This window comes from Nothobranchius furzeri, chromosome 5 (genome assembly GCF_043380555.1).
Source record: "Nothobranchius furzeri strain GRZ-AD chromosome 5, NfurGRZ-RIMD1, whole genome shotgun sequence".
In the NCBI taxonomy this organism is placed as follows: domain Eukaryota; kingdom Metazoa; phylum Chordata; class Actinopteri; order Cyprinodontiformes; family Nothobranchiidae; genus Nothobranchius; species Nothobranchius furzeri.
Window position 1 is genome coordinate 9029727 of NC_091745.1, and position 72089 is coordinate 9101815.

Consider the following 72089-nt stretch of genomic DNA (forward strand, 5'->3'; position numbering starts at 1 on the left):
CCTTATTGATAAAAATGCTGATGTGACAAATACTTATTTTCCCTGCTGTATAGTAACTTACAATTTTATATGAAAATAGTTATTTACAACACACAATTGAGTGTGATTACAATGATACAAGACTGTGCACGATTCTAAGATTTCACCAAAACAGCCTTTACTCTATTATTGTTAACATCAGGTGACTTTAGTTTAAAGCTATGCCATGAAATTTGATGGAGGATGCAAGGTAGTTAATTACATTAGTAATTATTAATGGTTTAATATGCAAGAAAGAGAGCAAGCTCTTGTTGGTTTGTTTGTACTTATATTTAATGACCATTTAGAAACTCACAACTCATTCATTATTCTCATGCATTACACACCAGTTCAAAACTTTGAATACAAATGTCTCAGATGCAGGATTAAGAAAAGATTATTGAAATTTCCTCAGTGTATGAAAATGATCCAGTTAAACCAGTTGTGTTATAATTGTTTATTCTACCAAGAAAACAATAAGCTCTAATTAAGTCTGCCTGTAAAATCCGACTGTTGGTTACATAAATTGTTACTTTTTTTCATTCCATTTTGATGATAATCTTAGATGCAACATAAGAGAGTAATATAAATGAGCAGGAATTACAGGTCAAACCTGATATCTGTTCTTCTAACAAAAATTCTCACTTGTCTTTGATTTAAAACAAAACATTTGTTTGAAAGAATTTCATTCCTATTTCCACAGGACAAAGGTTGGACAATTTTCTGGGAGGCAGGATAATGATTTGCGACAGTTGAACAGTAGAGGGTGTTAGAAACATAAAAACAGGTGGTATTAATGCAACATGTGGAACATGATTATGACACGTCTCTAAACAAAGTAAAGTTTTCTAGTGCAGAATGGAGACAACCCATAGAACCACTGGTCTGGTCTCATTTCAGAGAAAATTAGAACAGGTTAGATGCACCTAATAAATAAAATTACTAACTCAGGAATCTGTTTCTTTGCTTCACTGTTCTGGTGCTGAGAATATCACTAATGTGGATCAAAGGAGATACACGGATGAATGCACCTCTTCTTTATTATTTGGAAACTACATTTACTGCAGCTGGCAGAGGCAGAGATTGTTTCTATTGATACACGGAATTTACAGAATCATTTTACATTTTAATAGGGGAAGACTGCAGGAGGGAGCGGTAAAATACAGGATGTCCCCAGCAAAAGCAAGAAACTTTACGAGTCTGATGAAACCCGCTGGTTTTCCATCAGGCAGTCACGGGGCAGCTCCAACGACCCAGTGGCTGTGCTGGGTCAATGTTATCGAGCTCAGTCCGGCTCGGCCGTGAACGAGCCGAGGCAACGTCGTGCTCTGCTTAAGAAGAGGTGTTATTTTCCCGCTTCAGAAGAAGCGTCCAATGTGTTTTTACGCTTTCTCCGAGACATGTCACATCGCTAAGTTGTTAGCGACGTGCGCTAACACGTCAATAGTGCAGCGTGGCCTGCTGGAGGTTTTAAGGGTTCAGATGAAACACCCGACCTCTCAGGCTGCTCACACATCAATCTTAAGTTGTCGCTGTTGCGCTCACGCCGTAATACAGTATTAGATGCAGTTAAAATCAGACATGAAAAAAAAATTTTTTTTACATGAATAAGTAATGCTTAGCCTGGTGGGGGGAGGAGAACCTGGCCTAATAAGCACTGGAGAAAACCCTGTCAAGATTGTCAACACACGTTTATCTTAATGCTATTGAAACATGTAAACTAAAAAGCATTATATCCACTGCTACCTTTCTAATTTTAAACTCAGTAACTTATGCTGTAACTTCACCTTGCCCTGCCTGCTCCTCCTTGCTGCCGCCGGCTGTGATCACAAGCGACAACATAGTAGTTCCCGCTGCTTCTTCGGGAAACAGCGCATAAAAAAAAAAAAAAAAACCTTGAGATCTTGTAGGCGTGGCGGTGGGATTTCAGCCGTGGCGGGCCGCCACGACTACGCCTATGTAAGGGAAACCCTGGGCATTTAGTGGCAACGACAGCCTTAAGACATGTGTTGAACGTGCCCAAGCCCATAATTATGAGAGCACCATGTGAGCACCTATGTGTGTACACGTGCTTGTTTATGTAAGATTTCTCTATAAAAGCTTCCAATAGAGTGTGAGGGGCCACAGATCTGCCCCCCAAAGATGTGTAGGAGACGGAGGGAGCTCCAAGTCCCAGAGATCCAGGTGCTGCCCCAGGACACAGGAACCCCAAGGAGATTGCAACCAGAAAGGCCACTGCCCCCCTCGAGAGGCGCAGAGGATCGTCCCGGGGGGCCACAACCAGCAGCTGGCAAAGTCCCGGGGGATACCAGCGGCAAGCCCACAGGCCCGCCTGCAGCCTCCCACCCCCTAGCCGGTCGAGCCCGGGACCCAGCAAGCCGGGACCCAGGGGCGACCACCCCCGCCGGGGACCCAGCAGAGCCCAGGGACCCAGAACCCACCAGGCAGCCACCGGGATTGATCAGGCAGATGCCAAAAATATTTAACCCCTTGACCCGGGAGCTACGAACATTCAGGCAGGCCAAGGCACCGCACTCCACACCATTTGTGGCAGGGGGAGGGGAGACGAAGATCTGTATCATCAAAAGAAGTCCCAGGAGAAGGGAGGAGTCAAAGGTCCCACCTGACATATACAGTCATACACAAACACAGTCATACACTCCCTCCCTCATGCTCGCCCATACACATACAACCAAAGACTTACAAAAATGCATTACGGACATCCACTCGTGCTCCCCATACACACCCTATTCACTCTGGTCCCGGTACTGCTCACATGGGGTACAACCATTACCGGTTCCCAGAGTTTGACCCTTTCTGCTGGGGTGCTGATGAGCATGCTCCCCCGCCCAACGCTGAGCACAGCAACCCACCACCCCAGACCCCAACCAGATGGCCAGATCTCCCTCCCAGCCTCCAGCCCCATGAAGCCAAGCAACAACAGAGGTGTGCTAAGACCCCTAGTCTCCCTCCGCCTGCTCCAATATAGTGTTAGTGTATGTTGATGAGGTGTATTCCATGGCTGTGGTGAGCGGGCAGTGCGGGCATTGTCTGGCCTATGCCAGCTGATGCCACCACACCACCCCACTTGCACCCACAGCCCTCGGTGTCTAAGTGCGGTTTAAAATTGGAAGTGGGCACCGGCACTCGGGATGAGGCTGAGAAATCCCCCTGCCAAATGCCATTGAATGTGCTCACTCCCAAGGCCCTAAATGTGTGTTTGCGTGGAATGTCATTGGTGGAAGTGTTTAAGGTGCAAATAAAATTAGGGGGCAGGTTGCCACAGGAATGCGAAAATGGGGTCCACACCCGCACTCTATGACTTGTCCACCCCCTAAGGTCCTATGTGCACGTTTGTGTGATGAAGTTAGGGAGCAGGAGGAGAGAAATGTGTGGGGATGAGAAGGAATGGCTGGTTGGGCGTAGCCGTCCAGGGAGCCAGCTCCCCCACTGGCCCCAATAGGCCCCTCTGTTGTCAAAATGCCTCCCAGGGCACGGAGACCCCAGCCCATCTTGCCAGGGCCCAAAACAGCAGCATTGCAGAGCCTCACGGAGTCCGAGGGCACCAACCCAGCCCCACCCCAGCAGAATATCTACGCCCATCCCTGCATTTGCACAACTTCCAGAATATATAAGACATAGGACATCCAGGTAAGGTTGGGTCCTCCCCCTCCCCTGTGATGGGACAGCAGAGGAGCCAAGGTTTACCCGAGGCCCCTGAACCCGGGCCAGGCAGTGCTGCATGTTCCTGCCTTCTTCCCGGCAGCATACATGTCAGGACCCGACCCCCAAGGCCCTGCCCAGATCCCCACACGGGGCCGGCCACCCCCACACCCCGAGCCCCCAGGCCCCCACCCAGACCCACCCAGGGGCAGATGTTGGACTGAGCATGCACTGACGGCCGATCACTGGACACACGGCAGCGTTTGAAGCAGATAGCAGCTCGTTAACCAACTTCCACAAACAATTAAGAGACATTTTCGCCTAATTTATTCACTGAAAATGCAAATAAAAATAAAAATAAATAAAAATCTGGTAAATATAACACTCAACATGGAGGTAAGTGGAGAAAATTTAGAAAGTTTGCAAACATATATTGACAAAGTTTTTGAGTTTTTTGCCATGGGACCGAAGAAAGCAGCAGCTGGGTAAAGCTTTGTCAAAGCAAAGACTTTCTCATTGGATTGTGGAGACCACTTCCCTGTGTAACAGTGTCACTGGGTCCCAGCTTCCTCTAAGGGTAACCCCTTCTTTCCACCGAAGCCATCAGCAGCACGTCACTGCAGCAGCACGCCTTACTCGCGTAAGCTGCTGCTTGGCCCTTCCCACGAGACGCGAAGCAGCAGGGGAGCAGTTGTCACTGACAGAGCACAAAGTCACAAGAGTGACTTCGTCAGTAAACACAACAAGCAGGAGAAAATCACAACACGGCACCAAAAGGTTTGTGTTTAATGTTCTGTCCTTTATATAATCGCCAATACAGACCTGAAAAACAAAGGAGACCGCTAGCTAGGTGATAGCTTCTCACGGGGCTGCACAGTTAGTAACTTTTTTTTAAAGTAAAGCAACCGGAAGGCAGTACGTTTCTTTATTCTGAAAATCTCTGGAGCTTCGCTCCGTTTCCGCATCCGATTTCCTGTCTTTCCATCCCCAAAAATGTAGAACTTGACCCGTTTCAGAGGCGTCGCGCGTAGAAAATAGAACCGGCGCGCAAGGGCCGCGACATGCTGCTCCTGAGACGCGGCCGACTCGCGCTTCTGACAGCTGCTGACGGCTCCGGTGGAAAAGGTTCTGTTGACCACAGCGGTTCCTATCAGCAGCTATGATGTGCTGCTGCAGTAACGTGCTGCTGACGGCTCCGGTGGAAAGAAGGGGTAAGGGCACAATCTACTAAAGGTGTGGCTGCGTCTTGGGCACTGTTTAAAAGGTGTTTCAGTTGGTGACATTTGCTCAGCTGCAAGCTGGGCTACACACCACACTTTTGTGAAGTTTTGCCATTTGGATGTTTTGGCCCCTTCAGTAGCGCATGCAGTTCTTTCTGCTGGGTCTGACTTGCCATCTTAGATTGCAATCTCAACCCAGATTTGATAGCTGCTAATGGGACATTTCGATAAGTCCCATAGTACCTTCTTGTACCGAGTGAATCGACTGAAAACACTCACACATGAGGGATTTGTGATCACTGTTTTGATTGTAGTTTTAGTTAACTCAAAAAAGGTTTACATGTTCTTGTAGCCAAGGTCCTGACGTTTCTTTAGAGGTACAGCATGACAATATTTATTGATATTTGGAGGCCCTTGGGCCCAAAGAGTTGGGGGCCAGCGGAAAAGTCTGGCGGGCCGGATTTGGCTGACGGGTTGCTAATTTCGGACCACTGCCCTAGGGGGAGGGAGTCCTTGCTGCTGGATGTCACAGCAGCTCCTTACAGCACCCCACCCCCACCCAGCCTTACATCCCCCAAGGTATGTTAAGCCCAGATACTGGCCACACATGCCACCATTTTTATTTAAAACTTTCCCATCACCTCTAGCTTACATTTGACAAACAAATCCAACTCCACCACGAAAGGAGCTGTGGCCGCTGGGTCATCGGTGTCTGTTGTGACAGTAACCACAGAACCCGCTGGTGGACACAGGCGTTAAGGTATGCCTGTGGGACTCCAGAGGCAGCTGATGGATACTGATGGTACTAGCAGAATGTGGCTCGGTGGTCGCAGAGGCAAAAACCTGGGTGAGGGAGGAGTTCGGCGAGACTATTAAGCAAGACTTTTGTACTGCTTCGAGGAGATTCAGGTCCACCATCTGGCACCTTATGAGGGCAAAGCAGTGTACTGCCAACACTGTTTATAATAGGGACGGTGTGCTACTGACCTTCACTGGGAACACAGTGGGTCAGTGGGTGGAGTACTTTTAAAGACCTCCTCAATGTCCCTGGCATGTCTTTCAGTGAATAAGCAGATTGTAGGGACTTTGGGTTGGACTTTTTTAGTGGCCTAAGGATCAGATCTCTGCTTTTTGCAGATGATGTGGTCTTGTACGCGTCATCAAACCATGATCACAAGCTTTCACTGTAATGGTTCACAGCAGTGTGTGAAAAAGCTGAGATGCGAATCAGCACTTGTAAATTCGAGAACATGTTCTTTAGTTGAAAAAGGGTAGAATGCCTTCTCCAGGTCAGGGACGAGATCCTGCCTCAAGTAGAGGAGTTTAAGTATCTCGGGGTCTTGTTCACGAGTGTTGGAAGGATGGAGCATGAGATTGATGGGCGGATTGGTGCTGTGTCTGCAGTGATGCAGGCATTGTACCGGTTTGTCATAGTGAAGAGACAGCTGAGCCGAAAGGTAAAGCTCTTGATTTACTGGCTGATCTATGTCCCTACCCTCACCTATGGTCCCGGGCTTTGGGTAGTGAAAGAAAGAATAATATTGCAGATACAAGCAACGAAAATTATTTTTCTTCGCAGGGTGCCAGGGCTCTCTATTAGAGGGAGGGTGAGAAGCTCCGTCATTGGGAAGAGCCTTGGAATAGACCAATTGCTCCTCCACATTGAGAGAAGCCAGTTGAGGTTTCTCAGTCAACTGATTAGGATGCCTCTAGAACGCCTCCCTGGTGAGGTTTTCCGAGCAAATCCGGTGTTCCAAAAATAGGGGGATCACACTCCCGAGTATCCCTGGTAAGGTCTATCCAGGGTGTCTGACGAGGAGGGACCATTGGACTGTAAAAACTTGGATTCAGGAGGAGCTATGTGAATGTTGTCCTGGCCGTGTAACACTGGACCAGCTCTATACCCTTTGAGTGGTACTGGAGGGTACGTGAGAGTTTGCTCAACCAATCTACATGTGTTTTGTGGATTTGGAGAAGGCGTTCGACCGCGTCCCTCGGGGGGGGGGGGGGGGGGGGGGGTACTCCGGGAGTATGGGGCTCCAGGTCCTCTGATATGGTCTGCTGGGTCATGTATGTGTCAGAGCTTGGTTTGCATTGCAGACAGTAAGTCAGGCTTGTGCCCAGTGCTGGACTCCACCAATGCTGCCCTTAATCACAGATTCTGTTGATAACTTTTATGGTCAGGATATCAAGGTGCAGCCATGGTGTTGAGGTGCTGGGGGTTGTATCTCTGCCTTTTCAAATAATGTGGTCTTGTTGGCTTCATCAGAATGGGATCTCTGGCTTTCGCTGGAGTTCGGAGCAGAGTGTGAAGTGGCTGGGATGAGAATCAGCTCCTCTAAATCTGAGACTATGTTCTTGAGTTGGAAAAGGGTAGAAGGCCTTCTCCGGGTCAGGGATGAGGTCCTGCCCAAAGTGGAGGAGTTTAAGTATCTTGGGGTCTTGTTCACGAGCAAGGGAAAACTGGAGCGCAAGATCGGTGCTGCATCTGCAGTGATGCGTGCATTGTACTGGTCTGTCACAGAGAAAAGAGAGATGAGCCAGAAGGCAAAGCTCTCGATCAACGTTCTTACACTCACCTATGGTCACACGCCTTGGGTAGTGACTAAAGAACGAGATTGCGGATACAAGTGACCGAAATGAGTTTTCTTCGCAGGGTGTCTGGGCTCTCCCTTAGAGATAGGGTGAGAAGCTTGGTCATCCGGGAGGGGCTTGAAGTAGATCCGCTGCTCCTCAACATTGAGAGAAGCAAGTTGAGGTGCCTCGAGTATCTCATTTGGATGCCTCCTGGACGTGTCCCTGATGGGTTTACTGGGCCAATCCTACCGGGAGGATATCTAAAGGGAGACCCAGGACACGCTGGGGAGAGGGAAGTCTGGGCCTCCCGACTTAGGCTGTTGCCTCCGTGACACAATTTCGGATAGGCGGAAGAAAATTGATGGATGGTGTTATGTTCTTTGTCTATGTTTTCTCTATTGTTAAGTATTTCTGGGTGTTGTGAAAAGTGATTTTAAATCAAATGTTTTATTAACACAGTAATTTGGGCTAATATACCAAACTAATATTAGCATCAGTTACATGCTAATTCTAACAATAGCAATATCATTTAATTTCTATGTGCAAACATAAGTGGCAGTTGAAACTAGATGCTGGACTTGGGACGCAGATTTGGCCCTTTAGGACCTAGTGACTTGACTCGACTTGGACTAATCCTATGTGACTTGAATATCAAACATTAATGACTTGAGTGTGACTTGAGAGATGGTTACCATGATATTGGTACCAATACACGAAAAACATTCTTAAGTGTGAATTCTCATGTGAAGACCTAAAGCTTATGACTGTATCTCCTTCCACAGATCAAACATGGAAAAGACCTATCCCTGTGTGAGTTCTTATGTGCTGAACCAAGCTACTGTTCTGAGAGAAACATTTACCACATTTTTTACATGAATATGGCTTCTCACCTGTGTGAGTTCTCATGTGACAAGTCAAGACACCACTGTAAGAGAAACATTTCCCACAAGTTTCACATGGAAATGGCTTCTCACCTGTGTGAGTTCTCATGTGAACAGCCAAGTGATCACTTCGAGAGAAACATTTCCCACAAGTTTCACATGGAAATGGCTTCTCACCTGTGTGAGTTCTCATGTGCTTAGTCAAGTATTTACGCTGAGAGAAACGTTTACCACAAGTTTTACATGGAAATGGCTTCTCACCTGTGTGAGTTCTCATGTGCTTAGTCAAGTATTTACGCTGAGAGAAACGTTTACCACAAGTTTTACATGAAAATGGCTTCTCACCTGTGTTTGTTCTCATGTGAAGAGTCAAGTCACCATTTTTAGAGAAACATTTACCAAAAGATTCACATGAATAGGACTTCTCATTTGTGTGGCTTCTCATGTGAAGAGTCAAGTTACTACTCTGAGAAAATCTTTTACCACAAATTTCACATGGAAATGGCTTCTCACCTGTGTGAGTTCTCATGTGCTTAGTCAAGTGATTACTTTGAGAGAAACATTTACCACAAGTTTTGCATTGAAATGGCTTCTCACCTGTGTGTGTTCTCATGTGAAGAGTTAAATCAGCCTTTCTAGAGAAACATCTACCACAGGTTTCACAAGAATAGGGCTTCTCACCTGTGTGAGTTCCCATGCGACAAGTCGAGACACCACTGTCGTAGAAACATTTATAAGTTTCATGTGGAAATGGCTTCTCACCTGTGTGAGTCTTCTTGTGAACAGCCAAGTGATCACTTCGAGAGAAACGTTTACCACAGGTTTCACACGGAAATGGCTTCTCACCTGTGTGAGTTCTCATGTGCTTGGTCAAGTATTTACGCTGAGAGAAACGTTTACCACAAGTTTTACATGGAAATGGCTTCTCACCTGTGTGTGTTCTCATGTGAAGAGTCAAGTCACCATTTTTAGAGAAACATTCACCAAAAGATTCACATGAATAGGACTTCTCATTTGTGTGGCTTCTCATGTGAAGAGTCAAGTTACTACTCTGAGAAAATCTTTTACCACAAATTTCACATGGAAATGGCTTTTCACCGGTGTGAGTTCTCATGTGCTTAGTCAAGTTACTCTTCTGAGAGAAACATTTTCCACAAGTTTCACATGAAAATGGCTTCTCACCTGTGTGTGTTCTCATGTGATGTATTAAAAAACAATTGTGACTGAAACATTTTCCGCATACTTTACATGAAAATGGCCTCTTGCGACTGTCAAAACTGTCTCTGTGCCCTTTAGTTTGTTTACATATATTATTTTGTTTACATATGTTATTTTGTGTAAAATTTTCATGCCCGTTTGATGTTGACTCTTTGTCTTCAGAAAGAGAAGCCTGCTTCAGAGTGAACTGCCCTTCTTTCTGACTGATACAGATGTCCTGATGTTCCTCTTTCAGCAGCGGAGATGCTGGCTCCTCCTGGTCCAAACTGGAGGTCGTCTCCTGGTTACCAACAAGGTGTTCTGTCAGAACCATCTCCTTTTCCCAGATATGATGCTGTGGGAGTTCTGTACAGACAAAAAATGTTCACTATATAGTATACTATATAATAAAATATTATCCAATCATAACATCAAAACATTAAAAGCCATTATTTCTCCCATTACGATATTTTCTAAACTTTAAAAAATGTTTAATGTGCTTGTGAAGCAACTTGTAAATTTTATCCAGAGGTGCTTTATAAAAAGCATGTTCTTCTTGTTCTACCCCTAATGCAAGGAGGAAAACCGAAGGTAAAGACAGCCTTCAAATGTATTAAATAGGAATGCACCGATATGAGATTTTTGGGTTGATAACGATATTAATATCACTGTAATAGGCGATATCCGATATTTGCCGATATCGATATACTGACATTAATGCTTCTAAAAAAGCAGCAGATTTTGTATAGAATGAAAATAATCAAAGCTGAGTTTACATTGTTATGTATACACACCACAAACATTTATGCTTCTGAGATTATTACAATCACTGTCACATGACTAAACAAATACACATCACCACCCTCACCCTCTGAAACAGATAAACAAATGGAAACAAGATGGAAAAAATATCAATTGTTAATATTGGCCCAGTTTTATTTATCGTACAGATACCGATATGTTAAGAAATGACTAACATCGGCCGATACCGATATTGATGCCGATATATTGTGCACCCCTGGTATTAAATAACAAAAAATGGATAGTTTTCTCTGCATTATTTACCAAGGCAGGCTGCCTGGACGTTTTTCTGGGCTGTCTTTCTTTTTTTTTTTTACCTGTCCTGTCCTGGCCGCTGAAGCAGACAGAATGGTTGATCTGGGTGCCATAACAGTTTTACTCTACAGCAAAGGGATGTGGGATATTCCTCCTGTTGCACCATAGCCTTTATTATGTTTGTGAAAAGTTGTTTACCAGCAGCTGGTGTCTCATCCATGGGACTCGGAATTATTTGAGTTATTACAGTCAGGGTTTAGGTCTGGGCACATCACTGAGTCGGCCTTACTTACTGCAGCCTTTGATACGATTGACCATGATATTTTGCTTGATCGGTTAGTGCGGTGGGTGGGGATCCCATAGTACCTCTGTTGTACCTCGTTCCTCTCCTTCAGGGAACAGTGGTTATATGCATAACCTAACGTTTCTTTTTTCGAAATAAACTGTGTTTTTCTTTAGAGGCAAAAAAATAAAATAAAATAAAAACAACTAGTTACTGCAACATTTCTGTCTATTCTGGATTATGGAGACCTTTTGCATATGAATGCCTCAGCACAGTGTCTCTGTAAAATTTATGCGGTTCACCATGTCTCGCTGAGGTTTATTACTAACTATAGACCACTGACCCATCATTGTGAATTGTAATCTCGAGTGGAATGGCCTTCTTTATCCACCAGGAGGCTGGGACATTGGTACACCATAATTTATAAGGCCATAATTGCATTACTACCCACCTACATCTGTAACTTAATCTCAAGGAGAAGTGTAACTTCTCACATTTTGTAACTGTAACTTTTACTGCCTCTTGGCCAGGACTTCCTTGAAAATTTGGTTTTTAACCTCAATGAGACCTTCCTGGTGTAGCGAAAATCCACATTTTATATCCTCAGATTAACTTTGTTTGCATTCACATGAAGGAGAACATAACTATTTTCACAAAGATTTTCCTCTCACATTTAGCAGAAGAAAATAAGAAGGGGAATTTGAAACTTGCCCGCAGTTTGAGCATTCTGGTTAACTCCTACATTTTCTCCCAGGACCGTAAATTTTACCAAGTGATTCTTTAAGCCGGACATTATCAGGACTTGGTCTGTCTTACCTCAACCTGCCAATAACTGACTCTCCCCCAAGGCCGGGTGCTCGTAAATCTTCTCAAGGGTCATTCTGGAAGATTCCAGAATTGAGCCTTTATCAAAATCCTGGTATTTTTCTGTTGATCTATAATCAAAGAAGGTGTTTAGGTTGTTTACCCTTAAAATAGAAATCAAGGTGCTCCAAGTTAAAATCTTATCAGTTACAAACCTAATTGATTGTTTTGTGTTTTTTCTTTTATGTTAAACCTCTGTCCAATTTTTGCTTCTCCAGTTAAAATTCATGCTAATGGTAAAACTGTTTAGTTTTAAGACATGAATTTCATTCTTTCCTGTTTAAAGTAATACTTTGATGCTAAAGTAATACTTTTTGAGGCTTCATATGAATAACTGTGTTAAACTGTGATCATGGACTTTCCATCTTTGACAAGGAAGAGTTTATTTGAAAGAGCCACAGTGCCATCAAGTGTCCAGTGGTTAATGAGTGAAATACATGTGGGTGTGACCCAGAAGGTTATAAAGCCACAGTGCAGACCTCGTGGGGCAGAACAAAGAAGAAAGATGCCTTAGCGAACCTCTGCTGGGCTTTTCATCTGGGCCCAGCACCAGACAACCCGACACTCATAAATTTGTTAAGCCATTAGCTCACAAAAGTTACGGTAAAAATCAAAAGAAACCCAGTTTGTTTGTTTTGACTTTCTACGTGAAACCGGAAGTCTGCGTGGCGGTCGAGTTTTCATATTAAGAGTAAGAGCAATTTGGAACAGTTTGATGATTCGGCTCCGCTTGGGATCATTTGGGCCCGCGATCTGAATTCCACATTTCAAGGCCGCTGAAGTGAAGGAACCTTGAGTCAAGCCACTACGGGAGAACACCTTCTACACACCACAGACACCGTTGACCTAAGCTGAGGTGCCAAAAAGTCCTATGGCCCCTGAAGGTCGCATTCAAGCTTCTGGAACAGCTGAACCAGCCCACAGGACACCTCTTTGGCGACAGAAAAAGGTCTATGAGGCATCTCATCTGGCTGACTTTTGTGCTAAGCCCGATTAGTGAATTCACATTAGTCCATTTCTTTATTGTGTTTTTATTTCGATCCCAGATTCACGTTAGCCTTCAAGATCCCCTTTCTTCGTCTGCCATAACGAGCCACTCGAACACACACACACACACACACACACACACACACACACACACACACACACACACACACACACACACACACACACACACACACACACACAGAGTCCGAAATTAACACTCGCCAAATGCGAGCAAATTGCTCCATTTGGCGAGTAAATTTTTTAGCTCTATCTGCCACATGGCAAGTAAATGTCTGCACCAAATTAGTTATATTTATCAGTCATCTTCCATGGATTTCTGATACTCCTCCCACCTGCATGCAACGTACACAAACGTATGCGTAACATGAGCGCCGCATCCAGCGTCATTTCCGCCTATCCCATTCAATCAGTTTATCAAGTTAGTAGTTAGCTTCGTGTTAAAACTAGCGGTGAAATGTGGCGGTTTTTAACTGGAGTCATCCATCCTTCAGAAAGAAAACTCGTCGAACTGGAAGGAAAACCACCAGGACCAGTGGCAACCAGAAGATTTTGTGAAAAGTGGCGAACTGGAGATGGCGGAGTCGTGAGACAATGGCTACATTATGATGGCCACTTAGCATTGCTGCCTTTCACAGACAACTGTCCCTCGGCATTCTTCAAATATCCAAAAAATGCCCATACTTCCGACTTTGTCTTCTTTGAGGGATAATAAATGTCCCGAGTGTTGCCGTCTCATCTGGCCATTATTTCAGCTTTAGCTTAAAGAAAGTTTTGGTCGTAAACAACAAAGTGTGCATGTGCCGCCGGCAACTTTAGCAGATGATACGGTGGCTGGTAAGGGTTACCGCGCCTACACCACAGCCACGGTAATCCACCGAGATTATATATTTTTTAAAACAAGACGGTTATTATTAAAGTCAACTTTTTTACCGGGATTTACTGCTACACCGGTTACCGTGACAACCCTAGCCCTGACACACTTTCAGATATTCTCATGGTGCAGCTGTGTTCTCCAGAGATCAAGGACTATGACCCAAATGAGGCTGTAATGCTTTGGCACAAAGACGGTGTCAGAAGCAGGAGGCCAGACTTCATGGACAGAGAAAACAAGGAGTCTGACTAGATTTCAATGAAAGAGTTCATAAAAACATCTCTAAAAATAAATAAATAAATAGTAAAAATGACAAAAGAGTTGTTTTTCTTATTAATTGATGTTTTAATTATTTTGTCACTGTTTGGAATCAACATAATATAGAATAACATGCTTTAGGTAGATCTAAATCATTTATAATTTTGGCCGGTAACAAATATGCTTGGCCGGTAGATTTTTATCATCTACCAGCCAACTTGGCCGGTGAGTAAAAAATTTAATTTCGGACCCTGCACGCACGCACGCACGCACGCACGCACGCACGCACGCACGCACGCACGCACGCACGCACGCACACACACACACACACACACACACACACACACACACACACACTTGGTTCTCCTTTTAGAAATTATTCCCCATTTCTCTATAATCCTGGTGTAACCGGATTTCCACTTTTATTACGGATCAGTTATTTCCTATCACTGCCATAAAGCTTTGGGTTAACAATTTTCTTAATTCCATGCATGAAACTATAAGCTGTGTTTGTTTGTTTTTTGTCAATGTATTAGCTGATGTTGTAATAAATTCAAAAAAGGTAAATAACGCCTGATCTTTGTCTAGCAATTCTCGGGAATTATCGGCGCATTCTGTCAAGAATTCATCCTTTAGATCAATCTGTGGTGTTAACTCTGAGACTGATTACATTGCGAAGATATAGATATTAAATCCAACGGTCCAGTTCCGGAAACTGGTGGTGCCTCGATCAATTAATAGACGATAATAAACGAGCTAAATCTACGCCACATTTGAAATATAGATATAAATCTATATTTATCGCTACACTGGTTAAATAAAGAATAAATCAAATAAAATCTAAAATTAAATAAAATTATTTACAAACTAAATATTTGGTTCCAAATTAAATATGTTGATCCCAGCTAAACATTTATTTTAGAGGAAAGCATTTTGTTTGCGAAATCAATACTTAGGTTTCGTCCCAAAACAAATATTTAGCTGTGATCTAAATTTTTATTTTGGGAAATTAAATATTTAGTTTGTAAAATAACTGAGAAAACAACCGAGCCAATCAGCGCTAAGCAGCATACGTCACACACCACGACGCTCAGTTTCTCATAAACAACAAAGAGGGCGTCTGAAATGGAGTTCGCTGCGGCTCTTTCCTCTGTTCTAAATGACTTGGACATGTCTTTAAAACCACAGCAAGTAGAAGCGCTAAATGCCTTTCTTCTAAAGAAAGATGTTTGTGCTGTCGGCAGAGGCCATTTTTGACTACAGCTAAAAAACTACAGCAATATAGTTGGTATTTCCATCTTTTTTCTGATTGGTTATTTTTGAGCTGGCTAGTCCCACCCCTGATGGTGCTCTCTGCCTTTGAGTATCCAGACTCGTTCTCTGTGTAGAATAGACAGAGTCTGGCAGGCCAGGCTACAAAATATTACTGTTAAATTATGATGTTTGACCTTAGAAATGGCATCCCATACTGCCCCTGACCAGTAAGGGGCAGTATGGGGAGTACTACTGAACCTTTTTTTTCCCACTTCAAGCATTCTACTACTCCCTAGTACCACTGTAGTACAGATATAGCAATATATTGTTCAACTGATTTACCAATTTTTATATATCAGAGCAGTCCAGTGCTGCAGCCTGATTTAATTTAAATGTATATCAGATTCTGTTCATAACTTTTAGGGGCAGGATTCTAAGATAAAGCCAAGGTGTCAAGGGGATCTGTTTTGGTGGCCTAAGAATCAGGTATCTGCTTTTTGCTGACGATGTGGTCCCTTTGGCTTCATGAGAAAGTGATCTCCAGCTTTTGCTGGAGCAGTTCACAGCCGAGTGTGAAGCAGTTGGGATGAGAATCAGCTACTCTAAATCCGAGACCATGGTCTAGAATCGAAAAAGGGTAGAGTGCCTTCACCAGGTTAAGGACGAGGAACTGCCTCAACTGTAGGAGTTTAAAGGGGCATTATGTAGATATTAGGTAAAAATGTCATCCTGTGGTAAAATGTGGTTCCTGCAACCACTTTAAACAACTCTGGAGCTTTTTACCAGCTGTCGTCAGATTATAATCATTGACGCTGCAGTATTAGCCTGCAGGAAACACAATAAGCCAAACTCACTGATGGTAAACAGTAGTTACGTCCCTCCTTCCTTGGTTTTAAAAGGAGAAAAACCAACAATCCTCACAACCAGCTGGATATGAACTATGTTTCAGTATAACCTTCCTTCCAAAAAGACTAACAATAGACTATTTGGGGATTTTGTCACTGTGGCATTTTCAATATATTCTTACATAGTGCACCTTTAAGTATCTTGGAGTCTTGTTCACGTGTGAGGGAAAGTTGGAGTGGGAAAGTGATAAGCGGATTGGTGCTGCATCTACCGTGATTAAGGCGTTGTACTGATTTGTCATGGTGAACAGAGCTGAACCGGAAGGCAAAGCTCTCGATTTACCGGTTGATCTACATTCCAATCATCATCTTTGGTCACATGCTTTGGGTAGTGACCAATCGAATAAGACTGTGGATACAAGCGGCTGAAATTAGTTTTCTCCCCATGGCATCTGGGCTCTCCGTTAGAAAAGCTCAGTAATCTGGGAGCAGTTTGGAGTAGATCCACCGCTCCACCACTGAGAAGAGCCAGTTGAGGTGGCAATAGTACTTGGTTTGGATGCCTCTTAGATGCCTGCCTGGAGAGGTTTATCTGGTCACATCCAACCAGAAAGAGGCCCAAAGACGACCCAAGACATGCTTAAGGGACTGTGACTCGTCTGGCCTGGGAAAAGCCTAGGACTGTGGCACTCAATAGCCCAATAGATATTTTAGGTTTATGTGTTGTGTGTAGACCTTCCAGGTCGTTTTGTCGAGTAGCCCTCGGACCATTACATTTCAGTAATACGGCCCTAGGATTCCCCTTGAGGAGCTGGCCCAAGACAAACTTATTTTAATGATTATTTCTAATTATATGCAATTGCTCTGTTTTTCATGCAGGCTGAACATTAAAATAGTTTTCTAACCCTATTTCCTGCATTAGCTTCTGATAAAAAATAGACTGTGAATCTCTAGGATATGAAAATCCTGACAGATCTATGTCACACTGTCACTTAACATTCATGCACTCACCTATCTTGGCTCACGACAGGACGGTTTACCGTCCAAGAAACAGCAGAGAATGTTTTAACTAGTATGGTTTCATGTTGTCACATTAGGGCTGCACAATATATCGAAAAATTATCGTCATCGCGAAAACAGGGCGTGCGATAGGCCCATCGCAAAACACGTCAAAAACGGCGATAAATGTTTGGTTCAACATTTCCATCCGTGTCATACATCAACTTTTTGTAAACCAGCTCTGTTTTTTACACGGAAGTATTATTTGACCAATCAAATGTAGCCCTTCTGATATGCGGCCAATCAGATGGGTCCGTTCACGTAATACGCCCGCCCCCTACGTCGACCCTTAGGATGGGTGGAACGCAGCACCCAGGGTTCCCACTCTTTTCTTGAAATTATTTTCCAGGACTTTTCCAGGACATTTTCAAGACTTTTTCAGTGTACAAGTCAAGTTATCATAACTACGGTTTGCCGATATCCCGATATATTTAGAAACATATATGATATTGTACCTACCTATACCGTTATTTGGACAATATAGTTGTGGAAAGATTTTTGTCTTTCACAATCCCACCTGCTTTCCTCTACTTACAATGCAACACAACTAAAACAGAAGTTATTCTCTACTTTAGTTCATACCAGAGATGTGACATTGTGGCATCATCAAGTCATCTCCATGTCATGTTTTTGTTCTGCTCAGCAACTGAACCAGGTTAATTCACTGTGCTGATTGAAATCGTCGTCATCTTCCTCCGCTTATCCGGGTCCGGGTCGCGGGGGCAGCATCCCAACTAGGGAGCTCCAGACCGTCGTCTCCCCGGCCACCTCCACCAGCTCCTCCGGCAGGACCCCAAGGCGTTCCCGGACCAGATTGGAGACGTAACCTCTCCAACGTGTCCTGGGTCGACCCGGGGGCCTCCTGCCGGCAGGACATGCCCGAAACTCCTCCCCAGGGAGGCGTCCAGGAGGCATCCTGACCAGATGCCCAAACCACCTCAACTAACTCCTTTCGATCCGGAGGCGCAGCAGTTCTACTCCGAGTCCCTCCCGAATGTACGAGGCTTAGGAGTGTGATCCCCCTATAGTTGGAACACACCCTCAGGTCACCCTTCTAAAAGATGGGGACCACCAACCCAGTCTGCCACTCCACAGGAACTGCCCCTGATTACCACGCAATGTTGCAGAGACTTGTCAACTACGACAGCCCTACAACATCCATAGCCTTGAGATACCCAGGACGAATCTCATCCACCCCGGGGCTCTGCCGCTGTGTAGTTGTTTGACTACCTCAGCAACTTCTGCCCCTGAGATTGGACAGTCCATCTCCAGGTCTCCTGGCTCTGTTTCCTCCTTGGAATGCGCGTAGGAGGGATTGAGGAGCTCCTCTAAGTATTCCTTCCAAAGTCCAACTATAGCCCCAGTTGACGTCAGCAGCTCCCCATCCTCACTGTAAACAGTGTGAGCGAGTTGCTGCCTTCCTCTCCTGAGGCGCCGGACAGTTTGCCAGAACCTCTTTGGAGCCGATCGATAGTCTTTCTCCATGGCCTCACCAAACTCCTCCCACGCCCGAGATTTTGCCTTGGCAACTGCCACTGCTGCACCCCGCTTGGATATCCGGAACCTGTCTGCTGTCTCCGGAGACCCACAGACCAGCCACGCCTTGTAGACCTCCTTTTTCAGCCTGACGGCTCCCCGAACCTCTGGTGTCCACCAGCGGGTACGGGGGTTGTCAACATGACTGGCACCGGCCACCTTGCGACCACAGCTAACAGCAGCCGCCTCAACAATCGCAGAGTGGAACAAGGCCCACTCGGAGTCAATGTCCCCCACTGCTCTCAGGACGTGGTCAAAGCTCTGCCGGAGGTGGGAGTTGAAGACCGTCTTGACAGGTTCTTCTGCCAGGCGTTCCCAGCAGACACTCACTATGCGTATGGGTCTGCCAGGTCTATGTAGCATCTTCCCCTGCCATCTGATCAAACTCACCACCAGGTGGTGATCAGTTGACAGCTCCGCTCCTCTCTTCACTCGGGTGTCCAAAACATACGGCCGTAGGTCAGATGATAAGACTACAAAGTCTATCATCGACCTGCGACCTAGGCTGCCCTGGTACCAAGTATACCGATGGGCATCCTTATGTTCGAACATGGTGTTCGTTATGGCCAAACTGCGGCTTGCACAGAAGTCCAATAATGAAACACCACTCGAGTTCAGATCAGGCGGGCCGTTCCTTCCAATCACACCCCTCCAGGTCATGCTGTCATTGCCCACGTGAGCATTGAAGTCCCCCAGTAGGACAATGGAGTTCCCTGATGGAGCACTATCTAGCACTCATCCCAGGGACTCCAAAAAGGGTGGGTACTCTGAACTGATATTTAGCCCATAAGCGCAAACAACAGTCAGGACCCGTTCTCTGACCCGAAGGCGCAGGGAAGCTACCCTCTCGTCCCCCGGGGTAAACCCCAACACACAGGCAGAGAGTCTTGGGGCTAGCAAAAAGCCAGTTTTGAAAAGTTTTGAATTTGCACCGTCTTCCAGACATCACACTCTCCTGCCTATAAAGGACACAAAGACATATTTTGAAAGATTGTTACTGTTTATATTGACTGTTTATTCAATAAATTAGGCCTGCTTTTCAAACCTTAGCTCTTTCATATCTTTCATATTCTATGTATTATACTTACTGTACACACCACATTACACTTTACTGCTTATTTCACATAGTTGGATGTTAAACTGCATTTTGTTGTTCCAGTATTGGTCATTTTAGGTTAGTCCAGTCATCCAGAAACAAGATTCAGGGTAGATGACTAGGCTAATATCTCCCGCTAACACCACAGACATATTGGACCTGGGAATTTTTTTTTTCTACCTCAGAGATAAGTACTTGTAGTTGTTTGCTACTTTTTTAGTCTGGACTGTACGTAGCATTACTATGATAAATATATAGTTACCACTTAAAATCATTCTAGTTATTAATTTAGCCGTGTTGAATTCAATTTAATTACGTTAACAAGTTTGTTCAAACGACCATACCAGTCTTCAGTTCTCACTGCCTCCTGGCTGCGGTCTGTGTAGCTAGCTAAAAACAGTATGAACAGCTGAGGCTCTGTCCTCTGAGCACATACTTAGTATTTTTGATAGAATCAAATTCATGACATTTTTCTCATTCACATATTTTTGTTTCTGCTGTCGGACGATAGAACTAGTATGAATTACTGAGTGGAGCGCGGGTCCGGTAGACTACCTGCTATCCGTTGCTATCCTGAAGCTCTCGTCAGGTTCGCTCGTCTCAATGCAGAGTGAAAAAAACAAAAGCTCTCCGCTGCTCCTTTGTCACTCAACAGAGAGAAGGAGAAAAACTTCTCACTCTATGAACTGCAATAAAGCAATACTCGTGAACCGAGTCGCTACTTTTGGCCCTTCTTTGGGGAAATAAATCTAGGGGTGAAAAATCTGTAAATCTAGCAAAAAAGACAGTTAGAAAAACAGAAGTGGAACTGGAACTGAAGGGGAATATGCAATCTGGTTGGTTGGAAGCATCATGTGGGGCACTGTGCCAGCTAGATGCAGAAATGAAAGGAGAAGCGCTGCAGCCCAATATTGCCCAATAATCCGTTTGTTTATCCACAAGGAGGGAAAATTATTTTCCAGGACAACTCAAAAATTTCCAGGACATTTTGCAATTCCCCCCATTTTCCATGTGTTTTCCATGACTGGAAAATTGGACTATCATTTTCCAGGTTTTCCAGGTTTTCCAGGACGCGTGGGAACACTGAGCACCCGAACTGAGTTAGCGGTGCCGTTCCCTTGTTCGTCATGCTGGCTCAGATTAACGAACGCACTTTGTGCTGAGGTTTCTGGAATCAGCGCTGCTTTCAAACGTGAACGTGAGTCCGCTCGGTGTCGTTAAGCAGCTGATAATAACCGGGCTGGCTCCCGACACGTGCCGGTGAACCAACCCACCTTCGTGTCACTAGTGTTCCACCGGGTGGTGACGTTAGCGAAGGCTCCGCTTATCTTCCAGCTAAAAGGCTACAGCACTCTCCTCCCAGTCCCATCCTGCTAAAGAGGGCCTGGAAAAGTTCCCCCACACATCAAAGTGATTTTTCATTTATGAGCTTTTATAACCTTGTTAATCAGGATAGCTGATTTGCTGCTGCACATAAACTGTCAGTCAGAAGCTCTTCTAGCCGGTTATCTTAAGAGGAGCTAGTTCAATTTGTTAGCTTGTTATCAGAATCATAGTTGCAGTTTCATCATCTGAGCTGCTTTTTAAGACCTAGGTAAACTTGTTCAATTTGGGGTTAAAAACAAACATTTTCACATATTTTCCATGTAGTTTTTTTTTTTGCCAGTTCCTCTTCTGAAAGGTAGACAATTGTTTTTCTCTTTCCCTCAGAAAATCTTAATATTCTCCTAGTTTGGCCGAGCACAGTTCACTTCCCAATTACAGCAACAGCCTTATATAACCACGTAAGTGGAGAAAATGTTCAGTAGCAATGAGAGAATTTGCTGTTGCATTTAAGTGATGTTAACTATTATTTAACATTTAAACTTACTTTCAGATTTTTTTATTTATTCAAAAACCCTGGTAAGGGATGTTTTTCAGTATTTTGAGCATCAGAAAAAGTTTTATGGTGGAGGAGATGTTTTAAAGTCACTGAGAAACTGCATGCATGCAGGTTGTTGTTTTGCTGCTAATACAGTAGCAGGTGCAGCTGCATATTTTTGCAATGAAAACGTTATATTGTAATGGAATTCATGCATTAGTTTTTGTTTGCTTTGAACTCAGAGCAGACGTCACACGCCAGACAACATCAACACTGCATACTTTAGTATTTGGTTATTTATCGTGAGTAATACCGATATCGCAATATCAAGCACTGTTATCGAATATTGCAGGTTTTCCTAATATCGTACAGCCCTATGTCACATTGATTTTATTGTTTTATGTTCTTGCTGATCTTTCACCTGGTAAACACACTGAATTGCCTCTGTGTATGAAATGTGCTACATAATTAGTTACCTTGCCCAGTACAAGCTAACTGTTAGCATTAGCAAGTCCACCACATGGCAGGATTCCTTCAGGCTTGTGTTATTTGGGGAGATAAAACATCAACGTTGCAACGCAAACAGAGACAGTGGTAGTGTTGCAATGCTGTTGTCCAATCCGAGGAAAGATGCCCAAATACAAGGAAATAAGCTTCCAAATCATGTCATCTGAAGCTAATTTCTCCTGCATGCTGATAAATTTTTACCTGTGTGAAGGTTTCCAGGCTTTTCTAGTTTTGAACCGTCTTCATTGCCTCTGGTATCTCTTGTTTGTGGACTTCTCTGATTTTGTATCATCTCTTCATCTCTGCCAGATTCAACATCTTCTTCTCTGCTTCCTTCCTGTTCTTGGATCTCAGCATCAGGAAGCAATGAAAATAGGAGTTGGTCACGGTTTGGTTCTGGTTCATTGTGGTCTTGTTCCTCAGAAGTAGAATTCACAAGGGAGGTAACGGTCTCCAGTTTCAGTACCAGCTGCTCTTTATTTTGACCGATGCTCAGCTCCCGTTGTTCTAGAATCTGCAAAGGTTCTGGGTCATCTTGCTCCTCTTTCGTCTCTGATGGTTCTGGCCCCACCCATAAAACTTCTGGTTCATCTTGATCCAAGGTCCTCTCCTGGTTACAGAGCTGCTGGTCAGTCAGAACATCCTCATCTTTCCAGACATAATGCAGCGGGAGTTCTAGACAGAAAAACAGGCCAAACAAAATGCTGATTAAAGGGACTATTAGGGCTGCTCAATTAATCGAATTTTAATCACGATTACGATCTGAGTTTTGAACGATTATAAAAACAAAACAAGCCGATTATTTGCTCCTCCCAATTGCGCTGCCCCGAGTTGCAAATGAAGCGCTCCACAGTGTTGCTAACTTAGCGACTTTGACGCTATTTCTAGCAGCTTTTCAGACCCCCTTCTTGACTTTTTAAATCTTAAAAGTACCTAGCGAACACCTCAGAAACATCTCTGGTAACCATTAGCTACTTTCTGGATAACTGTCGTTGACATTTCCTGCAGGTTAGCTAAACACTCCGCCTGCGCTCCGGACCGTTCTTCAGGACATTAGGAAAGGGAATGATGCAGTGATGTGTCTGTCGCTAAAGAAACAGCTCTCAGAGTCGGCTCTGTTAGAGTAACCAGAGTGAGTGGCACACACACTGCACTTGCGTACTCCTGAGCCACTAAAAACAGTTAAATGTGCGTGTGCGGCACGCTAAACACACGTGCGGCTTGTCCCGATTGCTGTGAGACCGGGTTGGGGGTTGGGGGGGTGCAGCTGTGGTTGGGAAAATTATTGCATTAACTGATGGACGACTTGTAAATAAATAGTTTATAAATAAGGTAGAAATAAGTTCCTCACACATAACTAATAACTAATCTCTCTGAGGACACGGTGCTAGTGCACTCTCCTACAGAACCTTGACACGACTAAATAAATGTTATACAACATTTTGTGAACATCAATTTATTTGCATTTATTTGTTATAAATGCCACTGTATAATTCTTGCTGTCAGTATTTGCAAGATATTGGTATTTGGGTCTGTACTGGTTAGACTTAAATGAGTTAAACCAAGGTCTATAGCCCTTGGGTCATAGACTATGAGCTATAAGTATATTGGTCTTTTTATACTGGTAATCAGGAGTTCTTTTAGTGATCATCTTGTTTCTTATTTCTTTTTGTCCTGATTGTGCCCTGAGCAATTTTATGACTGAACTAAAACAAATAAAATCAGCATAAATTGAAAAATCGTCCTAAATGATCGTGATCTCAATTTCAGTCACCATAATCGTGATTATTATTTTTGCTATAATCGAGCAGCCCTAGGGACTATAAGGAAGTTTGACAGTCAAAACATGTATAGAAAAAATAAATTTCTTCTTCATACATTCTCCTGCAATGCCCTGGTCCTGTAGAATGAGCCCTGGCATTTTTACTGTGATTGCCTGTTTTCTGTAAAATCAGAGAAAAAGAGAGATGCTCGGGGCGAGCAGGCTGCTTCATGCGTGTTTATGCTCAGGCATAGCCCGTAGCATTTGCTATCCGTAGCTTTAGCAGTAGAGGGAGAGAGGCAGTGCCAACTCAGCGACTTTGTCGCTGTTCCTAACGCCTAGAGACAAACCTAGCTACATTTCTGAGGACCCTTAACTACTTTCTGTAGAAATTTCTTCTAGATATTTCCAGCAAATTGGCAACAAAATAGCCATTTTCGCTCCGAACCGTTCTTTGGATTGACGTTGTTTCAGCTGTCATCAAGGATATAAACGTTATAGATAGAATCAATGTCTGTCAGTGCGTTTACATGCAGCCAGTAACCCTTTTAAAACCTGAATATTCACAATAACCCGGTTCCGCAGGTCCTTGTAAACACCGCCAAAACCCCGGATATGCTCATAACCGGGTTTTTAAAAACCCGGTTACTACACCTGGGGTAACCCTTTTCTAACCCGAATGTTTGGTCGTGTAAACGCATATCGGGATATCCCCATCAAAGCGTGTGTTCTGTGCATGCTCTGTTCGCAAAGAATCTTGGTCTTTTGAGTAGCGAGACGTCTTGTATGCGCCAGAACACCAGAAGTAAACAACAAGTTGGGAGCAACATGGCGAGTCGTGGCACAGCACCACACTTTTGGAGTGACGAGGAAACTAAAGCGCAAACAAACGCGGTCGCTATCTCTTCCGAACTGAGAAACATGTTGTTGTTTTCACGGATACCGGAACAAGAAGAACCGGAAATGACGCACATTGCGTCTGGACGTAGTCCATACGTCCTGACGCTACCCCAACGTCCGCATTTAAATCGGGTTATGCAAGTTGGAGGTAACTCTTTCTATATATGCTTGTAAACGTGTTATTCTGAAAACTCAGAAACCCGAATACCGACCTTAACCCGATCATAACCCGGATATTGGCTGCATGTAAATGTACTCACTGGTGCTTTAGCTCACCTAGTAAAATGGCAGACTCTCATGCTGGGGGCCTGGGTTCGAATCCGGGTGTAAACATAGTTTATTTGGAGTTTCTTTTTTACATTAATGGTATACTTTTTTACAATAATAAGACGCCCAAATTTTTATTTGAGACTCGCCGAAAGGCATTGAATTCACAGATAAACAAGATGTGGGTTCAACTTTCATTTTGGAACAATTTTTCAAGCAAGGGAAGGGAATGATCTGAGCATGCAGGAGGACTGACCCATCATAAACCTTTGTCAGCTGTGCTGAAGAAAAATGTACAGAACCAAATTATTTAATTAATTAGCTGTGTGTGTTCTCCTGTCCTCTGTCCTCCGGGCCACACGCACACACACACACACACTGCACGTTCGGCCGGTCGACGAGAAAGTGCAGCTGCAGAGACAGAGGCTCATTATTTTATTAATTTGCTGTGTTCTTCTGTCCTCCCCCCCCCCCCCCACACACACACACGGAACGCTCTCAGAGCTCTGTCTCAGCTGTTATTTTTGTTAAGGAGTGTGCACGTACAGCATGCGCGCCTCGTGCACGAGCCTACTATTGAAGCTGCCATTGCGCTTTTGGCCTGAGGGGGCAATCGTGAGCATAAAAATTCAAAAGTCCGAAAAGTCCCTTTAAAGGTGTTTTTGGAAAACAGTAGGCGTGAGCAGAAGCGCTCATCAAAAATTCTAGCCTGATGTGTGAACAGCGGAGAAGCGGGCATCACACAAAGTTTGTGAGCGATCCACTTCGCAGCTGTTGTGTTCCGGGCGCCATTCTCTTCGGGGGGAAAAAAAGCTCAGATGCACCTGTTTGAGAACATAAAAATAAGGCAGCAGACAGCAGGATTTGTGGTCTTACTGTATTTGATAATATTCTAACATCTCAACTCTGATTGGCTAACAGCAACATGACTCTATCACTGTCTGTTTGCTTTGAAATGATGTTTTGTCTCCACAAATAACACAAGCCTGAAGGAGTTCTGCCATGTTGTGGAGTTGCTAATGCTAACAGTTAGCTTCCACTAGTCAAGATGTGATCTGCTCTTTCCTGGTCGCTAAATCAACAACAGCCTTCCAACTGTGAGCCAAGATAAGTGAGTCCATGATTGCTAAATGCTGACAGAGTGACGTAGATCTGTCAGTCTTTTTTAAACCAAGCTTTTTTTCTGTCTATGTTCTATTTGAGACTAATGCTGAAAAAAAGGGGTAGAAACTCACTTCACGTTCAGTCTGCATGTTACACTCGTCCTCGATGATGATTGGATCACTGCTCATCCATCAAATTGCTCTGACCATCTCTCACCCTGCTGCTCTCTGTGCATGAATCATACTTTCCCTGCTTGGAGGACCCAAACACGAAGCAACGCTAGTTGAGGTGCCTAGAGTCATGAGTGGAATACCCCGTTGTAGGGCTGGGCAATAACTTCAAAATAAAATCTCCATTTATTGCATTTCAAATCCTAATTCCTGTACCTCTCACAGCTAAAAATACATCCAAAAGTGCAGACTAGATAAGAAAGAAATCACATCTTTACAATTATGGAGATTAAAACTCTTTGCTAGCTACTTGAAGGGGGAGTAGATGTTAGCATTTACAGTCCAGGGTAGGGGGTTCTGGATTCGACACTACCCAGATGACACAAGCCTGTTCCATCAAGCCATTCACATTCAATAAATCCACAACTGGGTGTACTGGTGTTACAAATCATAAATAAATATACTTTATTAATCCCATAGTGGGAAAATCCTCATGTTAAAGTTCAACTTCATTAAAAAATCATTTTTCATTACTATTTCTGATTATAACCATTCACTCAAGAGTTGTCATGCAGACTAAACATGACAATAGTCCTCTACTTAATTTCCTGCATTAGCTTATGATAAAAGACAGATGGTGAAACCTGAGGGTTTGAAAATCCTGACACATCTACGTCACACAGCCACCTAACATTCATTGACCCACCCATCTTGACTCACAACGGGGAAGGCTGTTGTTGGTTTAACATCCAGAAAACAGCAGAGAACACCTCGACAAGTGGAAGCTGCAAAGTAAACTAAGTCAGTGATTGAGTCGTGTTGAAGGCAAGTTGTCCAAATATCAGGAAATAAAATTCCAAATCCTGTTGTCTGAAGCTACTCTTACCTTCAGCTCTTTCTTCCTGTTCTGCTTTTCCTGGAATCCACTGACTGCCTTTTCTTCCTTATTTTCTTTTTCCCATTTCTCACTTCTTTTGATCACAATTTTTGCTTTTCCCATATTTTTTATCCATTTTTAAATTTCTTTGTTTTTGATTTTCTTTTGTTATTTATTTATTGCAAGCCATATCGTCACCACAATATTATTATTACTTGTAGCACCACCTTAATGGAAACCAAGGTGCTGCTGAACACTATTTAAAAACATGGATAGACATCATGACAGCTAAAATAGAATTAAAAATAGCATTAAGTGCAATAAATAGATAAACACAAGTAAAAGTAATTCAAAGCAACGCAAAACAAAATAAAAAGTAAAAACACAAAAGCCAGTGTGAACAGTGTTGGGGGAAAGCAAACAAGTAAAATTGGGTTTTCTTACGAGACTTAAACATCTAAAGAGCTGGAGCTTGCTTTACTTCTAGAGGGAGCTCCCTCCAAAAGAATGGAGCCATTACTGAGAAGGCCCGGTATCCCTTTGATGTCAGTTTAGAGTGCAGGACTTCCAGCAATCCCTACCCAGCAGAGCGAAGGGCCCTAGAGGGGACACGCCTGTTGCAGCCAGATGGGGGGGAGCACTGCCCTGCAGAGCCCTGTTTACATAGAGGAGGATCCTAGTCCTAGTCAGAAATCTGACAGCAGAGTTTTGAACGAGTTGGAGCTGGGCAGTTGCAGCCTGACTCAATCCAGCATACAATACATTATAGTAGTCAAGGCATGACATGATAAAAGCATGTACCGCTGTTTCCAAATGGGCTCTATGAGAAGCTGTATCTTAAATTGCAGTCTCAAATTAAAAAAGCATGCCCGGACAACCATGTTTATTTCTGCATAGAGTTTAAGGGCCACATCCATGGGCGTTGCACCAGTGGAGAAAGTGGGTGTTTAAACTCATATTTTTCTAATGAGATTAAACACCCACACTTTTCCCGCAGTTTAGCTAAAAAACTTTACAATCAGTTTGGTCCCTCCGTGTTTCTCTGGCTGTTTGCCCTCTCCACTCCCTCTCCTGTTGCTAATTGAATTCAACACCTTTGTGCACCGGTGTTACATCAGTATTCTGGTCAGTTTTGTTGTTGAAACCCGTTTCCCCACCGGTCAAGTGGCAAAAATGCTTCCGCGGTATGCTCAATGCATACAATGCTCGACTTCCTGTCCAATTCCTTCCAATCCTACTGAGCATCTTTGGAAGTAGCTGAAACATGCCATCTGGAAAAGGTGCCGTTCAAACCTGTGACGACTGGAGCAGTTTGCTCATAATGGGTCAAAATACCTGGAGAGGTGTAGAAGTCTCATTAGCCGTTTTTACAAAATAATGCTGTCAATTTGACACAGTGTCATGGCAGCATCAGGGACCCTTAGGTCAGTTATATGTGGTCAGACAGTGGCAGTAATGTGGCGCAATCATGTCCTTTTTAGAAAAGATTAGGCAATGGCGGAATAAAGGGGTTATGGGGGCGGTCTCTGCAATGCTGCAGACTTCCATTTATCTTAGTTTATTATTTAATACGGTGGGTACGGAGAGCATTGTGACCCCCGTCAATTTTTCTTTCTCTGCTATATTGCAGCCAATTGTTAAAATCAATTAAATACATTTTTTCCCTGATTAATATACACATAGCACCCCACATTGACAGAAAAACTCAGAATTTTAGAAATGTCTGCAGTTACAGTGGGTCAAAAAAGTATTTAGTCAGCCACCGATTGTGCAAGTTCTCCCACTTAAAATGATGACAGAGGTCAGTAATTTACATCATAGGTACACTTCAACTGTGAGAGACAGAATGTGAAAAAAAAATCCATGAATTCACATGGCAGGATTTTTAAAGAATTTATTTGTAAATCAGGGTGGAAAATAAGTATTTGGTCACTTTAAACAAGGAAAATCTCTGGCTCTCACAGACCTGTAACGTCTTCTTTAAGAAGCTTTTCTGTCCTCCACTCGTTACCTGTATTAATGGCACCTGTTTGAACTCATTATCTGTACAAAGGACACCTGTCCACAGCCTCAAACAGTCAGACTCCAAACTCCACTATGGCCAAGAACAAAGAGCTTTCGAAGGACACCAGGAAAAGAATTGTAGACCTGCACCAGACTGGGAAAAGTGAATCTACAATAGGCAAGCAGCTTAGTGTGAAAAAATCAACTGTGGGAGCAATTATCAGAAAATGGAAGACATACAAGACCACTGATAATCTCCCTCGATCTGGGGCTCCACGCAAGATCTCATCCCGTGGGGTCAAAATGATCATGAGAACGGTGAGCAAGAATCCCAGAACCACACGGGGGGACCTGGTGAATGACCTGCAGAGAGCTGGGACCACAGTAACAAAGGTCACCATCAGTAGCACACTACAACGGCAGGAAATCAAATCCTGCAGTGCCAGACGTGTTCCGCTGCTGAAGCCAGTGCATGTCCAGGCCCGTCTGAAGTTTGCCAGAGAGCACATGGATGATTCAGCAGAGGATTGGGAGAATGTCATGTGGTCAGATGAAACCAAAGTAGAACTTTTTGGTACAAACTCAACTCGTCGTGTTTGGAGGAAGAAGAATACTGAGTTGCATCCCAAGAACACCATACCTACTGTGAAGCATGGGGGTGGGAACATCATGCTTTGGGGCTATTTTTCTGCTAAGGGGACAGGACGACTGATCCGTGTTAAGGAAAGAATGAATGGGGTCATGTATCGTGAGATTCTGAGCCAAAACCTCCTTCCATCAGTGAGAGCTTCAGGGTTCCCACTCTTTTCTTGAAATTATTTTCCAGGACTTTTCCAGGACATTTTCAAGACTTTTTCAGTGTACAAGTCATGTTATCATAACTACGGTTTGCCGATATCCCGATATATTTAGAAACATATATGATATTGTACCTACCTATAGAGCTCCGGGAGTTGACGTCACTTCTCCCGGCATGCAACAGTTCAAATCGAAACGGCGCCACATTGGCATGCAGAAGCCGGCAGCTGGACTATTTGTTTTTGTCAGAAAACTCAATCAAACGGGAAATATGGTAGATTCCTGTTGTGCCCCAGGATGCAGAACAGACACGGACGACATAAGGAATGAGCCATCTACAGGACTCCCCAAGATCCGGAGCGCCGCAAACGTTGGATCATTGTAAAAAAACGCGCTAGTGACCAGGCTAAAATGAAGCTGTGGGATCCCGAGAGTAAAGGATTTCACTTATGCAGCGACCGCTTCATATCAGGTACTTAAACCAACGTTTCCTCAACTGTGTATGGTATTTATTTTAAATGCTTTTATTACGATTCTTAGTGGGCTTCCTAAACTTGTTTTGGCGTGGCTTTTTCTGTCTTATTACTCATAGCAGCAAGTAAACGTCACGTAAAACGTTGCCTCGTGAGTTCTGCTTGCTGCCGTTTCCGTGTTTTATGATGACAGCAATTAACCGGCTAAGCTGTATTTAATTTTTAAGCAATGGTTGATCAATTGTCAGATCACACATAAAAAGCACTTTGGATTGCTATTATCTGTCTCACCGAGACTACTTACGTGTAAATCTGTTATTTGTCCGTCCATCCATCCATTTTCATCCGCGTATCCGGAGTCGGGTTGCGGGGGCAGTAGCGTGACTTCCCTCTCCCCAGCCGCTGGAGCCAGCTCCTCCGGGTAAATCCCAAGGGGTTCCCCGGTCAGGTCCGGTGTTGTGCCTGTAAGAAGTCCGCTCCGACAGCTTCTGGCGTCGGAGCGGGCAGTAGAGTCGAGAGTCCCAGACCTTCTCCCCAGCTCCTCCGGCCGGGGGAATCCCAAGGGGTTCCCCGTTCAGGTCCGGTGTTGTGCTGATAAGAAGTCCGCTCCGACAGCTTCTGGCGTTTTTAAAAAGTATCCCAGGGGCACGGTAAGGGTCGGAGATGTTTAGTCTATTTAATTTCTGACTATATAAAACGATTTCTTCTGTTTTAAAGTGTGAAGTAAACTCCGACGAAGTAAAATCCAAGCGGATCCCGTTCATGTTCATGGTTACATCCGTGTTTGTTTACCTTTTTTGCATGCCAAAATGGCGTCCACTATCTGAGAGTCACGTGGGGTCCGGAGCTCTATACCGTTATTTTGAGAATATAGTTGTGGAAAGATTTTTGTCTTTCACAATCCCACCTGCTTTCCTCTACTTACAATGCAACACAACTAAAACAGAAGTTATTCTCTACTTTAGTTCATACCAGAGATGTGACATTGTGGCATCATCAAGTCATCTCGTTGTCATGTTTTTGATATGCTCAGCAACTGAACCAGGTTAATTCACTGTGCTGATTGAAATCGTCGTCATCTTCCTCCGCTTATCCGGGTCCGGGTCGCGGGGGCAGCATCCCAACTAGGGAGCTCCAGACCGTCCTCTCCCCGGCCACCTCCACCAGCTCCTCCGGCAGGACCCCAAGGCGTTCCCGGACCAGATTGGAGACGTAACCTCTCCAACGTGTCCTGGGTCGACCCGGGGGCCTCCTGCCGGCAGGACATGCCCGAAACTCCTCCGCAGGGAGGCGTCCAGGAGGCATCCTGACCAGATGCCCAAACCACCTCAACTGACTCCTTTCGATCCGGAGGCGCAACAGTTCTACTCCGAGTCCCTCCCGAATGTACGAGCTCCTCACCCTATCTCTAAGGCTGAGCCCGACCACTCTACGGAGGAAACTCATTTCGGCCACTTGTATCCGCGATCTCGTTCTTTCGTTTATTACCCAAAGCTCATGACCATAGGTGAGGATTGGGACGTAGATTGACCGGTAAATCGAGAGCCTGGCTTTCTGGCTCAGCTCCCTCTTCACCACGACAGATCGGCTCAACGTCCGCATCACTGCAGATGCTGAACCAATCCGCCTGTCGATCTCCCGATCCCTCCTACCCTCACTTGTGAACAAAACCCCAAGATACTTAAACTCCTCCACTTGAGGTAGGACCTCTCTCCCGACCTGGAGTTGGCAAGCCACCCTTTTCCGGTTGAGAACCATGGTCTCAGATTTGGAGGTGCTGATCCTCATCCCAGCCGCTTCACACTCGGCCGCGAACCTACCCAGCAAGAGCTGAAGGTCAGAGCTGGATGAAGCTAGGAGGATCACATCATCCGCAAAAAGCAAAGACAAGATTCTCCTGCCACCAAACTTGACACACTCCACACCATGGCTGCGCCTAGAAATTCTGTCCATAAAGGTAATGAACAGAACCGGTGACAAAGGGCAGCCCTGGCGGAGTCCAACCCTCACCGGGAACAGGTCCAACTTACTACCAGCTATGTGGACCTAACTTACGCTCCTCTGGTAAAGGGACTGAATGGTCCTTAACAGTAATCCACCCACCCCATACTCCTGGAGCGTCCCCCACAGAGAGCCCCTGGGGACACGGTCATAAGCCTTCTCCAAATCCACAAAACATATGTGGATTGGTTGGGCAAACTCCCATGCCCCCTCCATCACCCTTGCAAGGGTATAGAGCTGGTCCACAGTTCCACGGCCAGGACGAAAACCACACTGCTCCTCCTCAATCTAAGATTCATCTATCGATCGGACCCTCCTCTCCAGTACCTTGGAGTAGACTTTTCCAGGGAGGCTTAGGAGTGTGATCCCCCTATAGTTGGAACACACCCTCAGGTCACCCTTCTAAAAGATGGGGACCACCACCCCAGTCTGCCACTCCACAGGAACTGCCCCTGATTACCACGCAATGTTGCAGAGACTTGTCAACCACGACAGCCCTACAACATCCATAGCCTTGAGATACCGAGGACGAATCTCATCCACCCCGGGGCTCTGCCGCTGTGTAGTTGTTTGACTACCTCAGCAACTTCTGCCCCTGAGATTGGACAGTCCATCTCCAGGTCTCCTGGCTCTGTTTCCTCCTCGGAATGCGCATAGGAGGGATTGAGGAGCTCCTCTAAGTATTCCTTCCAAAGTCCAACTATAGCCCCAGTTGACGTCAGCAGCTCCCCATCCTCACTGTAAACAGTGTGAGCGAGTTGCTGCCTTCCTCTCCTGAGGCGCCGGACAGTTTGCCAGAACCTCTTTGGAGCCGATCGATAGTCTTTCTCCATGGCCTCACCAAACTCCTCCCACGCCCGAGATTTTGCCTTGGCAACTGCCACTGCTGCACCCCGCTTGGATATCCGGAACCTGTCTGCTGTCTCCGGAGACCCACAGACCAGCCACGCCTTGTAGACCTCCTTCTTCAGCCTGACGGCTCCCCGAACCTCTGGTGTCCACCAGCGGGTACGGGGGTTGCCACCATGACTGGCACCGGCCACCTTGCGACCACAGCTAACAGCAGCCGCCTCAACAATCGCAGAGTGGAACAAGGCCCACTCGGAGTCAATGTCCCCCACTGCTCTCAGGACGTGGTCAAAGCTCTGCCGGAGATGGGAGTTGAAGACCGTCTTGACAGGTTCTTCTGCCAGGCGTTCCCAGCAGACACTCACTATGCGTATGGGTCTGCCAGGTCTATGTAGCATCTTCCCCTGCCATCTGATCAAACTCACCACCAGGTGGTGATCAGTTGACAGCTCCGCTCCTCTCTTCACTCGGGTGTCCAAAACATACGGCCGTAGGTCAGATGATAAGACTACAAAGTCTATCATCGACCTGCGACCTAGGCTGCCCTGGTACCAAGTGTACCGATGGGCATCCTTATGTTCGAACATGGTGTTCGTTATGGCCAAACTGCGGCTTGCACAGAAGTCCAATAATGAAACACCACTCGAGTTCAGATCAGGCGGGCCGTTCCTTCCAATCACACCCCTCCAGGTCATGCTGTCATTGCCCACGTGAGCATTGAAGTCCCCCAGTAGGTCTATGGAGTTCCCTGATGGAGCACTATCTAGCACTCATCCCAGGGACTCCAAAAAGGGTGGGTACTCTGAACTGATATTTAGCCCATAAGCGCAAACAACAGTCAGGACCCGTTCCCCGACCCGAAGGCGCAGGGAAGCTACCCTCTCGTCCCCCGGGGTAAACCCCAACACACAGGCAGAGAGTCTTGGGGCTAGCAAAAAGCCAGTTTTGAAAAGTTTTGAATTTGCACCGTCTTCCTGACATCACACTCTCCTGCCTAAGGACACAAAGACATATTTTGAAAGATTGTTACTGTTTATATTGACTGTTTATTCAATAAATTAGGCCTGCTTTTCAAACCTTAGCTCTTTCATATCTTTCAAATTCTATGTATTATACTTACTGTACACACCACATTACACTTTACTGCTTATTTCACATAGTTGGATGTTAAACTGCATTTTGTTGTTCCAGTATTGGTCATTTTAGGTTAGTCCAGTCATCCAGAAACAAGATTCAGGGTAGATGACTAGGCTAATATCTCCCGCTAACACCACAGACATATTGGACCTGAGAAATTTTTTTTTTTCTACCTCAGAGATAAGTACTTGTAGTTGTTTGCTACTTTTTTAGTCTGGACTGTACGTAGCATTACTATGATAAATATATAGTTACCACTTAAAATCATTCTAGTTATTAATTTAGCCGTGTTGAATTCAATTTAATTACGTTAACAAGTTTGTTCAAACGACCATGCCAGTCTTCAGTTCTCACTGCCTCCTGGCTGCGGTCTGTGTAGCTAGCTAAAAACAGTATGAACAGCTGAGGCTCTGTCCTCTGAGCACATACTTAGTATTTTTGATAGAATCAAATTCATGACATTTTTCTCATTCACATATTTTTGTTTCTGCTGTCGGACGATAGAACTAGTATGAATTACTGAGTGGAGCGCGGGTCCGGTAGACTACCTGCTATCCGTTGCTATCCTGAAGCTCTCGTCAGGTTCGCTCGTCTCAATGCAGAGTGAAAAAAACAAAAGCTCTCCGCTGCTCCTTTGTCACTCAACAGAGAGAAGGAGAAAAACCTCTCACTCTATAAACTGCAATAAAGCAATACTCGTGAACCGAGTCGCTACTTTTGGCCCTTCTTTGGGGAAATAAATCTAGGGGTGAAAAATCTGTAAATCTAGCAAAAAAGACAGTTAGAAAAACAGAAGTGGAACTGGAACTGAAGGGGAATATGCAATCTGATTGGTTGGAAGCATCATGTGGGGCACTGTGCCAGCTAGATGCAGAAATGAAAGGAGAAGCGCTGCAGCCCAATATTGCCCAATAATCCGTTTGTTTATCCACAAGGAGGGAAAATTATTTTCCAGGACAACTCAAAAATTTCCAGGACATTTTGCAATTCCCCCCATTTTCCATGTGTTTTCCATGACTGGAAAATTGGACTATCATTTTCCAGGTTTTCCAGGACGCGTGGGAACCCTGAGCTTTGAAAATAAAACGCGGCTGGGTCTTCCAACACGACAATGATCCCAAACACACCGCCCGGGCAACAAAGGAGTGGCTCCATAAGAAGCATTTGAAAGTCCTGGAGTGGCCTAGCCAGTCTCCAGACCTCAACCCCATAGAAAATCTGTGGAGGGAGTTGAAAGTCCGTTTTGCTCGGCGACAGCCCCAAAACATCACTGCTCTCAAGAAGATCTGCATGGAGGAATGGGCCAAAATACCAGCTACTGTGTGTGCAAACCTGGTAAAGACCTATAGTAATCGTTTGAACTCTGTTATTGCCAACAAAGGTTATGTTACAAAGTATTGAGTTGAATTTTTGTTATTGACCAAATACTTATTTTCCACGCAGATTTACAAATAAATTATTTAAAAATCCTGCCATGTGAATTCATGGATTTTTTTTCACATTCTGTCTCTCACAGTTGAAGTGTACCTATGATGAAAATTACTGACCTCTGTCATCATTTTAAGTGGGAGAACTTGCACAATCGGTGGCTGACTAAATACTTTTTTGCCCCACTGTATTTAAAAGAAAAACTGAAATTTCACACGGTCTTAAGTCCTTTGCTGTGCTTTCCATTTCTTCTGATCATCTTTGAGCTGGTCCTACATCTTCACTGGAGTCCAGCTGTGTTTGATTATATTGACTGGACTTGATTAGGAAAGCCACACACTTGTCTAAGACCTTACAGCTCACAATGCAGGTCAGAGCAAATGAGAATCATGAGGTCAAAGGAACTAAGAGACAGAATCGTGGCACAGATCTGGCCAAGGTTACAAAAAACTCTGCTGCACTCAAGGTTCCTAAGAGCACCGTAGCCTCCATAATCCTTAAATGTAAGAAGTTTGGAACGACCACAACCCTTCCTAAAGCAGGCTATCCGGCCAAATTGAGCTACCGGGGGAGAGTAGCCTTGGGGAGAAAGGTAAAGAAGAACCCAAAGATCACTGTGGCTGAACTCCAGAAATGCTGTCAGGAGATGGGAGAAAGTTGTAGAAAGTCATCCATCATTGCAGCCCTCCACCAGTCAGGGCGTTATGGCAGAGTGGCCCATCTGAAGCCTCTCTTGAATGCAAGACACATGAAAGCTTAGATTAAGTTTGCTAAAAGACACATGAAGGACCCTGAGATGGAAAGAAATAAGATTCTCTCTGGGAGTATGGGGTACCGGGCCCTTTGTATTAACGTGTTAGAGCTTGGTCCACATTGTTGGCAGTACGTTAGGCTCAGTCCCGGTGAGAGTTGGACTCCGCCATGGCTGCCCTTTGTCACCGATTCTGTTCATAACTTTTATAGACAGGATTTCTAGGCACTGGCAAGGTGTTGAAGGGATCTGTTTTGGTGGCTTTTGCAGATGACGTGGTCCTGACCTATTGGCTTCATCAGAACGTGATCTCCGGCTTTCACTGGAGCGATTCACAGATGAAAGTGAAGCGGGAGGGATGAGAATCATCTCCTTTAATCTGAGGCCATGGTCTTGTACTGGAAGAGGGTAGATTACTATGGCGTCAGAGGTGTGCCACAACCCGTGCACGCGGATTGGGTCCACATCGCGCGCGTGAACGGGACTCGCGAGTGAAAATATTCATGGCGAGAGGTCATTTGTGCACTGAGAGGGAGCCAACTGTGTCTGTGAGCGCACAAGGACATGCACAAGTGACAAACCTGCGTGCGCACGTTGCCAACGAGCACAAGGCAGAGGAAAAGGTACGCGCTCGGCAGCCTCTCTGCGCGCTCGGTTTCTGACTGCTCGCTCGGCTTTAAGGGGTTTTGGCACTCTGGAGGCGTGGCCTGTGGCAGATCTTCTCTGTCCTCTGATTGGTTAGTTTACCCCACACTTTACCCTCTACCTATCTATATAAAAAAGTCTGATATTCAGTAGTTGCTGTCATAGCTCAGCTGGGAGAGCGGGTGACTCTCCCCCTGGAGGATCCAGGTTTGAGTCCAGGCAAGGAAAATAGAGTAGATGTCATGTTATTTTTTCCTAATTCCTGTGATATTATTTTACAGTTGTGACCGTTCAACTGTCATTAAACGTCCGAATGTTTGCTGGGCAGTGTTTTAAAAAGTGCACATAAGCTAGATGGTTTTAACCATATAAAATTACATTTTTTTTGATACTGGAAAAATACATACTGAAATAAAACTACTGATTGAAAACTTTATGACTGTGGTTGTACAATATATGACTCACTAATACACTGCAAACTCCCTTAGAGTGGGGCTTCCAGAGAGAGAGAGAGAGAGAGAGAGAATTTGTATTCTGTCAAAGTTGTAATATTACTTCAGCCACTCTTGAGAGGAGACTCCAGGTAAAAATAGACTTGTGTGTGTAGGTATGTTCAAGTTTAAAAAGTTCTTGCCTTATTAATGTATTGTTTATTTTTTTCAGCATTTAATTCACAAATTATCCTTTCAAATAATTAATTGATGAGTTACATAATTGTCCATTTAGAATTGTTGAATGGACTGAGTCAAGTTTGGTGCACTTTATATATTTCAAAACATGTTTTTTTATTTTAATGATGCATATAAATAATTTAAAAGTTAATTTAATGAAATATTTCTATTTTTTCCATTACCTCACCCTTGTTTTTGACAAAAACGGGACCTTGCTGGATAATATCATGGAGAAACTATTTCTTCACAGTACTTGGCTCAGTGAGGATCTGTATACCAAAGGAGGAGATACTCAGAAATCTGTCTGCAGATTGTTACAACCCAGACTGGAAGTGGTGGGCTGTAATAAGAAAGGAGACCAAACAGAGGAGTGGGGGTTCAACAACTGATTTATTTAACCAAAGTAAGGATTTACTAAAGCAAGTTAGTGAACAGAAAATGGCCATCTCAAGGTTTTACTCGGATGTCCCTCAGCAGGGTGCAGCACTGTTGAAGGTCATCTGAATGAAAGCTTGATATGCAGTTTCTTTATGAAAGTGTGTAAATATACAGTGTGGTTGCCGTACATATGTTGAGGTTCTCAGACATCAGGCTTCTTTGCCCAGTTCTTCACTAGTGGGCTATTTTAAAAGTTGGTAAGGAGAAAAACCACAGCATATAGCTGATTGTTTACAAATACAAGGAGGGGAATAACAATCAAAAAGCTTGTGTTCTTGGACCAGATGAATGGAGCGCTCCACATGCACTCTCAGACATGTTATGGCTTCTGTTTCTATAACTTCACATGCAGACATTTGAGGTTTGCCAGAAAGGAAAGCTGGCCTGTACACTTTGCAGGGCACAATGTCATCAATGAAGAAACCCCTGTCTACCATGATGACCATCTCTAGTTGTAGCATTTTCAACACACAAGATTCCCAGGTTGGTCGCTGATAGTTCCAGCATACAGTGCTGAGACAAAGGTCACTGGCCTATGTGGCACAATCCAAATGAGCCTCTTCAGAGTGCAGTTGAACTTGAGGAAAATATATGACTCTGGAAGAGAGGGGAATATGGCCATTGACACCTCAGATCAGTGCAGTCAAGAATTACTGGTGTTTGGGTAGTCCTGAACGTGTTGTGATGCCCCCACCGTCTCATTGGGTTTTCATTTGTGTTTAATTGTGTTTTTCTTCTGTTGTAGGCAGCTCGTTAAGCAGCCTTGGAGGCACCTGGGCTCAGGGTGTGGTGCTGCCTACAAAGCCTACTGTTTTTCTGCTTTCACTGGGTCTCTCCTGTGTGGTGGAGAGTCCTCACTGGCCATTTTCTGTTCACTAACTTGCTTTAGTAAATCCTTACTTTGGTTAAATAAATCAGTTGTTGAACCCCCACTCCTCTGTCTGGTCTCCTTTCTTATTACAGCCCACCACTTCCAGTCTGGGTTGTAACAATCTGCAGACAGATTTCTGAGTATCTCCTCCTTTGGTATACAGATCCTCACTGAGCCAAGTAGTGTGAACAAATAGTTTCTCCATGATATTATCCAGCAAGGTCCCGTTTTTGTCAAAACAAGGGTGAGGTAATGAAAAAATAGAAATATTTCATTAAATTAACATTTAAATTATTTATATGCATCATTAAAATAAAAAAAAACATGTTTTGAAATATATAAAGTGCACCAAACTTGACTCAGTCCATTCAACAATTCTAAATGGACAATTATGTAACTCATCAATTAATTATTTGAAAGGATAATTTGTCAATTAAATGCTGAAAAAAATAAACAATACATTAATGAGGCAAGAACTTTTCTCTCTCTCTCTGGAAGCCCCACTCTAAGGGCCTTTGCAGTGTATTAGTGAGTCATATATTGTACAACCACAGTCATAAAGTTTTCAATCAGTAGTTTTATTTCAGTATGTATTTTTCCAGTATCACAAAAAATATAATTTTATATGGTTAAAACCATCTAGCTTATGTGCACTTTTTAAAATACTGCCCAGCAAACATTCGGACGTTTAATGACAGTTGAACAGTCACAACTGTAAAATAATATCACAGGAATTAGGAAAAAATAAGATAACATCTACATTATTTACCTTGCCCGGACTCGAACCTGGATCCTCCGGGGGGAGAGTCACCCGCTCTCCCAGCTGAGCTATGACAACAACTACTGAAAATCAGACTTTTTTATATGCATATACCTCTCATCATTTTGGTCCGACAGGAAGCTAATGGGCCAATGAGGTAGAGGGTAAAGTGCGGGCAAAACTAACCAATCAGAGGACAGAGAAGATCTGCCACAGGCCACGCCTCCAGAGTGCCAAAACCCCTTCACAGCCGAGCGAGCAGGAGTCAGAAACCGAGCGCGCACAGAGGCTGCCGAGCGCACATAGGCTGCCGAGCGCGCAGAGAGGCTGCCGCGCGCGCACGTTTTCCTCTGCCGTGTGCGCGTTGACAACGCGCGCACGCAGGTTTGTCACTTGAGCACATCCTTGTGCGCTCACAGACACAGTTTGCTCCCTCCCAGTGCACAAATGACCTCTCGCCATGTATATTTTCGCTCGCGAGTCCCGTTCACACGCGCGCTGTGGACCCAATCCGCGTGCACGGGTTGTGGCACGGGTCTGGTGCCATAGATTACTTTCTCCAGGTCAGGGACGTGGTCCTGCCTCAAGTGAAAGGAGTTTAAGTAACTCTGGGTCTTGTTCACAAATGAGGGAAAGATGGAGAGCAAGACTGATAGCTGAATTGGTTGCTGCATCTGCAGTGATGTGGGTGTTGTACCGGTCTGTTGTGGTAAAGAGAGCTGAACTGGTCGATCTACGTTCCTATCCTCACCTATGGTCAGGAGCTTTGGGTAGTGACTGAAAGAATGAGATTGCGGATGCAAGAGGCCAAAATTAGTTTTTTTTTTCTGCAGGGTGACTGGGCTCGCCCTTGGACATAGGGATCTATCATTTGGGAGGGGCTCAGAGTAGATTTGCTGCTCCTCTACATTAAGAAGTGCCAGTTGAGGTGTCTCGGGCATCTAGTTAGGATGTCTCCTAGACACCTTCCTGGTAAGGATTTCCGGGCACATCAAACCAAGAAGACACCCAAAGGAAAACACAGGACTTGCTGGAGGGACTATTTTTCTCGGCTGGCCAGGGAATGCCTTGGGATTCCCCCAGAAGAGCTGGCCAAAGTGACTGGGGAGAAAGAAGTCTGGGCATCCTCACTTAGGCTGGGCCTGCTTAGGCCCCTGTGACCTGAGTGGATAAGGCGAAGAAAATGAATGGATGGACATCTGCACAAATCTGATGCATCTAAAGATTCTTTGGAAAACAACAAACCTGCAAATGGACAAATAGACACACACTGTCCCTAAAATCCCTGTAACATTTTTTCTATTTTCTTTCTCTAAAGCTAACAAAGTTACAACTGGTAACAAAGATTCCCGACCAAGTATCAGAAATGAAGCCTTTAAACTGAAAAAATGAGTATAGGACTTTACCAAGATTCCATCCTCAGTAAACCTGCGTGAGTTTCATACCTATTCTGTGTAAATTAAGCTGTGGTTTCCAGCTGAGATCAATTCAAGAAGAATTAAGCAACCTTTAGTGTGTGTGTGTGTGTGTGTGTGTGTGTGTGTGTGTGTGTGTGCGTGTGTGTGTGTGTGTGTGTGTGTGTGTGTGTGTGTGTGTGTGTGTGTGTCCTCCGAAAGTAGGTAGTTTCACCCCTACATATAATCCATCTTTAATGTGGAAGCTCCCTTCACTTTAATCATATGATGCAAGTCAAAATGGAAAAAATATGAACCCGTAAATTGTCAAATAAGCACACGTGGCTGCTAAAATTCTTTAAATGTTTTTCTCTAAAGCAGAAAAACTTATGAGAACGTTTACCGACCACTTTCACCTCAATCGTGTCAGATAGCTTAAAAAAAACCTTAAACCTTATAAACATAAAACTGAGTACAAAACGTTCCTATTTGAGATTCTGTCCTCAGTAAACCCGCATTAGTCCCGCATGAGTTTCATACCTATTCTGTGTAAGTTGATCTGTGGTTTCCAGGTGAGATCCAGCAGTCTGCGCTGACGGTCGATCTCTTCCTCCAACTGAACGATGTTTCTTCTAAACTCTGTGAATATTTCTTCAGCAGCATCAGATAGTCGCTTGTTGATAAACTCTCTCAGAGACTGAGCTGACGACATTTTTACTGCAGAGACTCAAGATATTCACCTGACACTATAACAACAAGCTATCTCAGCGAACAGCTTGTTGTCTTCTTCTGTTAAGTTTAGCAGTCGGGAAGCCAACATAAAGGTACATTACTGACACCTACTGGAATGGAGTCAGGAAAGCTATATAACCCAGTAGCTCCCAATCTGGGAAGAGGGTCCCCACAATTTTGTCTGTGCTGAGGTTGTCAGGTTATAATGATATGGTAAAAAATAAACATTTAAAGAATCCCTATAATACACCCAATATTATAATCAAGGCTCTTTAAGAGTTATAATTATAAATTAGTATAAAGTTTGTAAATAATCACTTTTAAATAATTTAATTAAAAAAGGAATGCCCGGACAGCCATGTTTAATTCAATTCATCCATTTGCCACAAAGTGAAAAAGTTTTGGATTTAGTTTAAGTTGCATGAGTTGTGTTTGTATTTGCCATTTTACTGCTTAGTTTAAGTTGCATGAATTGTGTTATTGTTGACATGCTAATTTTGTCTTTTGAATGGTCTTTCCCTTTGCGGTACCTCCCAGAGACACTAATTTAAACAAATGGGAAAAGGTGTGGAATGCCCACAGGTGCAATGGACTCATAAAATGAGGTTTAAAAGGAACTGAGGAAAGAGTCCAGGAGAGCATGGCTGGGGCGGTCCACGATGGACGCGGTGGCGCCTCTGGATCTGGACGTTAGGCAGGCTTTGGAGAATAAGGAGGCAGGGTTGGCGATGATCCTTGACATCAAAAAGGCTAATGATATGCTTTGGAGAGACGGGCTTTTAATTTCTCTGTACTTGGCTGGGGTTTGTGGGAGAATGTTGCGCTGGATTAGGGGCTTTCTCCGTGATAGGGCGATTCAGGGTAGGGTGGGTTCTGTGTTGTTGTTTTCTGTGGGGGTGGAGAATGGGGTTCCTCAGGGGAGTGTGATTAGTCCGCTGCTTTTTAATGTCATGGTCAATGGCTTGTTTGACTCCTTAGGCAGTGATATGGGGAGGTCCTTGTTTGCTGATGATGGGGCGTTCTGGAAGTGGGGCCGGAACCTCCCGTTTCCGCAAGGTGCAGGACGGCTTGGATGGTGTGGTGGCTTGGTCGAGGCATTGGGGCTTTGAGTTGTCCACATCCAAGTCCAAATTTATGGTTTTTGGGTTTCAGTGGATTGTCCCGTCGGTGGGTTTGCTGTTGGGTGGGCTGCTGCAAGAGCGCGTGTCCTCTCTTAAGTACCTGGGCATGTGGCTGGATGAGCGGCTAACATGGGGTGTTCATGTTTGGAGCCTGGAAGCCAGGTGTGGACAGGTCTTGAATGTGATGCAGTGTTCAGCTGGGACAGATTGGGGGCGAGCAGGTGCACCTTGCTGATGGTGCACTAGAGTGTGTTCAGGTCCTGGATTATTGGTGTTTCCTGTATGGCTCGGCTGCCCCTACTACCATGAGGAGGTTGGATGTTTTGCAGGCGGCGGCTGTGAGGGTTTGTAGTGTGGCATTTAGGTCAACCCCAGTTGCTGCCCTTCTGGTCGATGTGGGTGAGATGCCCTTGGAGTTTCGACGAGTCAAGCTGGGACTCCGGTACCTGTTGAGGGTCAGGGGTATGGGTGATGCTTCTCCTGCATCGGGCCTGTTGGACCAGCATTGGGAGTTTGGAGGGCGGGGTCGGTTTGGTGAGGGTGGATTTTCTGCCCGGTTGCAGGACAGAGCGGACGCCTTGGGCTTCCTGGATTGGCCTGTGTGACAGTGTGAGCGTCCTGTCACAATGTCCCGATTGATCATGCGCCCTGGCTACTTAGCCACGGGGATGTCCCTTTGGTTGACTGGTAAACGCACGTGACTCTCACCCGGGAGTCAGGGGATCGAATCCCGCCCGGGCCCTCGTTTCTCCACCTTGCCACACCTGTCTATTCGCGCCTGGTCTGGTCTGATGTTACGCCCTGGCATCTGCCTGTACCGGAGGTGGATTTTACTTTTTTGGGGCGATGCCGTGATGGTGGGGTGGCTGGTGCTTTTAAGTTTTTTATGGGTGTGGCAAGGTGTACAAACGAGGGCCCGGGCGGGATTCAATCCCCAGACTCCCGAGTGAGAGTCATACGCACTAACCAATCAGCCAAAGGGACACCCCCTTGGCCAAGTAGCCAGGGCTAATGATCAATCGGGACACTGTGACGGGACGCTCACACTGACACATTGGGGTTGGAGTGGGGCTCTCATTTGCAGCTGTATACGGATGGCTCTAAGGATCCTGATAGTGGCAGTGGGTTTGGTGATCCCGCACCTGTGCTTCAGCTTTGGTTGTCGGCTCCAGGACCATTGTTCCGTGTTCATGGCTGAATTGGTTGCCATCTTATGTGCCTTGCAATGGATGAAGGAGCGTGTCCTGGGAGTGTGCTGTTATCTGCTCTGACTCAGCTGCTGCATTGGAGGCTCTGTCAGGGTCAGGCTCTGGCTCTAGACCAGACCTGGTGATTTCTGCCAGGGTGATGCTGCATGATCTGCAGGCTTGTGGCTGTGAAGTTTGCTATGTTTGGGTTCCTGCCCATGTGGGGGTGGTGGGCAATGAGAGGGTGGACTCTGTGGCCAAGGCGGCGCTGAGGAGTACTGTTGTGGACCTAGAGGTCGCCATGGGCTCCCCTGAGTATTGTTCAGCGATAGGCAGGGAGGCCATGAGATTGTGGCAGGCATCGTGGGATGGTGTGGTTTTGGGTAGGAGTTTTATGGGTTGCATTGTTTGGTGGGTGGCTGTGGGTCTGTCCATGTGTTTCCCTTTTGGTGGGGAAACACATGGACAGGAGGTGTGATTGTGGGGATCCTGAGTCTGTGTGCCATGTTCTCCTGCACTGTGGACAGTATGGTCGTGAGAGGGGGGCCTATTTTCGGAGGTTGAGGGCTACGGGTCTGTCAGTGTTTTCTCTGTGGATCTTGTTGGGTGTGGAGGACCGGCGTAGGGTGTGGGCCCTGATGTGGTTTCTGCATGTGACGGGGGTTTATGAGAGGCTGTGATGCTCTCTGGTGGTGTGTTTGGGCGGCTGTGACAGCAATATGCCTCTTGGGCATCTAGCCTGCCTCCCTCACTGAAGAAGAAGAAGAAGCCAGTGGGTGAGGGGACGACGCTGGAGCCATAGAATCAGCACAGACGGGTTGCTGCAGGAGGTTCACTTTGTGCTTGACAGCCAAAGGACAAGGTAGAGCAGACTGGGTCCCAGCTACGTGTGTCAACACAGTCAGCTGGAGCAAAGAGGTGGCTCCTTGTACTGGACACCGTCCTGCCCCTAGTGATGCACAGGGTGTTTTAAATTGTTTTTAGGACTGCTTTTATGTTTTTACTCCTTCAGCCTTTGAAGACTGGGACTTTTAGCGTTGTCCTTGCTCCTCCCAATAAATTATCTGTTTTAGTGTTCAGTAGGTCCCCTGCCTTTTTTTTTGGACCAACTGAGTCGCTTGTTTCCCCCTTTTATCCGGAACCTCCAGCTGTGGTCGGCTGCTGTGGGGTGGCACATTCACTTTCAGAAGCTTATCCAGAGTCGGGTTGGGGGGGTAACAACCTAAAGCCTATTTATACTTCTCCGTCTGCGTCAGGACGGACGCACGTAACGCCATTATCTTTCCTGCCGAGGGTTCTCTGACTGGCTTGTAAGGACAGATGGAGTCAAGCTCTCTGTTCTAAACATCCATCCGTCGAGACGGATAACGCAAGCTTGTGATTGGTCAAGACGCCGCTGTCGTCTACAGCGCCGCCATTGCACCGTCCAAAAACACAAAGAGAGCTGAGGATGTCTAGCGGCAGACACGGAGCAGTTTGAAGAATCCATCGCAGAAAAACTCAAAAAAATGAACGTTTTATTCCCCCGTTACTGGAGGAGTGAATAGATATGCAGCAAGCGTTTTATTTGTGGACGGAAATGGTGGGAAACGTGGGTTTAAGGGCGAGCAAATGAAGAGGTGGAGGAGGGTGAAAGACTAATTTGTCTGTGGTAAAAGTCTCTTGAATAAAAAGAAAACCCACAATATAAACACAATGTCTTGGCCCAGATACATGACAGGATACAGATACTACAGAGCTACGCCCTATGTTGACCTGGGGGGCAACTGCTTTGCAACACTCCCTGGGAGACGGAGAAGTATGAGGGCAGATTGTCCCTGTCTGTCCGTGCGTGTCTCTCCCTCGTGGAACTGACGAAGTAGTATAAATTAGGCTTATGCTGAGAGGCCCAGATTTCCCTCTCCCAATCCACTTGAGCCAGCAACTCCAGGGAATTCCCAAGGCGCTCCCAGGCTAGCCGAGAGACATAGTCCCTTCAGCGAGTCTTCCCTTGGGTCCCCTCCTAGTTGGACATGCCTGAAAAACCTCACCAGGAAGACCTCCAGAAGGCTCCATGACCAGATGACCGAGCCACCTCTACTGGCTCCTCTCGATGTGGAGGAGCAGCGGGTCTACTTCAAGCCCCTCCCGCATGACCAAGCTTCTCACCCTATTTCTATGGGAGAGCCCAGCCACCCTGCTGAGAAAACTCATTTCGGTCACTTGTATCCATGATCTTATTTCTGTCACTACTCAAAGCTTGTGACCAAAGGTGAGGGTAGGAACGTAGATCAACCGGTAAATCGAGAGCTTTGCCTTCTTGCTCAGCTCTCTTCACCATGACAGACTGGTACAACGCCTGCATCACTGCAGATGCAGCACAAATCTGCATATCAATCTCACCCTCCATTCTTCCCTCACTGATGAACAAGACCCCGAGATACTTATACTCCTCCACTTGAGGCAGGACCTCGTCCCTGACATTCAATTCAATTCAATTCAATTCAAAAATACTTTATTAATCCCAGAGGGAAATTGATTGCTGTAGTAGCTCAGAATAATAATAATCAAGTCGTCAAAGAGTTATTGTATATTACAATGGCTGTTGGCAGGAAGGATCTCCAGTAGCGGTCAGTGTTGCAGCGAAACTGAAGAAGCCTCTGACTGAGGATACTCTTATGTTGTCGGACAGTCTTGTGAAGAGAATGCTCAGGGTTGTCCATAATTTTCTTGATTCTCTAGAGAATCCTTCTTTGCTTTATCTCCTCCAGTGGTTCCACAGTCGTCCCCAGAACAGAACCAGCCTTTTTTTAAGCTGTTGAGCCTTTTCAGGTCCCTGCTTCTGATGCTATTACCCCAACAGACAATGGCTGAAGAGATTACACTCTCAACAACAGACTTGTAGAAGATGTGCAGCATCTTGCTACAGACATTGAAGGACCTAAGCATCCTCAAGAAGTGCAGTCTGCTGTGTCCCTTCTTGTAAACGGCTTTGCTGTCCTTTCTCCAGTCCAGTCTGTTGTCCAGGTGAGCTCCAAGGTATTTGTATTCCTCAACCACCTCCACTTCTTCTCCCATGATGGAAACAGTGTTTAACTCCACCCTGTTTCGTCTGAAATCTAAAATCATCTTCTTTGTTTTGTTCACATTCAAGGCCAGATGATTGTTTCCACACCATGCCACAAAGCACTCCACCAGCTCTCTGTACTCAGCTTCCTGTCCATCTCTGATACACCCGACAACTGCAGAGTCATCTGAGTATTTCTGTAGATGACAGGTCTCTGATTTGTCCTGGAAGTCTGAGGTGTACAGCAGTGGCGGCTGGTGAAAAATATTTTTGGTGGGGCTGTGCTATTTTTTTTTTTAAAACAAACATGCTTTCTGAGCTTTGTGCACAACTTCACTATTTCCTGAATTAAGCACAGCTCTTTTATTTCCTGTCTTACATCATTGGACAAACTGATTAATCCAGGTGTGTCTGACTATTGGCACGCTGCCTTGCGGACCAAGGTTGAAAAATACTGCATTAAATTGCACATAAAATAACATGACCATAAATGGTAAATAGGCAATGCAAGAGGCAAGTAACAAAAACATTTTGTTTAATTTCAACATTTGAGTGAACACGAAAAATTATGAGCAGGTCACTGTTACAGTAATGGTAGTAAACACTACTTAGACAAAATGCCAGAAATTTACTCTGTTAGGACTTATGGAAAGTGGAAACACTTTCATAGGAAATAATGTCATCAGTATCCTCTTACAAATGTCATATTTTCCACTTTTTGGGACAATAAAACATTTCTGGTTCTCAATTAGATGTTTTTACTTCAAATGTAAAAACATCTCATTGAGAATCAGAAATGTTTTATTGTCCCAAAAGCTGGGAAATTTGTTTGCTGCAGCAGAAGTGTAACAAGTAAAATGGAATCAGATTCATGTATGAACAAATTTACTTGAAATACACATTTACGTGATTAAATATGTATAATAGGCATGTGTGTTGAAATTAGTTTTTACAGTTATTGCACATTAAACAATGTACATGTTATTAAACAAATGTCCCGGTTTGTGGGACAACCAAGGATTTCTGATTCTGATTGTCTTGTTTACAGAAATGTAATGTACAGCTTACCTCTGCACCCAGCTGCTGTTCTCCCTGTCCAAACGTCCTCCGTTTCTTTGTTGGCTGCTGCACTGATGCGCTGCATTCCTCAGTCAGAGAATGAATGGAGTCCCCAATGAGACACAAGTTCCACATCCACCTTCTGTGGATCCCAGCCGTTTTGAATAACAAACACAGAAAGCAAAATAACGCATTAGCGTGATTGCATCCAGCTAGCCACTGCTTCTGGTGTACCAATTTTGGGAGAAGCGTCGTGTGTACAGTTTACCTTTCTCCTAGTCCTGCTGGCTTATCTTTACGTCGGGCTGATCTGGTCCAAGCTCTTTGACATTACGTTTTTCCACCATAGTTCTCCTCTCGAACGGATACTGGAGAAGAGACCGAACTGAATTCAGTGGCTGCTGAGATCCGGTATCCATGTTGTAGGCGCACTGGCGTCCATGTCTACGTCTGCGTCATGACCGTCACGAGTCATGACCAAAAACCTGCTGGAGTCGAGACTCTCCGAGTTCTACCGAACACCAACGAAAGATTTGGCGGTGGCTCTATCGCCCATCATTCTTCTGAAACAACGTTGATGCTGATTGGATACATTCCCATTCCTACCCTTTGATTTTCTTGTCAGCAATTGGACAACTGGTCCCGTCTAGTTTGGGCGATTGAAAAACAGCACACAGCCTCCACCGCTCGGGAGAGACCGGCAGAGACCAATATATATATATATATATATATATATATATATATATATATATATATATATATATATATATATATATATATATATATATATATGATTTATTTTTGTTACAAAACACACAATTAACTTAGAATATGTGATTATTGTTAATTTTATTTATTTATTTTTTAAAATAAAAATAAAAAACACAGGGGAAACTGGAAGGGCAGCACCCTATCGCCCTCTACTGGCCATTTAGCAGATTCTTCAGTTCACTGGTTATCCAGGGTTTGTTATTAGCGAAGCATCTCACTGTTCTGGTGGGTATGATTTTCTCCACACAGAAGTTTATATAGTCAGTGACACATCCAGTCATGGCATTGATGTCCTCTTCATATCCTTGGCACAGAGTCATCCAATCTGTGGTCTCAAAACAACCCTGCAGGGCTTCTTAAGTGTCCTGTGACCATTTTCTCAGTTCTTGTCACCGGTTACCTCTGAACAAGTGGTTTGTAATCTGAGCTGAGAAAAACAAGATTGTGATCTGATTGTCCCAGAGGAGGTCTTGTTTTGGACATGTGTGCATTATTTACATTTGCATAACACAAATCCAATGTCTTGTTTTCTATGGTGGAGCAGCTGACAAACTGTTGAAATGTTGGAAGTGTAGCAGAGAGCGAGGCATGATTAAAATCACCAGATATAGCTACAAATGCATTGGGGTGCTGGGTTTGTAGCTTAGCCACAACAGAACTGATGGCATCACATGCATTTTCAGCAATGGCTGAAGGTGGAATATAAATGGTAGCCAAGACAACACTGGTGAACTCTCTTGGCAAATAATATGGGCAACAACTTACTGCCAAGAGTTCAACATCTGGGCTGCAGAGATGACATTTCACTGAAACATGACACAGATGGCACTATCTGTTGTTGACAAGCACTGCCACTCCACCTCCTTTTCTTTTCCCGCTCCTCTTCCGATCTCTGTCTGCTCGTACAGTCAGGAATCCTGGCAGAGAGAAGCTGGAATCGGGGATATGGTCCTGCAGCCACGTCTCAGTGAAACACATAATACTGCACTGCCAATACTCTGGCTGAGTCCTTGAAAGGGCTTGGAGTTCATCCATCTTGTTGGCCAGTGATCTCACATTGCCCATTATGATCGATGGAAGAGATGGTTTGAATTTCCTCTTTCTCTGTCTCTGTTTTGCTCCCGCTCTGCATCCACGCTTCTTGCGTTTTAGCTCATTTGGGATTTGTGGCTTCAGTTGAGGTATTATTTCAGCCTTTCCAAAGTTAATCAGCTGCTCCTGATTGTAAACCAGCTTGTTGCCATGGTTACACATCATAACAAATGCTCAAAAAGTGAAACAAGTGAAAAAATTGCAGTAAAATCCTCTAAGCTTCACAGCACCAGAAACAAAAAAGTAAAAGGTCCAAAAAATACAGTTTTTCTTAAGACGCTAGAAGAATAAATGCCCATAAAAGGAAAAACTTACATGTAGTTAACAGAGCTACTCCAACATGCAGCCACCCAGAGCAGCCCGGGAATGGAATCAACATGGAGAAGGCATTCTACCCTTCTGATTCAAGACCATGGTCTCGGATAGAGGAGCTGATTCTTATCCCAGCCGCTTCCCACTCGACTGCAAACCACTCCAGTAAAAGCTGGAGATCACTGTTTGCATAAGAAGAGACCTGATCTTTAGACCACCAAAACTGATCCCCTCAACACCTTGGGTGTGCCTAGAAATCTTGTCAAAGTCCTGTACCTCCTGTAGCATGATGGATGCAGCTACATTTATTCAATGATCAATAAGAAGTGGTATTCCATTGTAGCGTGAGGAAGTATGGGTTTTTCTGTGCCAAAGGTTGTATTTGCCCGGCTTGGTCGAAGCTGGGTCACCAGCATCTTTCACCCACAGATAAAGACCTGAGCCGCCAGCGAGTCTACACGATCCCACAACAACCGAACATCTGGTCTCCAGAAGAAGGAGTTCTCACAGGAAGTCTAGCCATGATAATAAAGAGTCTTAAACTTCCTTTTCTTCATTATTAATGCTAAATAATCATTTTATCATTTTGCTCATTATAAATGTATTTTAATCAAATGAATGATTATGAATCAGTATACTTAATTAAATAATGTTTTGGGAGATGTTTTAGTGATGACCTTCACACTCGCTCACTCAGGTCTGCATTCACAGTAACTCCAAAACACATTTGCTCTGACGCACAAGTTTGCTTTGGGAAGAGACGTGGGTTTTGGTAAGTTAGTCAGGTCGAGTTTGACAACGAGAGAGAGCGGACGTGCTGAACAAACGCCAACGGGGGAACGGAGCCCCGTCGGCTCTTTTCTCCCCCCCCCCCCCCCCCCCCACGCTATTCCTGTCAGGCCAGACAGAATAGATGAAATGCAACTGCTAACGCAGACTCGTCCAGAGTCTTTGATTTCTGAGTTAATTTAAACTTGAGAAAGCACATCTGCTAAACGCTTCATCAACGTGTACCGAGGTCAACTCTGGACCGGATCGTCGCACACCTCTGTCTCCTCTGCCTGCCAAGGTGTGACCTCGATAACATCCTCCGAGGTCCGGATCCGAAAAGAGGGTCCTACGTACGGTGAGGCAGGACACGACAGATAGCGTTCTGATGCAGTTTTCTAATAAGAACTAAGTTTAATTCAAACCATCATTTTCACTCAGATTCGCCTTTTCTCTCCCTGAAGCAATCTCACACATACATGCACACAGTCATAATTCCATCATTCTCAAATCTTAGCACATCCAACACAAGGTCTATTTGTGCAAGCTTAAAATATCAACTGTTAAAGATTGTCCAACAAGGTTGCCAATGTTGATTATTTTTCCTATGATTGTCATTTCAAATCATTAGTTTAAATTGAAGAATTAAAACTCTGAACTTTCAGACTTGTCTCTTCATTGAACTGAAACACAGACAAACGGATATGATTGTCAGTTTATCGATGAAAACAACCTTTGAGTCTTCTTATTTCTATAAAATTTGGTTATTAATTTATTAAAATTAATATCTCAAATTGATATGTAGAATGGTTCCTCTTTCATAAAAGAGCCATAAACCATTACACTACACCATATAAATATGAATTATCAATCTGATTGGTCATTGAATATTTGATTTAATAATACCTTAGGTTCTTTGAACTTTTCAGGGAACACACTTCATATTAATTCAGAGTCAAGTTTCTAGTTTTTAAAAATGAAATGTAAAATGAATATAATTCTGTCTTTCTAAACTAATGATTACATGACAAATTATGAATGAAATGATGGAATGTATGCTAGATGTTTTGTAGCAAAACCTTGTTATGTATCTGAGAGACGTTGTGATGCCCGGGTTGTAAAATCAGTTTGACTGTATGATTTAACAATCTATAGATTATTCATAAAAACCATGCCACGCCAGTGTGCAGGTCTACAATACCAGTGTGAGATGGCAGGTCTTGGCGGTCCAGAGGAAAGGCACCCAGCGTGGTGATTTCACAGATGGAGTGGCCCCTGAAATTTCAAAGATTTGTATTTCCCTTTGGATTCAGATATTACCGGCTGTAATGCAGCAAGTCCATTACACAGGCTTTTGCTATGATTGAAGGATAAATGAAAGCAGGCTCAACGATTGTTTTAATGTTTATTTGGAAGGGGTGAAGCGTTTGGACCTGTAAGAAGAAGAGTTGGTTTGAATATTGAGGATTTAAAGTGGTAAATGATTGAATGTTTGTACTTACCTGTTTCCCTTGTGCTTCTGGAAGTGTTCCAGCTAAAAGAGTTCTGGGGAGCTGGAGCACCTAAAGAAGGTTCCGGGGCATTCCATTCAGGAAGAATGGGGGGGCGGGGCGGGGGGGGGGGGGGGGGGGGGGTTGGGGTGACCTGTGAAGTTGCTCTAGGAATGCAGATTAGTTTCATTGAATGTTTTTAGGATTTTCATGAAGGATGTTTCTATTTTTGTTTTGTAATTATTTAAAGAGATCTTGGAGATGATGATTTAAGGATAATTTAAGAGTATAGAGCTCCGGACCCCACGTGACTCTCAGTTAGTGGACGCCATTTTGGCATGCAAAAAAGGTAAACAAACACGGATGTAATCATGAACATGAACGGGATCCGCTTGGATTTTACTTTGTCAGAGTTTACTTCACACTTTAAAACTGAAGAAATCATTTTATATAGTCAGAAATTAAATAGACTAAACATCTCCGACCCTTACCGTGCCCCTGGGATACTTTTTAAAAACGCCAGAAGCTGTCGGAGCGGACTTCTTACCGGCACAACACCGGACCTGACCGGGGAACCCCTTGGGATTTACCCGGAGGAGCTGGCTCCGGCGGCTGGGGAGAGGGAAGTGGCGCTACTGCCCCCGCAACCCGACTCCGGATACGCGGATGAAAATGGGTGGATGGACGGACAAATAACAGATTTACACGTAAGTAGTCTCGGTGAGACAGATAATAGCAATCCAAAGTGCTTTTTATGTGTGATCTGACAATTGATCAACCATTGCTTAAAAATTAAATACAGCTTAGCCGGTTAATTGCTGTCATCATAAAACACGGAAACGGCAGCACGCAGAACTCACGAGGAAACGTTTTACGTGATGTTTACTTGCTGCTATGAGTAATAAGACAGAAAAAGCCACGCCAAAATAAGTTTAGGAAGCCCACTAAGAATCATAATAAAAGCATTTAAAATAAATACCATACACAGTTGAGGAAACGTTGGTTTAAGTACCTGATATGAAGTGGTCGCTGCATAAGCGAAAACCTTTACTCTCGGGATCCCACAGCTTCATTTTCGCCCGGTCACTAGCGCGTTTTATTACAATGATCCAACGTTTGCGGCGCTCCGGATCTTGGGGAATCCTGTAGGTGGCTCATCCCTTATGTCGTCCGCGTCTGTTATGCATCCTGGGGCACAACAGGAATGTACCATATTTCCCGTTTGATTGAGTTTTCTGACAATAACAAATAGTCCAGCTGCTGGCTTCTGCCTGCCAAATGGCGCCGTTTCGATTTGAACTGTTGCATGCCGGGAGAAGTGACGTCAACTCCCGGAGCTCTTGTATTGAAAGATTGTATTGTTTGTGGACTGGGCTCAAGATGGCGACCAGTGCGGAGGTGTTGTGAGGAGCTCCGTGACTGTGAGATGTACCACGTTAACAAAGGCAAATAAACCATATATTACCGGCATTGTTGTTCAAGGAATCGTTTATGCATAAGATAAGAGGAAGAAGAACTTGTTACTGAAAGGATACTCACCTCCACGTCGACTGTTTCTAGCTGGCTAGCTTACAGTCATCTCTATGGGGTGCCGTTTGAAAAGTCAAACAGTCATAATCTAACAGCAGTATTTTTGGTTATTTAGCATATCATAAGAGAAAAAATTGAGAGTTCACTTTTTCGAAGTCATATTTTCACCATGTTATTCATACATTTATAAATGTTAAAGTTTCCAAATAAATATTTAGTTTTGCACTGAGCGTTGTGTAGTATAGAGCTCCGGACCCCACGTGACCCTCAGTTAGTAGATGCCATATTGGCAGGTAAATAAAGCTAGACAAACATGTATCGTAAACATGAACGTGAATGGGATCTCCTTGGATTTTACTTCGTCTGAGTTTACTTCACACTTTAAAACAGAAGAAATCATTTTATATAGTCAGAAATTAAATAGACTAAACATCTCCGACCCTTACCGTGCCCCTGGGATACTTTTTAAAAACGCCAGAAGCTGTCGGAGCGGACTTCTTACCGGACCTGGCCAGGGAACCCCTTGGGATTCCCCCGGAGGAGTTGGCCCAAGTGGCTGGGGAGAGGAAAGTCTGGGCCTCTCGACGCTACTGCCCCCGCAACCCGACTCCGGATATGCGGATGAAAATGGATGGACAAATAACAGATTTACACGTAAGTAGTTTAAATAGAGTGCTGTGCTGTTTGAATGTATAAACTGAACACCAAGAGAAATCACTAGTTTGATTTTTTTCCATGAATAAAATAAATAGGTCAGTCAGGATCTGTGAGATCTGTCTCGGTGAGACAGATAATAGCAATCCAAAGTGCTTTTTATGTGTGATCTGACAATTGATCAACCATTGCTTAAAAATTAAATACAGCTTAGCCGGTTAATTGCTGTGATCGACACGTAAACGGCAGCACGCAGAAATCACAAGGCAATGTTTTACGTGACGTTTACTTGTTGCTATGAGTAATAAGACAGAAAAAGCCACGCCAAAATAAGTTTAGGAAGCCCACTAAGAATCGTAATAAAAGCATTTAAAATAAATACCATACACAGTTGAGGAAACGTTGGTTTAAGTACCTGATATGAAGTGGTCGCTGCATAAGCAAAAACCTTTACTCTCGGGATCCCACAGTTTCATCTCAGCCCGGTCACTAGCATGTTTTATTACAATGATCCAACATTTGCGGCGCTCCGGATCTTGGGGAATCCTGTAGGTGGCTCATCCCTTATGTCGTCCGTGTCTGTTCTGGCATCCTGGGGCACAACAGGAATCTACCATATTTCCTGTCTGATTGAGTTTTCTGACAATAACAAATAGTCCTGCTGCCGGCTTCTACCTGTCAATATGGCGCCGTTTCGATTTGAACTGTTGCATGCCGGGAGAAGTGACGTCAACTCCCGGAGCTCTATACAGGGGGTTACGAGAGGCGAATAACACCTCGTGACCAGCTACCGATCAGCAATCGTGAGCTCGCACGGACTTCTGGCGTGTTTGATATTTTGCTCATCCCTCGTGAGGGTATCGCAGTGTTGAAGCGGTGCTGCGAGCGGCTGCGACCCAAAAAGTATCAGAACCGCTCACGGTGCATGCGCAATCATGCATCAACACCGCTCGCCCGCTATTTCCCTGATAACACACGTTGCTTGTTTTTATTCCTACACGATTTTTTACTCACAAAGATTGTCAAGAAAGCGTGTTTGTCGTGTTCATGTCAAATTAAACTGATCACAAAACACAGATTTACTTTCTTTATTTCGTTTTCCTCATCCAACCCCCATAAATCCCTGTGTGTAAAAACTGCTATTTTTAGCATATTTTAGGTCCGAAGTGTTGCTGCCAGACGTACAGTGTGAGCAGTGAGGTCGCATCTGAGAACTGGGTCATACAGTGTGAGCACATGGCTCGTGAGATCTGCCCTGCGATGAAGTCGTACAGGGCCTGCCTAGTGTAGTCCATTTATTTAATCCGGCTCTGACCACAAGTAACTAAAACTCCTGAATGCTAGCTGCCCCAGCTAGCCACTCTGCCATCAGGATTCTCACCATCTGCATGTGCTATAACACTCAATGAGGCCCCATTTCTTTCCTTCTGCTCACCTGCTGTCTCCTCCACCTCAGGGGCTGCGAGTTGCTCTGGTTGCACCTCCTCCTCATCAAATACCTCAATGTCCTCTGTGTCTAGAATTGAACGGGGCTTGCCCTCCACACTGCTATGGGTATAATTTCACTCCTATAGCTTTAATTTCCATGTGGTCTCAATTTTTCTTGAGGGATGACAAAGCGACCCTTTTTAGCTTCAAGATAGTGTATATACATATATATATATATATATATATATATATATATATATATATATATATATATATGTATGTGTGTGTGTGTGTGTGTGTCTGTGTGTGTAATGTTATCATTAATATTTTTACTTAGGAAGGGGGTGGGAGGGGTCAAAGAGGGAGGGCTTGAGACCCCCAAGGCCATGCCTGGCAGCGCCGCAGCGGGGACGGCTTGCCAATTCAAAAGCTATCCCATCCAAAAAACTGCTGAGGAATAATCAATGAACCAGCTGCTCCAAAAGTGAAAGTAAAAGACGTCGCTCTAGCAGATGAGCAGCAGTAATTTGATACTGACAGACTGTGTTTATAACACAGAGAAGACTGAACCATTGCTGTGTTGTATTGCTGACACGGGGGCCGTCCTCCTGTTGTAATTTAAATAGGGCGCGCACAATACCGCACTGCCTCAGTAAATGTGAAAGGATCACGGCTTGATGGCTGGAAAGGGGAGGTTCGTGGTCCAGGACCGGACTACGGGTCGTCTTTTGAGGGACACGGTTTTAGAGGATTGCATGTGCACCAGCCGCACTGTTGTTGGTGGGCCTTCTGGGCTTGGGCCCACCCTAGAATTGGGGTAAAAGTTGGGGTTGGTGCAGCCCTGTCTTGTTTTGGACAGAAGCAATGAGGTTCCTGTGGAAAAAGGGTCGGGAACCACTGAATTAACCAAATGATCAGTTAAAGACCTTAAATTATATTTCATAACCCAGAGTGTTAAAAGTTTTTGACTAATAAATCACACATTACTTATAATAATCTATTATTCTGAAGCACCTGTTAACAGTTCAGGGAGGATTTGCTCACAGAAGTGAAAAGCGAGTTTATGTTTTGTAGTTGGAATGAGCAGGCTGTTTACTTCATAATCAGAAAAAATACTGTTTTCTTTTAGTAAATTGCACAACAGCCTGCAGGTCAATCACGTGGTAGATCACCTTTCAGTGATCCACCACGTGACAACCTTCAAGCCTAAACTAGGAAACAAAAACTAAATCAAAGAACCCAAAAATGGGGAACATTGAATAAAAATTGACATTATTAGATTTCAGTCATTTTCACAATATCTAAACAGTAATTATCACTTTGATTTTAGAGTCAAGATCAACTCAAGATACTTTATAATAAAAGGCATGTGTGCCATATCTATCTATCTATCTATCTATCTATCTATCTATCTATCTATCTATCTATATATATATATATATATATATATATATATATATATATATATATATATATATATATATATATATATATATTTACACACACACAACAAATGGGTAAGCTGTGTGGTTCAGTCCATCAGCTCAAGGCAGGCTCGAGAGAATATAACGCATCAGGGTATTGTTACCAGGAAGTGGGTCGGGTTATTTATATTTCAACACCCGTCTTCTCGTCCCTGTGAGGGAACCGGCGTTAGTAACCTGAAGCTAAATAGTCAAACATTGTCTGGTTTTGGTTGAATCAACCTGGTAGAAAGCAGTTGGCTTCATATACCAGTGTGACAAGAAAATATAAAGATGAAGGGGGAGCATAAATGAACTTTGTGACGCAGTCAGCTCTGACAGAGGTAAGTCTGACTCATTCGTTTCTGTTTTTATTGCAGTCTGAGACACTCAAATTAAGAATAATACATTTTATGCCACAGACCATATATATTTTTGCTTTAGTGTTATTCCAGCTGTTGTGACTTTTACTTCACTTATTTCATTTTGACTCTAATTTCAACAATGTGTTTCTTTCTATTCCCACTAATTATCTGGCTTTTTGTAATAGTAGTAGGAGTGCTCAGTTTGTGATGGTGAAAGCATAAATTGTGTTGCTGTTGGTTAAATGATATTCCTGTTGTAACTGTGCTTCTGCACAATCTTCTGAACACAAGTCCCTTTAGAGTTACCGTACACACTTATGGGCCATTCCCATCTGTACCGGGTCGGCCCGGGCCGGGTAGCGTAGGTTGTTTACATATCTGGGTGGCCTGGTATTTTTCCGGGCCAACCAAGGCTCATTCTCAGCCCTCTTCTCGAGGGGGTCTGCTTCAGGCCGACCAGGGCCAACACACCCACTGCTGACAGCAAATTCACACCTTCCATTAGAGCAAGCCTCTGATTGGTGGGTAGAATCAGCCCACATGGGCTTAAGACAAGGATGTGTGGAATCAACCGGGCCAGGCTGGGGCCGACTGGGGCTACCCGGCCCGGGCCGACCCGGTACAGATGGGAATGGCACATTACTGACCTGTTTAAAATGTAAAATAACAACACACAATAAAGCATACTTCACAAAAGCACACAAATAGATTCCACATGATGTACTGAATTGGTAATAATTTATTTTACTTATATAAAGGATTTTTAAAAAAATTGAAAAATGAAGAGAAAATGTATGCAGATTTTTATCATTAGATTCTAGTAATAATTAAAACTTACTGCAACAATGAGAAGCCAAAGTGTTAAATTTAAGTTTATTTACAAGTATTAATCTCGTAATAAAGCACAATTTGGGCTTGCCTGCATGTCTAAATCAGGTTTGAGTCAAGCTACGTGATTATTCATAGAATCACTCTGATGGGAGGATCACCTTTTCACAAGTTTTAATGGCGTTAATTTTCCACATTCCTAAATAATCATCACTTTGTCTTATTAGAAGTGAAAATGAAGATCCACGAGAAGATTATGACCCATTACCTATCATGCACCTTTCCGGTGGATAAAGAAGGATATCTCTACAAAAAGGTTTTCATCAAACACAAGATCTCATGTTAGTCTTCTTATTACATCATCAACAACCATTTATTTTTTCTGATTTGACAGAAAGAGCAAACTGCCACTTATTCAATTAAATTCAATTCAGGTTTATTTATATAGCGCCAAATCACGACAAGAGTCGACTCAAGGCACTTCACATAATGAACATTCCAATTCACAGTTCATTAAGCCAATCAGAAATAATGTTTCCTATATAAGGAACCCAGCAAATTGCATCAAGTCACTGACTAGTGTCAGTGACTATACAGCAATCCTCATAATAAGCAAGCATGCAGCGATTATGGAGAGGAAAACTCCCTTTTAACAGGAAGAAACCTCCAGAGAATCCTGGCTCAGTATAAGCAGCCATCCTCCACGACTCACTGGGGATCGAGAAGACAGAGCAGGCACACACACACACACACACACACACACACACACACACACACACACACACACACACACACACACACACACACACACACACACACACACACACACACACACACACACACACACGTAATGTGTCTATAGTTATATTGTGATGTCTTAGTAAATATTGTATTTGGTGAAAGATAAACTTTATTGTATTTATTCTAGTGGATCTATAATTAAACGGATAAACTAGTATTAGCACATCAAAAGTCAATGAAAGCAAAAAGTTATTACAGTTTTAGTCAATTGCTTGGACACACTTTGCAAAACTTGGCTCATGGTGCGAAAACTCTACACACAAGGAAGTACGGAAGAACACTGGGAAATAAAACCATTCACATCTATGCCAGATACAAACTCTGCCATCAAAACTGAACAATCCTTTGTCAAAACCTCACTTTGATGACTAAATGATGCCCACTTCCACATGTCAATACACTCTCATATCTGCGGCAACACACTAGTCTACTTTAAATAAAACACTGCAGTCTTTCACTTGTACTGTATTTATTCAGTTACAATTCCAGTTGTTTCTCATAATTCCAAAAATAAAATACTGAAATCAACATTACTGCAATTACATTACAGTAGTGAAATTCATATGACAGGAAATTCAGTTACTGTAAAGCAAAAATAAAACAAACTGAACTTCACACAAAAGTAGTTACATGTTTGGATCCTGCCGTCTGTCGGGGTCGGGCCACAGGACCTCGTCCACATCGCAAGCAATATCTTCTCCGGCTAAACATCGGGGAAAAAATCCCCTTGTGTGTCTAATCCATCCCTGAATCTACCTGATTTCAATATCTCCGCAGGCCTGTTCCATTGCTTGTGAAAGTGGCATTCGGGCGTGCGGTTGGCGGTCATATACACGCCATCTCCATGCTGAAAAGAACTCCTCTATAGGATTCAAAAATGGGGAGTAAGGGGGCAAGTACACCACTTCAAATCCTTCATGATGAGTAAACCAGTCTTGGACCAGAGCAGCCCGGTGGAAACTAACATTATCCCACACAACAACAAACCTGGGCTGCTCTGGTCTATTCTGTATGACGATATCATGTAGACCATCAAGAAATGTGAGTATTTCCTGTGAATTGTAGGGCCCCAATTTGGCATGATGGTGCAGTAGCCCTTGAAGGCTAATGGCAGCACACAATGTAATATTTCCTCCACGTTGCCCAGGGACGTGCACAATTGCCCTTTGGCCAATAAGATTACGCCCCCGTCGTCTGCTTTTTGTCAGATTGAATCCAGCCTCATCGATGTAAATACACTCATGAGGCTGAGCAGCTCCATCCATGGCGATTATTCTCTGCAAGAAAAAGTACATATTACTGTACTGTACAGTACTGTATGGATGGCATTACTCAAAGTACACAACTACACTGATACAGAATTGAACCACCTCATCACACAGGGGCCGGTTTAGCTTTCTGAATATACAGTGTCAATGTGGTACTGATCCAATGGTACAGACTCAGCTATTTGACTGCTCCTCTTTTGTATTGTAAATGTAGAGGACTGAAACACTTACCTGTACGTATTCACGTCGAAGTTCCTTCACTCTGGCATTGTTCCTTTGAAATGGAACCCTGTACAGTTGTTTCATTGTAATATGGTGCGTCTAATGGTGGTAATGCATACTGTATTCATATTGCCAAAACTCAGTCTATCTGCAATTATGTGACTCTGTAGCTGGTGGAGACGGATCGCATTATTTGCCCTGACCATGTCCACTAATGCAAGTTCTTGTTGTTCAGTAAATAGGCGTTGACGTCCACCGCCAGTAGGTCTTCTGATCATTCTGTAGAAAACAATGCAACCAGTATTTGGAATCGTTTTGTTCTATTTTTCATTACTATACAAACTGTATTTTACTGTATTTACTGTACTTGTATTACAGTACTGTAAAACATCTCAAGACATGATTATATGTGTCACAACACAAGGAGCCACCCTTCAGTACAGTACTGGTGTAACAGTACATGTACGTTACATATACATGTACAGTTTTAGTCAATTGCTTGAACACACTTTGCAAAACTTGACTCATGGTGTCATGGCGGGCGGCAGTCCTTTGACCCACGACATGCAGAATCACCAAACAGGAACTGGTAAGTAAGTAAAACGACTTTATTATATACTGCAGAGCAAGGACGGGAACAGACGACGGGCAGGCAGGCAGCAAGATTTCCGGATGGAACTCTGAGGAAGGAGACAGAGTGAATATATGGAGGGAATGACGGGGAATGATATTGGGAGTGGAGCTTACTGATTGTAGTAGTGGTGAGAACTTCCGGAGGGATTGGTCAGGTCCGGGTGAGCAGGAAGGCTCCAGAAGGAGGAGGAACTGTTGGATCAGAGAGGAGGTAGGAGTAGAGGCTTGGTGGGTGCAGGTGAGCGGCTGAGAGCGGGCGGCCAGGGGAGGAGACAGCGTGACATGAAGTGCAGGGATCCGAGCTGGTGTTGAGATGGTGGAGTGTGGAGTGAAACCTGGAGTAGAGCAAGGAAGAGAAGTCAGGGTCTTTTCAGGTTGAAGAGATCCAGCGAATAATTCTCAAGATCTGGTAACAAGACGGAACACAGGATCAAAAAACGGGTCAGAGGCTAGAGCTACCCAAAATTGAGCAATCATCCGGCGAAGTGAAGAGTCACACTGCTCCTTAAATCCCCTGGACCGTGATGACAGGATGAGCTGCAGCTGGAGACTCTCAGACACGCCCACCTGCAAACATTATTCAGAAAAGCTGGTTATGTGCAGGGAGCTCACCACGGACCGTGACACATGGTGCCAAAACTCTACACACAAGGAAGTACGGAAGAACACTGGGAAATAAAACCATTCACATCTATGCCAGATAAAAACTCTGCCATCAAAACTGAACAATCCTTTGTCAAAACCTCACTTTGATGACTAAATGATGCCCACTTCCACATGTCAATACACTCTCATATCTGTGGCAACACACTAGTCTACTTTAAATAAAACACTGCAGTCTTTCACTCGTACTGTATTTATTCAGTTACAATTCCAAATGTTTCTCATAATTCCAAAAATAAAATACTGAAATCAACATTACTGCAATTACATTACAGTAGTGAAATTCATATGACAGGAAATTCAGTTACTGTAAAGCAAAAATAAAACAAACTGAACTTCACACAAAAGAAGTTACATGTTTGGATCCTGCCGTCTGTCGGGGTCGGGCCACAGGACCTCGTCCACATCGCAAGCAATATCTTCTCCGGCTAAACTTCGGGAAGAAAAAATCCCCTTGTGTGTCTAATCCATCCCTGAATTGACCTGATTTCAATATCTCCGCAGGCCTGTTCCATTGCTTGTAAAAGTGGCATTCGGGCGTGCGGTTGGCGGTCATATACGCGCCATCTCCATGCTGAAAAGAACTCCTCTATAGGATTCAAAAATGGGGAGTAAGGGGGCAAGTACACCACTTCAAATCCTTCATGATGAGTAAACCAGTCTTGGACCAGAGCAGCCCGGTGGAAACTAACATTATCCCACACAACAACAAACCTGGGCTGCTCTGGTCTATTCTGTATGACGATATCATGTAGACCATCAAGAAATGTGAGTATTTCCTGTGAATTGTAGGGCCCCAATTTGGCATGACGGTGCAGAAGCCCTTGAAGGCTAATGGCAGCACACAATGTAATATTTCCTCCACGTTGCCCAGGGACGTGCACAATTGCCCTTTGGCCAATAAGATTACGCCCCCGTCGTCTGTTTTTTGTCAGATTGAATCCAGCCTCATCAATGTAAATACACTCATGAGGCTGAGCAGCTCCATCCATGGCGAGCATTCTCTGCAAGAAAAAGTGCATATTACTGTATTGTACAGTACTGTATGGATGGCATTACTCAAAGCACACAACTACACTGATACAGAATTGAACCACCTCATCACACAGGGGCCGGTTTAGCTTTCTGAATATACAGTGTCAATGTGGTACTGATCCAATGGTACAGACTCAGCTATTTGACTGCTCCTCTTTTGTATTGTAAATGTAGAGGACTGAAACACTTACCTGTACGTATTCACGTCGAAGTTCCTTCACTCTGGCATTGTTCCTTTGAAATGGAACCCTGTACAGTTGTTTCATTGTAATATGGTGCTTTGTCAAGATGCGTCTAATGGTGGTAATGCATACTGTATTCATATTGCCAAAACTCAGTCTGTCTACAATTATGTGACTCTGTTGCTGGTGGAGACGGATCGCATTATTTGCCCTCTCCTCTTTTGTATTGTAAATGTAGAGGACTGAAACACTTACCTGTACGTATTCACGTCGAAGTTCCTTCACTCTGGCATTGTTCCTTTGAAATGGAACCCTGTACAGTTGTTTCATTGTAATATGGTGCTTTGTCAAGATGCGTCTAATGGTGGTAATGCATACTGTATTCATATTGCCAAAACTCAGTCTGTCTACAATTATGTGACTCTGTTGCTGGTGGAGACGGATCGCATTATTTGCCCTGACCATGTCCACTAATGCAAGTTCTTGTTGTTCAGTAAATAGGCGTTGACGTCCACCGCCAGTAGGTCTTCTGATCATTCTGTAGAAAACAATGCAACCAGTATTTGGAATCGTTTTGTTCTATTTTTCAGTACTATACAAACTGTATTTTACTGTATTTACTGTACTTGTATTACAGTACTGTAAAACATCTCAAGACATGATTATATGTGTCACAACACAAGGAGCCACCCTTCAGTACAGTACTGGTGTAACAGTACATGTACGTTACATATACATGTAAGATGAGACAGTACTGTAAATACTCAAGCTACATTACCGTAGTAGAGGAATTGAAGACATACCTGTTTTCCTGTCTGAATGTCCTTATGATGGATGTGACCGTGAAACGGCTAAGATTGGGGTGGACTCTCTGTCCAGCTTCCCTCATGGTCAGACCACGGTTTATGACATGGTCCACCACAGTTGCCCTAATGTCATTAGAAATTATGGTCCTTGCACGGCCTCTTCGTCCACGTCCTCCTCTTGCTCTGCCTCTAGCTCTCCCCCCCTCCATGCTGGCAAGTTCTCCAAAATGGCTTAGCTAAGGCCTTTTTGTAGCTGACTGATTGGTGTTCAGTTTTGTTAGTAATTGTTTTCAGGTGTGTGTCTAATTGTTTTCAATGACAGACTGTGTTTTGTATTTTGAATAGCTGTGTTTTCCCAATGGTACTGCGAGATTTACTTTTTGAACAAAGTGTCTTATGTATGAAATAGTGTGTTGTGAGCAGGAGCAAGTGTGTTGTAGAAAGGAGCTAGTGTTTTGCAGAATTGCAACCAAAGTGCAAAGCAGCACTTTTGTCTAAGGTATGGTTACACTTTGTTTAAGGCAGAGCCACAACAACTTCAAGTTGGGTTCCTTTGGTTTTAGCATCTGTCAATCGTGTTTAAGCAAATGGCCAAAACTGTAAGATGAGACAGTACTGTAAATACTCAAGCTACATTACTGTAGTAGAGGAATTGAAGACATACCTGTTTTCCTGTCTGGATGTCCTTATGATGGATGCGACCGTGAAACGGCTAAGATTGGGGTGGACTCTCTGTCCAGCTTCCCTCATGGTCAGACCATGGTTTATGACATGGTCCACCACAGTTGCCCTAATGTCATCAGAAATTATGGTCCTTGCACGGCCTCTTCGTCCACGTCCTCCTCTTGCTCTGCCTCTAGCTCTCCCCCCCTCCATGCTGGCAAGTTCTCCAAAATGGCTTAGCTAAGGCCTTTTTGTAGCTGACTGATTGGTGTTCAGTTTTGTTAGTAATTGTTTTCAGGTGTGTGTCTAATTGTTTTCAATGACAGACTGTGTTTTGTATTTTGAATAGCTGTGTTTTCCCAATGGTATTGCGAGATTTACTTTTTGAACAAAGTGCTTATGTATGAAATAGTGTGTTGTGAGCAGGAGCAAGTGTGTTGTAGAAAGGAGCTAGTGTTTTGCAGAATTGCAACCAAAGTGCAAAGCAGCAATTTTGTCTAAGGTATGGTTACACTTTGTTTAAGGCAGAGCCACAACAACTTCAAGTTGGGTTCCTTTGGTTTTAGCATCTGTCAATCGTGTTTAAGCAAATGGCTAAAACTGTATCAGGAGAGAGAGAATGTATTAGTGGTTAGCAGCAGTGTGCTAGACGATGGCCCCCTCCATGAGGCCACCACAGCTCAGCAGAACGTCATTGTGGCTTCTTCTGGGGAGAAAAACACTTACAGAGAAAATAAAGTTAACAGCTGAAATTGCACAAAATAGTACAGTTAAAGAGCAGACTGTATAATAAAGCAGTAGAGTGTGAAAAGTGGTCAGTGTGGCCTCCAGCAGTCTAAGCCTATAGCAGCATAACTACAGAGTTAACTCTGGATAATCTATCCTATTTAGATGTAGGCATGTTGGAGGCAGGGCAAGGGAGAGCCGTCTTTACCGACTGTACACTCCACCTCCCTGTACTCCCCCACTTGTCCAGATTTAGGCTAACATCAGATTTTAACCATAGGCCCTATCAAATAAAAATGTTTTAAGCCTAGTCTTAAAAGTAGACAAGGTGTCTGCCTCACGGACTAAAGCTGGGAGCTGGTTCCACAGGAGAGGAGCCTGATAACTAAAAGATCTGCCTCCCATCCTAAGTTTAGATATTCTTGGAACCACCAATAGACCTGCAGTCTGAGAGCGAAGTGCTCGGTTAGGAACATATGGAACAATCAGATTACTGATGTATGATGGACCTTGATTATTAAGAGCTTTATATGTGAGAAGAAGGATCTTAAAATCTATTCTGAATTTAACAGGTAGCCAGTGTAGGGAAGCTAAGACAGGAGAGATATGATCTATCTTTTTAATTCTCATCAGAACTCTAGCTGCAGCATTTTGGACAAGCTGAAGACTTTTAACTACATTCTGTGGACTTCCTGAGAGTAATGAATTACAGTAATCCAGTGTTGATGTAATAAATGCATGAACTAGTTTTTCAGCATCACTCCTGGAAAGTATGCTTCTAATCTTAGCAATATTCCGAAGGTGGAAAAAGGAAATCCGACAAACTTGTGAAACCTGGGATTTGAATGACATGTCCTGGTCAAAGATAACACAAAGGTTCCTTGCTTTGCTCTCGGAGATTAATGTAATGCCATTCAGGTCAGGCGATTGGCTAAGCAATTTCCTTTTCTGGATTTCTGGTCCAAAGATGAGAACTTCCGTCTTGTCTTGATTTAAAAGCAAGAAGTTTAGAGTCATCCAATTTTTATGTCCTCAAGACAAGCCTGTAATCTACCCAACCGATTAGGTTCATCAGGGTTAATGGATAAATATAACTGAGTATCGTCAGCATAACAGTGGACGTTTATCCCATGCTGTCTAATGATTTTACCAATTGGGAGCATATATATAGTAAAAAGAATTGGCCCAAGCACTGAACCCTGTGGTACTCCGCAAGTAACCCTGGAGTATGAAGAAGATTTGTCATGTACGTTTACAAAATGAAATCTGTCAGACAGGTAGGACTTAAACCAGCCTAACGCTGTTCCTTTGATCCCTACAACATGTTCAAGTCTTTCTAAAAGAACATTGTGATCAACTGTGTCAAAGGCAGCACTGAGATCTAACAAGACTAGAACAGACACAAGATTCTTATCTGAGGCCATGAGAATATCATTTGTAACTCTCACTAATGCAGTTTCAGTGCTGTGATACTCTCTAAAACCAGACTGAAATTCCTCAAACAGATCATTAGTGTTTAAATGCTGACATACTTGGATGGCCACTATTTTCTCCAGGACTTTGGATAAAAGTGGAAGGTTAGATATTGGTCTATAATTCATTGGGTCATCTGGATCCAGAGAAGGCTTCTTAAGTGAAGGTTTGATTACAGCAACCTTAAAATCTTGTGGTACATACCCATTTACTATGGATAGATTGATTATATCTAGAATGGGGGCAGTAACCAAAGGAAATGCATCTTTAAATAATTTGGTTGGGATTGGATCCAAAATGCAAGTTGAAGGTTTAGATGAAGCTAATATTTTTGATAACTCTGAAAGCTCAACTGGATCAAAACGGTTCAAGCACAGATGAGGTTCTATAGTCACCTCTGAAGCTGCATCACTTACTGAGGAAGAAGAAATCGCATTAGGGAGGATGCTAAAGATTTTGTTTCTAATAGAATTAATTTTACTTGTAAAAAATCCCATGAAGTCATTGCTGCTGAGGGCTAAGGGAATAGATGGCTCAGAGCTATGATTCCGCGTAAGTTTAGCAACTGTACTGAAAAGAAATTTCGGATTATGCTTATTCTCCTCAATTAATGCTGAAAAATAAGCAGTTCTAGTTTGTTGAAGCTTATTTTTATAAAGCACAAGACTATTTTTCCAGGACAAGTAGGCCTCCTCATGGTGCGTAGAGCGCCATGTTCTCTCCAATTTCCTAGAGTTTTGTTTTAAGGCTCGTAGATGAGAGTTAAACCAGGGAGCCAACTTCCTGTCCCTAATTACCTTCTTTTTTAAAGGGGCAACATCATCTAATGCCACACGTAAAGAGGAATTAACATGATGAACTAAGGCATCAATTTGTGAGGGGCTAGAACAGAAAATATTGCCCTCTGCTACATGCCTCTGAGATGCTGAGGACAGTAAAGATGGAACAGTTGATTGAAAAGACGCAACTGCGTTGTCGGATAGAGACCGACTATAATGAAATTTACTTTCATGTCTCGAGAACTCAGTTATAAAAAACTCAAAGGTTATCAGAAAGTGGTCCGAGAGGACTGGATTATGTGGAAAGATTGTTATTTCCTCACACTCAATGCCATAAGTCAGAACAAGGTCCAACGTATGATGGCAGGAGTGGGTGGAGCTATGTATTCTTTGAGTAAAACCAATTGAGTCTAAGATATTACTAAAGGCTACATTGAGGCAATCATTTTCGATGTCCACATGAATGTTGAAATCCCCCACTACAATGATCTTATCAGTATTTAGCACCAAATCAGATAAAAAATCAGAGATCTTATCCAAAAACTCAGTGTAAGGGCCTGGTGGACGATGTAAAACTACAAACAAGAGTGGTTTTACAGTTTTGCAATCTGGATTAGGAAAACTAAGAATAAGATGTTCAAACGAACTGTAACTATTAATCTGTAAGGGACTGATTAATAAGTCCGAATGAAAAATGGTTGCCACTCCTCCTCCTCGCCCTGTACTTCGAGCAATATGATGATTTAAATAATTTGAAGGAGTCGACTCGTTTAAGCTAACATAGTCCTCTTGCTGCAGCCAGGATTCTGTGAGAGAGCAAAGAGATCTGATTATCACAAATCAACTCATTAACTAACAAAGTCTTAGAAAAAATGGATCTAATGTTCAACAACCCACATTTAATTTTTCTAGTTTTCTGCTCAGTTGAATTTGTTCTAATATTTATGAGATTTCCATGGTTTGCTTTATTAAGCCTGATATTTAATCTGTGTGATTTTGGCCGTGGGCAAGACACTGTCTCCATGGGGTAGTGGGTGGGTAACAGTACAGAAGCTGCAGAGGGGTGGGTTAAACTACGACTCTGCTTCCTGGTCTGGACCCTGGGTTGTCATGGAGGACTAATAAAACTGGCCATATTCCTAGAAAGAAGAGCTGCACCATCCAAAGAGGGATGGATGCCGTCTCTCCGCATCAGACCAGGTTTTCCCCAAAAAGTTTTCCAATTATCAATGTAGCCCACGTTGTTTTCAGGACACCACCTAGACAACCAGCGGTTGAAGGACAGCATGCGGCTAAACATGTCGTCACTGGTCCAATCAGGCAGGGGGCCAGAGAAAATTACGGAGTCCGACATTGTTTTGGCAAACTTACACACCGAAGCAACATTAATTTTAGTGACCTCCGATTGGCGTAACCGGGTGTCGTTACCGCCAGCGTGAATAACAATCTTACTGTATTTACGCTTATCCTTAGCCAGCAGTTTCAGATAAGATTTAATGTCGCCCGCTCTGGCCCCAGGTAAACATTTAACTATGGTTGCTGGAGTCTCTAATGCCACGTTTCTGACTATGGAGCTGCCAATGATCAGAGTCGGCTTATCAGTGGGTGCGTCACTGAGCGGGGAAAATCTATTAGAAACGTGGATGGGTTGGTGGTGACCCACGGGCTGGGTTCTATGCTTCCTGCGTACCGTCACCCAGCCGGCCTGAGGTCCCGGCTGCTCGGGTTCCACTGGAGGGTCGCTACGTGGTGGTTCTGAGCTAGTTAGCCCCGCGCTAGCTAAGTAACTACTGTCGTGTTTTTATCAAGGATTCCAGTGACACCTTGTCGAGCACACAAACTCCATCTTTTATTGAATCACTTCCTCTCCCTTCCCCTTCACAATAAAACCCAGTTACACTTAAACAGATTACACCACATCCTCCTTTCGCTGAAACATCAAACTTACAATAACTTTTACTGCATATAAGAACACTGTACTTTTTTTTTCTTAGAACCTTTCATAGAAACATGTTCAACTCTTCAGCTTATAAGAACTTTCAGTTTTTTATTTTTTATTTTTTCTTCACAAGTCCAGTCGTTGTGGTTTTATGACAACCCTACCAGCCCTAGTTCTAACAGGGCCTGCGTCTGCTATCTTAGGAGTCAGAGTAGTAGCCGCCGATAGGTTTGAAGCAGGCAGGGCGTTCTCTGTTGGTCTGACTGGCGTGCTTGGGGTTTGTAACTTTGGAGTGGCATCTGGCAATGGCTGAAGGTGATGCCGGTTTCTCCTGATGGCTCCTGAAGGGGTCTCTACAATGTATGAGCGGGGTGTGGAGTGAGAGGATATGACAGTCCCTTCTCGTCTGGTGTCTGTAATCCACACTGGTTGCCCAGGAGAGAGCGGAGGAAGTTCTGTCACACGATGTCTCCTGTTGTACGCAGCACTGTCCTTCATCACTCTCTCTCTCGCTTTTGTCAACACTGTAGCTCCATTCGGAAGGCTGGGATTGAGTAAAGAAGGAAGCTGGGGGACTGGCGTGCGCAGTCTTCGTCCCATTAGTAGTTGCGCTGGGCTATATCCATTAGCCAATGGGGTCGCTCTGTAGGCTAGAAGTGCCAGATATGGGTCTTTTGCTTTCTTTAGTAGACTTTTCACAGTTTGGACATGACGCTCAGCCTCACCATTGCTTTGTGCAAATCCTGGACTGCTCGTTACGTGCATGAACCCATAAGCTGCTGCGAAGTCTTTGAACTGTTGGCTTGAAAACTGAGGTCCATTGTCACTGTAGAGAAGCTCTGGAATCCCATGTCTGGAAAAGATTGACTTTAGATGCACTATAACATCCTCCGATCTTGTGGGAGTGAGTTTGGCTATTTCCACAAATTTAGAGTAGTAGTCCACCAGAAGCACATGGTTGCTGTTGTTAAACGTAAAAAGGTCAGCTCCAACTTTTTGCCATGGTCTCTCCGGGAGTTGACTTGGCATTAAAGGTTCCACTGCGTTGGTACGCTCTTTGATGCATATGGTGCAATTTTTCACAAGGTCGTTTATTTGCCCACTCAGACCGGGCCACCATACTGTCTCCCTGGCTCTCTCTCTGCATCTAGACATTCCTTGATGTCCCTCGTGTAGGGCAATGAGGACAGAGTGGCGCATAGCAGTAGGGATAACTAGTCTGGTGCCTTTGAGTAGCAGATTGTCGTGTACTGTTAATGTGTCTCTGTGTGGCCAATATGCTTTAATTGGGCCTGTGAGATGGCTGTATTCAGGCCAGCTGCTCTGACAAAAAGCCATGACATCTGAGCATATGCTGTCAGTTTTAAGCTGTTCCCTTAACTGTGTGATGTATGACGGGGTAGCAGGCATGCACTTGACTATTTCTTCCACATATATATTGGTGCCCTCCAGTAGTTCAGCTGTAGCCTTAGAATCAGGGTCATGGTCAACGGGTGCACGTCTGCTGTGAGGATTTCTTTGCCTGGAATGTGTGAGATGGTGTAACTGTACCTCATGAGCCTTAGGCGGAACCGTTGGATTCTGGGTGGAAGCTCAGTTAGAGCTTGCTGCCCTAGCAGGCTGACCAGTGGTTTGTGGTCCGTCTCTAGAGAGAAGTGTCTTCCGATAAGAAAATCTTTGAATCTCTCACAACCCCACG

The 72089-nt window shown here is 44.1% G+C and overlaps 2 protein-coding genes across 2 annotated transcripts in view; one reads left to right on the forward strand and one right to left on the reverse strand.

The window, feature by feature from the left end:
* Positions 1-8051: 8051 nt before the first annotated feature.
* LOC107372909 (zinc finger protein 271-like) lies at positions 8052-42163 on the reverse strand. The gene is made up of 3 exons (XM_070551378.1): positions 41895-42163; positions 22256-22729; positions 8052-9922 (listed from the first exon to the last, which is right to left on the reverse strand). The coding sequence occupies exons 1-3, from the start codon at positions 42064-42066 to the stop codon at positions 8262-8264; spliced, it is 2307 nt and encodes a 768-aa protein (XP_070407479.1). The 5' UTR covers positions 42067-42163; the 3' UTR covers positions 8052-8261.
* Positions 42164-59308: 17145 nt separating this feature from the next.
* Positions 59309-72089, forward strand: part of pheta2 (PH domain containing endocytic trafficking adaptor 2) — a 17795-nt gene continuing 5014 nt past the window's right edge. The window contains exons 1-2 of the mRNA XM_070551888.1: positions 59309-59516; positions 62475-62488. Coding sequence (XP_070407989.1) covers positions 59436-59516; positions 62475-62488 — 95 coding nt within the window. The 5' untranslated portion in view covers positions 59309-59435. The remainder of the gene's footprint in view (positions 59517-62474; positions 62489-72089) is intronic.

What these genes read in the sequence shown, in the direction of transcription:
- LOC107372909 (XM_070551378.1), bottom strand. Translation starts at nt 42,066, where the DNA reads ATGTCGTCAGCTCAGTCTCTGAGAGAGTTTATCAACAAGCGACTATCT. An exon ending in GATCAACTTACACAGAATAG is followed by an intron (nt 22,730 to 41,894) that starts GTATGAAACTCA and finishes TTTTCTGTCTAG; the next exon opens with AACTCCCGCTGCATTATGTC. An exon ending in GCCTGGAAACCTTCACACAG is followed by an intron (nt 9,923 to 22,255) that starts GTAAAAATTTAT and finishes TTGTCTGTACAG; the next exon opens with AACTCCCACAGCATCATATC.